The sequence below is a fragment of the Ceratosolen solmsi genome, unplaced genomic scaffold (genome assembly GCF_000503995.2).
Source record: "Ceratosolen solmsi marchali unplaced genomic scaffold, CerSol_1.0 scaffold17, whole genome shotgun sequence".
NCBI classification, from domain to species: Eukaryota; Metazoa; Arthropoda; class Insecta; order Hymenoptera; family Agaonidae; genus Ceratosolen; species Ceratosolen solmsi.
The window spans coordinates 1,532,054-1,604,142 of NW_011948445.1; the positions used below are offsets into that span (position 1 = coordinate 1,532,054).

At 27.4% G+C, this 72,089-nt stretch overlaps 3 protein-coding genes across 3 annotated transcripts; 2 read left to right on the forward strand and 1 right to left on the reverse strand.

Annotated features, from left to right (window-relative positions):
* The first annotated feature begins 1,173 nt into the window (after window positions 1–1,173).
* Window positions 1,174–22,436, forward strand: LOC105366163 (uncharacterized). Its single transcript, XM_011504491.1, has 6 exons — window positions 1,174–1,264; window positions 7,246–7,754; window positions 7,887–9,492; window positions 16,093–16,274; window positions 18,051–18,360; window positions 22,219–22,436. Exons 1-6 carry the CDS (start codon window positions 1,174–1,176, stop codon window positions 22,419–22,421), a joined length of 2,901 nt encoding a protein of 966 aa, XP_011502793.1. The 3' UTR covers window positions 22,422–22,436.
* A 14,315-nt stretch (window positions 22,437–36,751) lies between these two features.
* LOC105366164 (small ribonucleoprotein particle protein SmB) lies at window positions 36,752–43,363 on the reverse strand. Its single transcript, XM_011504492.1, is given in 4 exon segments — window positions 36,752–36,900; window positions 41,824–41,979; window positions 41,982–42,342; window positions 43,301–43,363. Coding segments are annotated over 4 exon segments (693 nt in total). The 3' UTR covers window positions 36,752–36,787.
* A 4,139-nt stretch (window positions 43,364–47,502) lies between these two features.
* On the forward strand, window positions 47,503–70,563 carry trc (Serine/threonine-protein kinase tricornered). Its single transcript, XM_011504461.1, has 11 exons — window positions 47,503–47,570; window positions 51,324–51,445; window positions 54,226–54,302; window positions 56,610–56,843; window positions 59,918–60,125; window positions 60,311–60,428; window positions 66,645–66,784; window positions 68,524–68,724; window positions 69,440–69,592; window positions 69,657–69,815; window positions 70,230–70,563. Coding segments are annotated over exons 1-11 (1,530 nt in total). The 5' UTR covers window positions 47,503–47,568; the 3' UTR covers window positions 70,346–70,563.
* The last annotated feature ends 1,526 nt before the right edge of the window (window positions 70,564–72,089 follow it).

The window sequence follows — 72,089 nt, forward strand, 5'->3', positions numbered from 1 at the left end:
GCTAATAAGTAAGTAAAAAAGAGTGTAGTCTTTTACTCACGGTAATTTAATAGATACTAAGATCACATAAAATTAAAAAATTTGATAAAATCGTACTATTAAAACAAGCACATATTAATAATTACAATAGATTTGAAAAAAAAACTATCGAAATATATGGGAAGAAATAGTCATGATATAATATTAAAAGTATTAACAATATGCATTAGATTTCATAGTTAAATTATTTCCACAAGGGGCCGGGAGGTCTAAATTATTATAAGCTAAAAATATTCTTGTAATTCTAGTTTTATTATAAAAATTAAAATATATTTATATGAAAATAAGATTTAATTAAATTTTTTGTTATAAGTATATTAATAGATAATTTAATTTTCAGTTGACAGTAAAATTTTTTTAATTTAAAAAATTTAAATTAATTACACCAAAATATATATGATAATATAATCAGAGAATGTTAGTTTAGTTAATAACTATATTAGTGATCAATTATTACATATTTTCTAATAGCAATGTAATCATTTTATATATAAATTATATCTATTTTACACAGTATATTTAAAATTATTGTAATAATAATGTAACAAAAATAATATAGTTTAAATATTTAATTAAAGTTGCCTGTAGATATATTTTATAAAGATTTATGATATACTTTTTAATTAAATATTTTTAATAAAAAAGTAATTCATAAAATAAAATTGTGAACAATTAAAACCTAAATAATGTATATTTTTATACAGAGCTTTATAATGCATAAATTCTAAGTTTTATATTACTTTATTACATATAATATATTTCACATTAAAAAAAAAATTCACTTTTATATATTAAGTATATGTTGTCATTTGATCATAAGATAAAGAGTGAAACGAGTAATTTATTCATTAATTTTTAAACAATATGTTGTTGTTTCTGTGGTCTAAACAAAAGTTAGTACTTCTTATCTCTTTTAAGTACAATTACTATGATCTGAAAAAAATGTTTTAAAAGATATATAATTTTTACAAGTATATATTTATTTTAACAAGCAATGTATTTGTCAAATACAAATTTAAAAATAAAATTTTATAAATTAATATTTATTTTACAGAACTTAATTTTATAGAACAATTAAAATAATAGATATTTTATGATTATATTTATGTACTGTTTAATAAGTAAACTTAAAAAATGTCTGGTCATTACACAAATCACACAAAAGCTCTTGCAACCTCTTCTGCTACAAGAGTGTGGAATCACCATAATACTTCTCAAACTGAAGGTATATTTATTGTTTTGAATAGATATATGTACTTTTGTAATAAAAATTATATTAATTTTATAGCTTAAAAATATATATATATTTACATATGTAATCAATAATTTTTAATTTAAATTGAATATTATGTATTATAATTAGTTTTACAAATATCTGATGACACAAAAAATTGAATTTCAATCTGTTAATCGAATATTTCAAAAACAATATTTGTAAGATATAAGTGACCATCAATTTAGCTGATATATTAAATTAAGAAGCATTCATAACTAAGAACTATTTGAAAAGTAAATTATTGTTTATTATGTAATGATACAATTAATATAGTAGCACTAATTGAAAATAATGTTAAACTTAAAACAGTTTATGTAATTTATTTTATATTATTTTAGACAGTCTATTATAAACCTATATTGTACATGTTAATTTAAGATAGAACTAGTTCTATTTGAAGTTTTTTTGCAATATTTATAAAAACTAAGGTATTCTTGATATTACATTACTGTGCTTTGTTACAAAGAAGTGTTTGTTACGTTTAAACCACATATGTAAAATTGTAGTACAATAAATTCAAGTAAGAATGCAGATAGATTTTTTGGATTTAGAATAAAATGGACTTTTTTTATAATTAATCGTGATTATTAATTTGAATTAACAAGCTTTTGTTAATTCACATACAGTTTTGATTAAATTCACCTTTTTTGGTTACACTTGTTACTTTGATTAGTAATTTCCTTCTGTGGAACTTTTTATACAGTCAATGAGATAATGAATTGATTGAATTGGTGGGAATTTATTATTTATAAAGGGACACAGATAATTAAACAATAATTAAAAAAATATATAAACATTTTTAAATAATTAAAGTACAGATAAGGAAATTAGTAAATGTTGATTTTAAAAATGGAAAATACTATGAAAATACTATAAAAATACTATGAAGATGGTTTTAACTTAAATAACAGAAAGAATAAATAGAAGATAAGAGTGGAATTATCAAAAAGATGACAGGATTACTGTTGAGACTTTTTTTAAACTTAAAAGTGCAAAATGTTAATGTTAATGGGAATTCAAATTAAAACAAAAGAATATAGAAGAAAGAATAAATACATGGTAACCAATTACAAGTAATAAGGAATGTAATTTACGAAAAATATAAATAACTTAGAAATAATAGAACTATTAAGTAAAGAAACAAACAGTAATACTTTTCAAAGCTTAAATACAAGCACAATTATATAAAAATATATAATTGACAAAAAAAAAATTAAAATTAAATATAATATTTTGATGAAAATAATAAATAAATAAATGAGACACAAAAAGTATTAGAAAAGAATACAAAGATTGAATAGAAATAAAAATATTTAAAAATTGATACATAAAAGAATTGGATTTCAATAATTGATTTTTTTTAAGTAAATTGCAATATTAACATAAAAGTTGTAAAATAGAACATGTAAATTAATTTTGTATAGAAGAATAAATAAAGTAAAAAAGGAATTTTGAGAACCATTTGTATGAATTTTAAAAGCATAAAAGTAGTTTGATTGCCAAATTAAATTCAATAACTCTCCTACCAAGTTTTATCTATGTATATCTAAATTTGCAATTAAAAACTTGATAGGCAAACCATAGTATTAAAGCAAAGCATAATGGCAATTTGTTTCGTGTGAGAACATTAATTTTCTGTTATTTTATTTAATTCTTAAACATAATTAAGTGCTGATACAATATAAATGATATTCATATATTTTTTGTTTGATTTTTTTGGTTTATTAGCACTAAAGACATAGAAGAGATAAATATGATTAATGTAAAATAAAATTATTATATAAGTGACAAAATGTTGTTTAAAACCAAATCTCATATAGCGATATAAAAAGGAATACATGCGTGTTCGAGAATGCGAGAACATGTTCTTGCCACGACTTCCCACGGTCGCTGGGCATTCGAGATGGTCAATACATCTGGAAAATTCCACTGAATATTTAGATTATTTATTCTTGCTTATCTAAAAACGTGCTCATGCTTTTCCGGTGCAGTAAAAACTAATATGTTGTTTACTGTTAAGAAGATGTAGATGCAGTAAAAACTAATATGTTGTTTACTGTTAAGAAGATGTAGATTCTGATAGAGTATCAGATATACGTAAAATATCGAGTACTTACATTTCCTAAATTTCGCTGCAATCCAAAACCCCGCACGTACAACAACAAGCAATAGGCGTACGTGCGCATTCGGCTTTTTAAGACAATACATTGTTCCTAACTACGCCGCATCTAGTCGATCGCATCGGAAAATCGACCACGCCCAAGAGGACCCTTTATATAGCCAAGTACCAGAGAAGAGAGAGGCTCCCCACTTCCGACACTTTCCCGATTAGCATATTCGAGACTGAGCCCGGAAGGAAGTGGAAATGAAGGCGTACATAATCCATTGTGCTCCCAAGGTCAATCTCTAATTGGATAATTGAAAGAAGAAGGGGTCCCAAGTGGAACTGGGTCAGTGAACTATTTAAGAAGGGCAATCCAATGTACCGCCACTTATTCCTATTCTTATTCTTCACCTGATTGAAAGGATTAGTCACGACTTACTCTCATGGAGGAGGACCAGAGACAAAGTCGTTCAGCTGAGTCTAGTAACAGTTCTTTCTACGACTGTGAATCAATATATAGTTAAAATTGATCTCATCAAGATTAGATTGCATAGGACAGGCCTCTTGTAATCTCACTTGAAGACAAGGAAGGAACTTAAGAGCTACAATTATTGAAAGGGAACTTCACATCAAGCCAACGAAGAGAGACTGGAAAATTCACGATACACTGCAAGTAAGTCATTACTGCTAGTACTGCGGAAGAATCACGCTACACTGCAAGTAAGTCCTTACCGCTAGTACTGATTCTTGATCTCTCGGCTTTACTTTGAAAACGGACGACTAAAGGTCCGACTACTGAAGCTTCCCAAGCATACTCTAAAAAACAAGAGCAGCTATAGACGCCACACCGTGGCTTACATTTCCTCCAACGAATAGCTATTCGCGCCACACTATAAGAGCACATCGCAATAACGATCAATTGTTGACGCCACAGGTGGCGCATAGCTCCGCATAACCTCTATTTTAGGCTCTTACACGACCCATTATTTACAGATCAGAGCACTACAACGATCATAACCTTAAAAGTGATAATATTTAAAAGATTATAACCTATTTCTTTTTACAGCAAATAATAATCTCATGAGTTATATGCAGAGAATAAGAAATTGATTATCCTTTAGTTCTCCAATAAAAGGATATATCTCAACGCCACAAGAGTATTAAGAAATATAAAGGTCATTTGTAATTTCACCATGGTTAATGATTCCAACTTGGAAATAAAGTGAAATAAATGGAATAAACAGCAATAATAAAGATATGTGTTAATTATTTAATCAGTGCATTAACCCTTTACTTGCCCAGCATTTCTCACACAACATCTAGTGGTTTTTTGTTCTAAGTTAATTTTGCACGTTTGGCTGACGAGTCAGATTTGTGTAATTATTTTTTTGAACAATGCGGTATGCTATTACTTAAAATAAAGAAGTTGATATGATGAATATTGGATTGATTATGCAGCTTAGGAATCAGAAGTTCAATATCAAATTATACAAAATCAAAAGAAAAAATTTATAAAAAAAAGATTGATACTACAGGAATTAACGAAGACATAAATATTACAATCGTAAATTCAAATGTATATTATAAAATTTCAGATCTATTATATTTGGTTTCCAATTATTTTGTACAAGATTGAAAATAAGAATGCTATAGAAAAAATAAAACAAAATAGATGAAAAACTTTTAATTTTAAGAAAGTACCATGAATAAATCAAATGAAGAAACTGATTAAAGCAATTGGTTAAAAAATTATTAGAGAATAGGTTTTTCACTTGAATCAAAAACCAATATTTCACTTTGCTAATCATTTATAAGTACTAAGTTATCATCATTAAATACTTTTTAATTACTTTGCATTAATAATGTCAAATTATTAGCGGAATTAAAGAGAAAGGTTAACAAGTGCAGGTTGACTTAATAAATTTATTACAATCAAATTTGTTTTACATGAATTTTATTTATATAATTCATGTAATACTGATAGTAATAGAGACTACTGTTATATCTTCGTGTGAAGGAGGGTCCGACACCATGCTTCGTGTAGTCAACTATTTCCTTGTCCTGCAGTCAGCCCTTGACTGGTTGTTAACCGTTGGGCACTGAAGAATTGAACGTGTGTTCCTTGCAATGACTGCACTGAGAGAGCATGGGTTGTATGACTTTCTGTCTTCTGTAAACTCCGGTTTAATAGCGTGGCGAGGGCGTGGATGACTGGATAGGACGAGTAACAGACTCGGAAGAATATCTAACACTGTGTATTGAGTGACTGCTGAGTGATAACTACGAAGAGTGTTGATGCGCGCTTCTTTAAGTATCATAGCGGCAGCTAACAGCTGGCAAAAATGCTTAGGTGCTGCTATGTGAAAGCGAACCAGCCTTGCAGGTGTGAGAATCTAAGCTTTGAGGTATTTGAGAATTCGGCGAAAGCAAAACCTTGGAAGATTCGAGAATCTATTGTTTGGATTATTCCAGAATTCAGCGAAAGCAAGGCCTTGGAAGATTCGAGAATTCAATCAACGTTGCTATGTGAAGGCTAAGCAGCCTTGCAGAAAGAAAGTTCGAGAATCTAAGCTTTGTAAATTTCCGAGAACCGAACACCTTGAAAAAATGCTCCAATTCCGAACAAATTAATATATAATAATATTAAAAGTTTTTCAGTATTAATTTCATTGGAGCTATTTATTTTTGAATGAATGTAAAATATACGAGTAGTGCTTTTTTGTATAAGATAAAAAAAAAACTTTTAATTTTTCATTCGATTCATGATTGTATCAACTACTCTATTTAAGTGTTCAAATTTTTACACTTGCATTTTTATTGATCAACTTTTCTTAATATTAATTTTTCTATATTAATAATGTTTATACAAAGTTATGATTTTAAACAATTTAGTTTGATGTAATTAGAAACATAAAAAGTACAAAATAACTACTATAAGGCTTTGATAAATTCATATGACTGGAAATGAAACTGGAGATTCATAATAAGAAATTTTGTAATAGTGTCCTGTACTACGTTCTTCTTTCATTAATTTTTGTGCTGTAGCTAAACACTTAAAAATTAATTCGTAAGAGATATAAATTACATTGTTTAAACAGAAATACTAAGTAATAACTTGAACGTAATAAGAAACTAAAATTATTACACGATTTGTTTTTATTTAGATTACGGAAAAAATTAAAATATGTGAATCATTATATAAATATTGTTTAATACAGTGAGAATTAAATATTTTTCTTGAGATTGTTTATCTAATTTACTTATACAATTTACTTCTTATTTGAATATTGTTTTTATAGTTATATTAAAAAAAAGTTGTTTACAAAAAAATCATTTTTAATATTACTGATTTATTAGTATATACAAATATGAACCATAATTTCGGAGCCATAACATTAAATAAAATACAAAACCTATAATAGAGAACTTATGTATTGAAATTTTATAATAAATTTTTCAATATCAAATGATTTATTAATTTATTAATAATATAATATGCAAAAATAATGTTAAAGATACATAATAACATGTAATTATGTACATTGATAAGAATATAATTTTTTTAGTACTCTATTATGTTTCAGTATTAAATTATATAAATTTATGAGTTTAACAAGAAGTTCACTATAATTTTGCCTTGATTAATAAATTAAAATTTGTCTCAATTAATATTCAATTGATACAAGAATAATAAAAAATAATTCTTATACGTCCACAAATAACAAATTTAAAAATGAAAATTTTTAATTTTCTATAGAAATATGCAAGTATTTATAAGATAATATCTTATGTTATATTATGTTTAATTATATAACTAATATTTTAGGAATAGATGCCCATAGCATATCTCTATCAGAACCAACTTATAACGAAAGTTCTTTTTATTCTCAAGCTATCATTACCTGCTCACATCTGTCATTACAAATATCTCACACTAAGAATCCAAGCTGGTACTCATCTTCAACATTACTTCCACATACAGTAGATTCATTACCTAAATCTTCGACTCCTTTATTAAGTTTACAAATGTTAGTTGATAATAGACAAAATCAAATGAAAAACAAATCTGAAAGAAAAGATTTCTTCGAATCAGTCTTAAGTACGGATATATCGAGTGCACATCAAAAAACATGTCAAGAATATCAAACAAATTGTACTTTTAGAAATGCAGATAAGATTCATGAAAATGATATTCTTTCATCCCAAATATCGAATACGGAGTGTCATTTAGGAGATCCTGGTTTATCTATGTCAGTTAATCTTTTACCATCCACAAAAAATAGGAATGAAAGTAATTATAATCAGGAAAAAAATATTGTAAAAACTACATCTACAAAATGTAATATATATAAAACTGAAATTAATAATAGTAATCATGATAAATTAATAGATACTAATATTAATATTGCTAAAAATATGTTAAATTTTTCTCCTGATATTACAATTGAAAAAATTGATAATGATAAAAAAGAAAATGAAATAATTCATGATGTTGATTGCTCAAACATTTTGAAAACAAAAGGGATAACTCCTACAATTACATTAATATCTAAGTTAGACAGAAATATAAAGGATGATACTCAAGAGGTTTGTTCCGATATAAAAAGAAAAGTAAACGAATTAAATATTAAATCTTCTAAAAGTTTATTAAAAAGGGGGAGAAAAGGAGTAGATTCTTTATTAGAAAAGCTAGAAAGTTGTAGCAAACGAATTCAAAGTGATAATCAAGGATCCACTTTTGTAACGAATGTAGATGAAAAAGATACAAATAGTATTAGAAGTATGTCGCCAGAATACTGTAAGTCTAGATCACCTACTAGTAGGGATGATGATGTGATTTCACCTAGTTTTAGCAATGATGATTCAAATGATACAAAACAAAGAAGAAAACGAAAGCTAGGAAAACCAGTCAGACTATCTAAAGAATTAAAATTAGAGCATGAACATGTAGAATTGGAAATTACGAAACCTAAAATAGAAACAAAATCTGAAATTGCGGATTACACAGCGGAAAATTTATTAGCCCAAAATTCTGCAGTATCTTCTTATACAGAAACTAATAAGATTAGGAGAACAGAGTTTGGAATTAAAAAAATTAATAATATAAAAATTTTTTCAACGACAAACCGAAAGATTGATGAAAGATTTAAAATTAGCACTTTCGATTTAGGTGAAATATGTGCTTTTAAAAAGGAGAATAATAATAAAATAAATAATCAAGATCATTTTAGTAAGAATTTCACAGACAAGATAAACTATAAAATAAATATGAGTCAATATTTAATTCATGCCTTAAAAGATACAAAATGTGTTAGAACACGAAGAAGTAGTGAATGCTCCGAGAATTTAAGTAATATAAATCGAAGAAAACGAAGAAAATCGTGCGATGATGTACAAGATTTTCTTGATGAATCAATTACAATTACTGCTGCAACAAATAATACTACTGCTTTTAACGAAGTTGAATCACAATTAGAAAAAATGTTTGCAGGTATTATTGAAACTGATAAAGATTTTTTGAAAAAAACGTTTTTAGAAACAGAAAAACCAATTACTTTACTATTAGACGAAGAGCAAAAGGAAAACTTTAATAGTGAAAAGATAGTATCAAAAAATATATCCAAAAACACATCATCTGAAGCAATATGTAATAATAATTACAAAAAGAAAAAGAAAAATATATCAAAAATGCGTTCCCACAAAAAGAAAAATAACTCTTCTAAGGAAATTACGGATATATCAATGAATAATTTGCATAAAGATAAATCAAAACCACGTAATGATAAACGTTCGACAAAAAAACAGTGTTTATTAAAAAAAAAAAAAAAGAGTATTAAAATAAATACTTTCAGGGAAATTATTTATGATTCTGCTATCAATACAAGTCCGAATAAATATAAAGGTCCAGTTATACAGATAAAAGGATCAAAAAATAGTTCTTTGTGTGTTCAAATTGTGAATACACCTCGAGAGGATGATGAAGAAAGAAATAAAGAAAGACGTAAAACTATAGGAAATGGAAATATAGGTAGAAGCAAAAGATTACATTTTCAAAATAATCTTGATTATCGGGGTAAGTTCAATTATATTATAAATAATATTTCATAATTTATTTAATAGTATTTGTTATATAATATCTTAGCTTAATTTAATTCTTGTGAAATGTTTGTTTGTAAAACAAATGAGAAGGTTTTTTATGTGCAGCATGCATTGATACTCACACAGGATTCCATAACAATTATTCAAATTATTTAAAAAAAATATAATTTGTAATAACCGCTAAATTATATTAACAGAAATGTTATTAAATACTTTATTAATTCCATAACGATATTAAAATAAAATGTAGAATAAATGGTATAAATTAATATTTAACGAATACACAATCTAATATTAATTTTACATTGAAAAATTCATGAATATTGTATAAATTAAATGTTAAATAATTTTGTATTTTGGTTTCAACTCCATCTTATTATTTTGTACCCATCTTTTTATTATCACTACAAAACTGTTTTCTGATATAACCGTTAAATTTTCTTAAATTCCTAAAGACTAATTTTTAATTTCTTGCGATAGCAATATTGCGTTTTTATACCGAATTGTTTTATCTTTGCTTATAGAATTATACTTTTAATTCGTTTAAAATGTTTTAATGACATTTAACGGAGATATTTTCATGTTATTCTGGATCTAAGATTTTATAGTTAACTCATTTTTCATCATATTAAAGTAGGAATGGTTATCTGGGTGATCTACGCAAAAATATTTCTATGATAAAATATTAAATTAATATATAAGCAAAACTGAATTATTTCCTTCAAAATATGACTTATAATGATAAATATTATACATTGCATTCTGTTAGAGATTCAGAGAATCTCTCGAATGTTATCATTTGGGGAAATGATTTAAATTTCTAAGGAAAACCTTCAACGGTCGTTGGAGGTTCGAAAAAACTAGTACATCAGAAACTATACAAGTAGCAATCCCTCCAGTGCTTCTAGCGCCATGATCGGCTCCATTGTTGACTGCTAACAAAGCTGTCGTGTGGATATTTAAGAAAAGTGCACCACGAGGCGCATTAATAGATTTTCACTCGTTGACGCAGTCTGTCATGCTACTCACCTATGAAGGCTAATCAGCCATGCGCTTCAGCCAAGCGCTAATCATTCAGAGCAACATACTCTGTCTTTAAGCGGAGACGCCTTTGACAGAGCCGCTCTAGGGCGGGGAGACCATACCAGACTGAAGTTCTCGCTTGGTAGGGACACCAAGAAGCCAGAGGTGCTATCTGAGTAAGGCCACGATCGAAGCAAGACGCATCAATTCTCTTGTGCTGTAAATAAAAGGTATTCACGCTATCTCCTTCATATCAAGAAAACGTCAGACGATAGAAGACATACTCCCTAATACAGGAGCGTGCATAATCATTGCTTTTCCTTACAAAATCAACAATAATTCATCGCCATTACCAAGGAGCATTCGTGATGATGAGTTACTCATTACAGGTTTAGATTAAGGCTACTGCATCACTGTGAGTAAACAAAGTCTGTGCATATAATTGTTAATTCTTAATCCAGGAGCGTGCACATAATTGCTAATCTTTACAAGATTAGCAAACATTATGACATAGCGTAAGCCACGCTCTTTTTCACAGAGTGTGCATTCTGAATTGTTGATTCTTTACAAAATCAATAACATCATCATCAAGGAGAATCTCTTGTAGATAAACTATTCACCACAGGAGCAGTTCCAAGCAACTTCATCTTCGTGATTGAACATAGGATACACTTTTCCATCGCATACATTCAACACATGAATAATGTAATTGTAAATAAACCATAATAAACCATATTTATCGAAGAAGCGTACACTGTATTTCTACAGCCTTTTCACATGACTCCTTCCCAAGTATGGCTAGGGAGAGCGTCAATTATTATAAAACTATCGAAACTATCGAATACATTTTTACTGTTTATTAGTATTTACATATTTTCTATATATATATAATAACTTTAACGACTGTAAATTGTCTGTTGTAACTGTGAAGTTATCAATCAAGTAATCATTGAGAGTAATAGAAATCATAAATATATATATACTGGAAGTTTCTAAATTTTTCATTTACTCCTTTAAAATTTTGAAGCGACATGAAATAATAAGGAATACTAATACGAATACTATTGCTTTTAAGGTATGTATGTATTTCATTTCAAGCAATATGTACAAAATGTAATTCGCCGTTCTGGTTTGTTTTACCAAGACCGTTTCGAAGGATACAAATTGATGCCGTTGACAACTCAGAGATCACGGGTGTTGTGTGGCATCGATGAGAGGTCACAAGTGGAAGGGATATAATAATACAATATAAATATGGCTGATGTATATTCTGTTTATTCTGTTATTTATTTGATGCCAAGGCTTGACTAGTATTACTATTATTAATTATTGAAATAACTCTTGTGGTGGATTAATGTACACTCATCTGTTTGGATGAGCACGTGCGTAATTGAGGTTATGGTTGTTACGTAGCCCGATACATGTAACTGTTGTGAGATATACTCGTATCGTAGCAAATGTATCTTGACCCGATATTAGCATACTGCGATAAATTCAGTTGGAAGTAAGAGTTTGAAGGGCCTTTACATCATGAAGGATACTGCTACTTGTTGTGTCTTCTGCAAGCATTGAATGGCACACTGTGGATTCATAAGCGTCAGACTTTTAACTAAGGTGAGGGTAAGGTCGGCAAGTCTCGCATCAGATGATGCGACCTTGACGAGCTTGGAATTATTTCGCACTATCTCTCTGGTGAGAGCCTCTTCTTCTTGGTTGATTGTCGGTGACGTATTCTGACTCTTAAGTTTTATTTAATTATTGTAGTGGTGATACTACTTACGAAGACTAATCATCGACTTGTCTTCGAACTTCTATAGGAGGATATGTCTTCTATCGTTTAGAACTTGTAACAACTATTTCTTGAACAACTTTCACACTTCGTTGACACTTATTTGTATAAGTACTGTATCGAGAGTTTTGAGTATTGAAAAATGCGCCCCTTAAATACATTTTCTGATCATGAACTTCACTTGAACCCTTTCCCTTATTTTTCGTCCAATCAGAGACTCCTCCCTTACAGAGTGAAGATAGTGCCTTTTGTGGCTTCATAGTTAATGAAGGGCGTAGTCGTCTCTTAGTATTCACGGCAAGAAGAGCTCTCGTTGCCGCTGACGCATCTGGCGACATGACAATTTATTGCCAGCGGGAAGAGGGTGAAGGTTCGCTAATACATACCGCTTGAAGTAGTTACCGAACGGAGCGAATTCGTACAGATGCATAAATGAGTTGGGATTTCTCGTGTCTATTGTCTTGTTTTGCCAGATGTTTTATGATTCTATTGCTAGATGGTTATGAGCAAGAAAGTTTTGAAATCTAAAAGACAAATTTACGATGTTATATTGCGTTGAAAAAAAGTCTCGCAATTTTGAACACAAAACATCGATTATGTTACTGACTACCCTAGGAAGACAATTATCTCTCGCATTTTGATTGACTTTCTTATACTGAAATATTTTTTCCTTTTGAATAATTGTTCGGTTAAGTATTTAATATCATGAACACGTGATTATTGTAATTAATTTCTGTTTAAATCATAAAGTCTTACAGTTTTGGATTAAGCATTGTTCGATTGCGTATATTTTTATCTAAATTATGAAATTTAAACATATACTTAATATTAGAATGTACAAATTTGTATTTAAGATTAATGTTACGGATTGAAACAGTTGAAAGCGGAATATAAAACACGTATACACGTACGTAATACTCAAACAGTAAGCAATCTAACAAGCAAATAGTGACGCCACATCAAAATCAGTTAACTAAACTTAAACTAATAACGCGCTTAATAATCGAAATCATACTACACACATTAACGGATCACACCGACACTAAGATAGGAGCAAAACGGTTCCCCTTTGGACGACTTCGGTACGACAGCGGCGACTCCCACGCATACTACTACAGCCGCACTTCTCGGAAGGGAAGGAGTTACTTCTCACGTCACGGAGAGTATACACACTCTCCTCAGCGGTAAACTAATTGAAGAAACTTCCCCAAATCATTCGCTCACACCATCATTCATACATTTTATGATCATTGACTATTTATTATATTATTACATTTAATAAAGAAAAGACAAGAAACACTGCATGTATTATTGAAAAATTGCATTGCCCCTTCCACTTGCCAGCAACACCACCCACCATCAAAGGGAAGTTTCTTAGTCTGATCCCAGACTATTAATAGTTAGAAATTTTTCTAAACTTTGTATTATGACGTAACATATTGATTAGAAAAAGTTAGTACTTAAAGGCGAAATAACATGAGAACTAATAAATAGAAAAGTATGTGATCATGATTAATAAGTAACGTGAAAAGTTACTGTTTTGTTTTACAAATATACGAACAAAAAATAATAATAATTGTGTTGGCGTCAGCTGAAGTTCTGATGACTAGTAAAACCTCTGATTATTATTTATTAATGTACGAAAACTTTATATATTATAGTAGTATGGATTTAAAAAGAATTGTTCGAACTATTCTTATATAAAAAACTTGAAAATCTTTAATTGTTAAAACAAAATTGTGTACAAATTTTCATACAGTTTATTCATTAATAATCCTTTTGAAAAATAAACAAATTTTTATTACAATTTTTTCAATTGTGATTGTAATATTATCCTTAGTATAAACTTAATCAAATATAGTGTTTTGTTTTCGTAGAACTTTATCTCAAACGATCGTCTTTCATAATATAGTAAATGTCAGGTTGTTATATTAAAATATTAAATATTTTGAGAAATCTACAACTATAGCAAACATTAATGCTATTCATTTATGATTCGAATAAAAAAATTTTAATTTGTTTTAATTTAATTTTCAATGAATCTAATATAACAGAATGTAATATTTTATGATTTAATATTTAGTAAGTTTATCAATTCAAGCAGTGGACCAGATTTAAGTGACATGCAAAAATAGAATGTAATAGTAACTCGATTGATTAATTCATTTTTTAATACGAATGAAAGATTATATATGTTAGATACAGTAGTTATTACAATATTTTATGATATATTTACAGTTTATATTTTTATTATCTAACTTTAATATAATTGTTTAACGTTGCAATATTTACTTTTTTACGATGTTATGCGATTGAACTTTAATTTTACTGCAATTTCGATTAAGAACCTATCTTCAAAATACTTCGATAAAACAGCTTTTGCATTCTGTTCAGAATTCCAGTTATACGATGGTCGAAGGATCAAGATGGTTTCATTAGACCATGCCCACCATTTTACTGTTAGAAAAGTGTGGTTAATACTTCCATTCAGTATTCAACACATTTGCTTTTCGTGCTTATTGAGTTATTTTACAACTATACAATTATGATTCTACGTTGATGATGAGAATCGTTGAGATCTTGCCATTCCTAAGGGGCTTCCACATGGTGGTAGTATGCACTACACGTCGAGGTAGGAGTTCGTAAATCTCCCGGTGATGCAGTGCACTTGGTAGTGGGTTACTACACTGAGAAGTGAGAGGTCGTAAATCTGTACATCCTTTAGTATAATGCCACATAGTGGTGTTTTGGTTGCGAGTCTCCTCTTGATGTGTGGATGGATGAAGAAATAATTTAATACCTTAATGTATGTTGGTAGTAAGTGTTATGCCACTTATCTGGACTTAGCACTTAACGTGCAGTGCAAGTAATGACGTCTTGATCCAGAATACAACGGCAGAAGTAGTGACATCTTCATACAGAATGCAGTGTGTTCCCTCCGAGGTGGCTCAAGTAAGACTTCTGCGGCGTCCCGAAGAGAGAGAGCCTTGACTTGTCGCGTACTTGTTTTATATCCACGAGACAGTTTAGTTAAGGTGCAACAATGGACAGGTATTGCTATGCGGAAATTTGTACAGAAGTTTCGAGAATTCTAGGAAAGCAAGCTTTGGAAGGTTGAAGAATTCAAACCGTCGTTGATATGTGGAGACTAGATAAACATTATAGGACGTTCAAACGCAAAGATTTTAGAATTATCGAAAATTTTAGGAATCAAATGTTTATGATTTCGAGAGCTAGAAAGATTATAAAATTCCGAGAACCAAAGTTTTTGGAAAGTGCTGCAATCCTGAACACATTAAAAAAATACTATTTAATGTTCTAATTATTTCGCTTCCTCCTTAATATGCACCAATTTTTTATTTTTCATGATGTGTTCTCCACGAGATACGGATTAAGCATATCATATTTATTATTGACTTAAGTTTAATAAATTTTACGTATTAGTTTCATAATATTTTCTTAGTTATAGTTTGATACAAATTCTAATTGATATACGTTAGCGTTAATATTTTATGTTAATTGCATGTTATCCAAAATATATTGTAATATTGAAATAGGCTCAATACTCGATAATATGAATGTAATAATTTCACGTGTTCCTACATTCTAATATTTTTATTAATTTTTAAAATATACTATGTTGAATTTATCTGAAAAATAAAATATATTCTTACATTCGAGTATTAAAAATACATTTTAACATGTGATTAATACTGTAAGTGCAGTTTCCAGATATTTTAATTAAGAAATAATCTCTTCTAGGTAAAGTTTATAATAGTGGTCTTTTTAATTCTACACTATCCATTAGATATGATGCACATACGGCTGATGTAACGTGGATATGCGTTTTCTGTAAAAGGGGTCCACATTTTATAATACCTGGAGATTCTGCTAGACCTCATCCGAACGTAGCTGGACCTCATATTACTCCTGGAGCATACACAGTAAGAAAGACATTACTTCACATACAGTTTATTATAAACTCTTCATTTTGTCCAAAATTAAGAGGATTGGAAGTTTGAATTTTAATTGATTAAATTAAATTTATTTTTATTGCACTAATAGGCCATAACATTTCTCATCTAAGAATGTACCTGTATTTCCTTAAGTAAAAATTTATATTGGATATTTAAAATCTTTTTAGACAATCACTATTTTTAATATGACTGAATGTTTGACGAAAAATCTTTAAAAACTCTAGAATAATTTGCAAATAAAGCATAAACTTAATTAAAATTGGTAGTTTTTTTTATATAAAAATAAAACATTCAGAATTATTATATAGCATTTATGGTAATCAAAAGCACAGGACAAGGATAGTTAAATTAAAGAAATATAAAGTAAAAAAATCAATAGTCTTAACAAATTTTTTCGTATTTTACTTTCCTTACTTTGTTTATTGGTTGTCTGGGATCAGACTTGAAAACCTCCCGGTGATGTTAAGTGGAAGAGGCACATCCAATCATTCATTTCTACACACAGTGTATCTTGGTTTTTCCTTTATTAAATACAATAATGTGATTATAATTAATGGTTGTAGATGTATATGAATTGTGATTATGAGTGACTTAAATCAATCAAGTTTCTTCAGTAATTTTACGCGCGGATGAGATTGTGTACTTTCAGTAGCATGAGGCATGAATTTCTACTGCCTTGAAGAGTGTCATGTTTTGATCTTAAGGAATGTGCGTAACAGCCGTTGCTGTTTTAGGCGTTCAGGTGTATGTGGATAAACCGTTGCTAAATTTACGTGTGCGCGATGAGCCACGGCTACACAACCGTTGCTAAATTTACATGTACTTGATGAGCTTTCGTTTTTGTATCCGTTGCTACTTTTACGTGTGCGCGATGAGCCGCCGCTTGTGTATATACGTTGGTGTTATATCTTCGTCAATTTCACTTTTTAATTACGCTTGGCAGTAGAGCTCCTTGAATATAACACTTAACGGGTTATGATTGTTGTGGCGTCAATGTTGGTTTATTAGATTGATTGTTAATTGATGATAAAGTACTTGTATTGTTACAGTGAGTGATAACTGTTCGTTGAATATTCGAAAAGAAAAACAGTGAGCCCGTCGTGGTGACTGAATAAATGTTAATAGTACAGTGTGCGGCGGGTGATGAGCTGCTCTTAAATATTCACGTAGCAGCTTGCGATGCCGGCAGCAGCGCCAATGTTTGTTGCTATGTCTAAATTTGTCGTGACGTCTGCAGGATACAGCCTTGAAAAGTTCATCGGCATTGCTATGCGGAAATATTATCATATATTCTCATTTACGGCGTAGAAAAATTCCCGAATTTGCTGAATCGTGTTTACAAACATGAGCGTCCGGGAGCTTGTACTTTTCTCTATTTTAAATTCTGCTTAAACTGCTTCAATCCCGAACATTGGCCAACATCGATAAATAATTTCTTCTCAAATTGCTTTCTATATACAATAATAAAATAAGTACGTTGAATTCAATTAGCTTTATTTCATGATTTTGTTAATATTAACTAGTATAATAATTATCTTATGATATTATTAATATTCATTTCATTTCATTTCTTTAAATATTCTAATGAATTACAAAGCTACGTCAAAAAATTTATCTTCAAGACATATGCTTTTAATAGAAGTTATCATTCATCATTCCAATATTATATGATAAAACAACTATAAATAATTAGAATTAGAAAACGATTTATAAAATAATTAGATATTAATTCATATTTTTTAGGCTCCTGTCGGAGTTCTTAGTGATTTATTTGGACCATATGTAATTGGAAAGGATGTTGAAGATAGTGTTATGTCAGCAGATGAACATGAAATAACAAAAGAACAAAAACAAGGCAATAAAAATAAGCGGAGTTTAAGATATGCTGGATTGGCGGATCAATTTTTAGCAAAAGTATGTAAAATAAAAAAGAAATGTTTAAATCATAGCAATATTTATATGGGTATGACTAAATTGAGTTGTGATGAACAACAATGGGAAGTCTGGGTACACGAAGAATGCATAGTTTGGGCAGCTGGAGTATATATAACAGGTAAATTTTATATTGCATTTAATAGTAACTTATAATTTCTTAATTATTTTTATTTTATGTAGTAGAAATAGTTTCTATATTTTTTCAATTATGGTATTATATAAACTAAATAAAAGTCTATTTTATATAAATTTTTAGTTCTCTAATAACTAGTCACATTTTTATTAAATATAATTATTAAAATTGCGATGATTAATAATAAACTAATTGAACCATAAATAGTATGAAAAGGATACATAAATACAATAACATAAAATTTTATAATTTAAATTATAATTGAATACAGAAAAAATTTCAAATTGAAGTGAAAACTCTGTAGCCTATGGCGTAATAATTAAAAACAAGATTAAACAAGGGCTTAAGAATGAATAAAGAATTATTTTTATTATTATCCAGCAACATGATATATAATTGATAATAATTGATATTTAAAAAGAAATGTGTTTATCAACTAGAAATCATTTAGCATATAATACAAGTGTACGCAAACTTTAATAAATTTTGGTATAGAAAATTTGTAACAAAATGAAAAAAGTATTACATAAAACAATGAACATTATACTGTAAACCTAATATTAATCTTGCAAATTATAGAAGTATACTTAGGTGTTGAAAAAATATTTAAATATAAATATTAAGTAAAACACTTGTTAATAACCTTAACTCAGTTTGAATATCGATCTGAAATTACACAATTAGATATTGATTAGTGTTTTTGTTTTGATCTTGTCAAAATTTACGTAAAATTTCATTTGTCTTGCATTACTGAAAAAAAATACAATGCGAATACATCACCGTTTAATAAATTCTTAAATAGGTTGTTTTTAAATAACTTTATAAATTTTATAAGAACTTAAATCAAGTAATCAAAGTTAAAAAGAATGGATTGATAAAAATAAATAAACATAAAAAGAAAGATAAGTATAATTAGAAATTGTAATAATTTAATATAATCGTTATGCTATTATATAATAATAATTTAAAAATTAACAAAAATAATAGTGTTCGATAGCTTTATAATATTTTATAAATATGGTTTATAATGATTTATTTACACTATTGATGTTGGATTTATGTGACGGAAGGGTATATACTATGTTCAATTACGATGATGCAGTTGCTTAGAACTGATCCTGTAGTGAATAGTTTATCTACACAAGATGCTCCTTGATGATGGTAATGATGTTGTTGATCTTGTAAGAATCAGCAGCTGATTATGCTCACTACTTGTTAGTGAGTATGGTTTTCTATGTTAATAATAGCCTTTGCTAATTTTGTAAGTATTAGCAATGATTATGCTCAGACTTTGTTTACTCATAATGATACAGTAGTCTTGACCTATTCCTACGTTAAATAGTTCACCATCGCGAATGCTCCTTGTTGATAGTGATGAACTGTTGTTGATTTTGTGAGTTTGTCTTGTTATGTTTTCGAATTCTGATTTATCTTGATATGAAGAGAGATAGTGTTAACACCTTTAATGTTAGAGCAAGAGAATTGACACATCTTCCGTCTATGGTCGCCTAACTTAGATAGAGCTTATTCGCTATAATGTCCCCAGTAAGTATGTGAGCCCTTGCTCGAAGCCTAGTTAATGCTAGAAAACAAATGGTTGCGTTGTGTACTTTTTTTATATGTCGAACGGTAGTTGGAATATTTCTCAGAAATGATATTTGATGAGATTCTCGGAAATTATAACGGTTGGAGCATTCCCAGAAACGGTATTCGAGAGATTGTCGGAATCTCGAATAGATAGAAAATTGAATGGGCCTAAATAAAATTGTATTTATATGTATCAAATTTTTAATCAATTTTCTTTCATTATTTATTAACGTGATATAAAAATGCTATGCAAAGTATATCGTGAATTAGCATCATCATTTTTTAATAAAAATATATTTATTTGTGTTCAATTATTAAGGGTTTGATTTATGGCTCGAACTGCCAATTCAATATTTCAGTGGATTAGTCTCTCGTCATGAAGACTGATGAGGAAATAACAGGTGGAAGGGCTGAAATTAAGTACAGTATATTATTATTGTATTATTATATCGTTTATTCTTGTTGTCAATTATTATAATATTGCAGTTTTGATTGCTTCAGGTGAGAAAAGGGAAAATATTCTATTGCTGTGATGAAGTTATTTCTGCAGGGTGATGGTGATGTCGTTAATACGTAGATTACTGTGGATCCTGAATGTGGGGTTTATGCTGATGTTGTAAGGATCAGCATGTGGAGTCGATCATGCTCATGAATGAGTATGAGAAGATGGTGATTTTAATCAAGTATGTTTGGTAGAAAGAATGATCATACTAAAGTAGAGTGTAAAAAAGTCTCGATGGAAATTGGTACGTAATCAATTATGTCTCTAGTGAGGATGGGAGTAGTAGAAACCTAGTCACACGCAAGAATCCTAAATGAGAAGCCTTCGAGCTCTGAAGGTCTTAATGAAAATGTATTTATAATCGATTATTCGATAAACTGTTGTCTGGCCTTGACAATGTAATTGACGTATTGCGTCACTTGTGTCGACTGTATGGGGTGATGTGCGTTCTTCAAATTGTCAGTTCTAGAGAGCATACTCTATCACCTGTCGACTGTTTGAAGAGAAGTTTTATGAAATTTGATTTGCGCGTGCGTGACTAGCTTGTTGAAATAATATAAAGAGATGTACCTTGTAAACTACCTAAAAGATATGTTGATTTGCTGCGTGGCTGGCGTGTCCCTTTTGATTACGATTCCAATAGCTTCACTGTTAAATCACTACACGTTCTTCCTGACTTTCATAATGCACATGTATCTTTAGGTTAGCTGCCGAACATGCAGCCACGTGTTATTGTCGCAGTATATACTAAAACACACTGAGTGGTAATAACAGATGAGTGAACGAGAGGCAGAATTACAATGAGCTTATAAGCTTTTTGAATACCCGTACGAAAACCGAAGGCTTTATCATTCCGTGGCGGCTCTGATGAAAATATCGACTATTCCATGGCGGTCCTGCGGAGGGCAAACCGAGACCCGTGCCATGGCTTCTACTGGTAGAGGGTTAGATCGGTTGACTGGCGTTGGGTCACGAAAAGAGGTTTCCACCAAGCGCAGTTCAGGAAGAGAGCGAGGCACTCCGCGTGCTTGCGTTATATATTCACGATGCTAGTCACTTAGCTGGCAACAAGGCATCGTTGTTGCTGCACTGGAATATTACATTAGACACAGAAAGAAAAATCTAGAACTTTCGAGAATTCGACGAAAGACAAAATAAGGTGTGTTAACTTTAGAGAATTCCGGGCGATGTTACCCGAAGGCCATATAAACATTGCAGGCCATTTGAAACCAAAAAAAAAACAAGTGTACGAAAATTCTCGTCCAAAATGTTTACACAAATCGGAGATCTAAAAGGCCGGCGATGCCGACAATCGGTGGTCTTGGAACCTGCTTAAATCCCGAACAATTTGACATAATTTGAATAAACCTTATTGAGACATTTTTTATCTGAACTAGAAAATACAGCGTATATTCTATACATAAAGTAACATTTTATAACGAAAGGAATTTGAATAATTTTATAAGTAATAGAGTTATAATTTATTGTACTTGAAAAACAAAAGTTTAAATTATAAAATTATTTGATGTTTATTTATAAATAACGTATTAAATACGTAAAAAACACTCAGTTTAATATTTTATACCATAAGGTATATTATTTTTTCTCTTTATATATTAGTATTTTAAATAAATAAATTTGAAATTATATTACATTTTTAATATAAAATATTTTTACGTGGAGTAATTATGTTAGTTTATCATAATTTTTTACCAATCTAATTTAAGTTTCTTATATTTTTTATTATATTGTAGGTGGAAGAATAAGTGGTTTACAAGATGCTGTATGGGATGCTTCTCAATCTGTTTGTGTTTCTTGTGGCTTATCTGGAGCTAATATTGGATGTATTAAACGAGGGTGTAAATTTGTAACACATTATTGTTGTGCTCTTACATCAGGATGGCAACTTAATATTAACCAATTTTTACCTAAATGCAATATTCATAGAAAACTCTAAATTGCTTCGATTGTAGAATTAAAGTAAAGTGTTGATAAAATATATATAGAGTCAAGAACTGTAAATGATATAGTTGATCAAAGTATTTATTTATTCTATTATTTGCAACTATTTATAATTCATTTTAAAGTATTTTCATTTGATTGATGTTACTATTGTGATCTAAAATTCGACATATATATTATATAAATTGCAGAATATCCAAAAATTTATAATATTTTTTTATTATCTAGCCTTATCTATAATTTATATTAAATGCGCCAGATATAGTAATCTGATAAAATCTAAAAATACATATATTTGTAATCGATGTAATTATGTAAGACGATGTAATATATAAAAATAAAATGTTTTATTTATAATGGTATTTCTAATATATTTATGTATAATATCAAATAAGGTTTAAGTTAATACCAAAAACATAATATTTCTCATGATCTGCTTTTTTTCGATTGATTATATTTGACTAATTTTGTATTATTTCATAGATTATTAATAAAAATAATTGCTACAAATATCGCAAATTATTGAATGTCTTGATTCGATAATTCGAAAAATAAAAAAACGTTTTCTTGGAACACTGGACGATTTCAACAACACTCACTACTACCGGTGAATCGTTCTGTACAATTGTAACTGAACCTAAAATAAATGTCACTAAACCCAATTGTGCTTATACTGAATTGTTACATTAACCTCTCACTCATCTCCACTTTTCCATCAGTAAAACAGTGGCATGGTCTAATCCAATTACGTCGATCTCTTAAACCTCCGGGTGAGTGAAATTCTGAACAATAATAATAAATTTTTTTACGTTATATACGATTACAACGAAAAAATAATGCCGAGCTGTTAATTACTGTAAACTTTCATTTTCGTTACTCTTCTGTAAATCAGATTATTAGAATTAACTATTTTTTATTAACATATATTAATTTTTTCACTATTTACATTATACATAAAATAAATCCAATTTAATTAATTTTTATAAATTTGTAAATTACTCAAAATTCATTCTAAAACGATTATGCTCTATCTATATGGTATTTTATTATAAAAAATGTAAACATATTATATAAAAATTATAAATAAAAAATATATCATAAAAATTAAATTGAACTTTCATTCTGATAATTTACATACTCAACAATTTTTACTATTAGCATTGTTTGAAAGTGCTATTTTTTCCTTGCTCGCACTGCCAATGTTTCAATAGCTTTAATAATTAGCCGCCCGCCCCAGCAGATGCTTAGGTCAGAATCATGTGGAAGGGTTGTAGAAATATGTAGTATGTGCCAGCTTCATTAACATATGGTTTATTAACAGTTGCGTTAATAATAAGCAGCTTTCTCTTCTTATAAAAGAGTGTAAACTCAGTCTTGTCTAAATGATGTGATTGCTCCTTCATAGTGACGATGTGTGCCCTTGTTTCGGATTGAAACAGTTGCAAAGCGGAATACAAAAGTGGGAGAGGTATGAACGCGCGATTCAGTTATTTTAACAAAGCAATAGCAGCGAACCTTCCAGGCTATGCCCTGTTGACGTCACGGTAACAAAACACCGGCGTTTCAAGCAATAATGCGATAATATTTAAGGGCTGCGCTTTACACGTAACAGTTAGTTGTTCTTAGTCCAGTCTATTAACAATTGCGCAGTCATTATAACGTGAGCATTATTCAATCTTCTGCAATTAAAAATTCAGATAATCAAGAATACAAGAAAGAACTCCCACTACTACAATCGATTACCTCTATCTCAATAAAAGTAACCAGAACACTACAATATTATAATTTTATACACAAATAATTTATAATCGACTTTAATTATATTACATTATACTTTTATCATTTCATTTATGCATTACTTTTCTTAATACATTATGGCGAGACATTAATCCACTGAACTATTAAATTGGCAGTTCGAGCCATAAAAATAAAACGTTAAAAAACGAACAGCTCTTGAAGAATATATATGCATACTCCAATGTAGTATGTGTGGCCTTGAAGTGTATAGAATAAAGTGGCTTCTGCTAATGTTGCCTGGATTAGCAATAATATGTTCATACATATGTATGGCCTTGAATGGCTCTCTTGATTATATCTATTCATCGCACGATCAGATCAACTGTATCGCTGTGACTAAGAATAGCATAAGCCGTACTCTTCCAATTAGAGTATTACAGAATTCATTGCTAATCCTTACAAGATTAGCAAGGTCCATTGAAAGCAATAGCGGTGATTGTGATGCTAGAAGCAATGGTTGCAACTGTGCACTTTAGATTTTTTGAGATGTTCAACAACTGTTGGAGTTTTCCTCAGATGTTTGATACTCGCGAGAGGTTCTCGTAACCTCAAACAACTTCGTAATGCGTCGTAAAACTTTGTAATGTAAATTTAAATATTTATTATCAATTTATGTTTAATCTTTTCCTATATTTAACTTTTATAACTATTAAATGATAATTATTAAATATAAAATTAAATTATGAAATTGAAATTTTTTTTTACATTCTTATAAATTTAATAGCAATTAATGTTCAATAGTACTGTTACGGATTGCAGCATTTACGCGGTAAACAAAGTGGGAGAGTTAGTCGTAAACACGATTCTCCGAAATCGGGAAACTTCAATACTCAAATAGTCAAATTTACATTACAATTTCGACGAACTCTCAAAGGCTAGATTCTAGTGACGTCACTTCAACTATCGGCATGACAAGAACAATATAGAATTCACTGGAATCGCAAGCCTGTACGATAATATTTAAGGAGACGCGCTTGACGCTCTCCTTACTAGTTCAATCAAGCAGTCATCAAGATCAAATCGCCGTTCTACAAGTCAACGCCATTTACACAGAGATCACCTCAATTCACACAAATTACCGTCCTACGAGTCAACGCCACTTGCACAGAGATGATCTTCAATTCACACACACCTACAGAGATAGTCTCCCAGTACCATCACACGGATCGAACTCACTACACGTAAGTCACGCTATTACACACGACTTACGTACCACCAATGCACCGAGATCGACTCCGCGCGTAAGTTGCGCTATTACACACCTTCTTACGAATCACTAACACACGGCTCTGTGAACTAAGTCAGCAGCAATACCTAGACCACGGCATTATTGCCCTTCACTAGTGACGTCACACACCAACGCCACCACCCAGGCCTCTCCAGCTTATCGGTAGCGGGAATCGGTGGCATTATCATTGCCCTTCATCAGTAAAGTCACACACCCAGGCCTCTCCAGCTTATCGGTAGCGGCAACGGCGGCATCAATTCTCCTCACCAGTAACGTCACGCACCAACGCTCCACTCAGGCCTCTCCAGCTTATCAGTAGCGGCAATCGGTGGCGTCAACACTCCCCTTTCACACCGTGACACTCTTCACGGCATCATTACACTTTATCAGCGCATCTCCCACTATTACTACGAGTCCTAACCACGATTAGGAGAATCACGCGCCACATCAATAATACACTTACAAGATTATTATCACTCATATTACCTGAAGAAACTCTCACCTACTCATTGTATCATTCATTCAATCTCACCTCAATAGACCAGTGATTATTTATTATATCATTATATTCAATAAAGGGAAACCATCTCAACACTCTCGGTAAAGTCCTTATTCAAATACGAAGTAGCACGACCCTCAATGAAGTCCGAAGACAAACTTTCGTTGAAGTTCTCATAGAAAATGAAGTACCAAATTCCCCATCGGAATCTGAAGACAAGTACCAGTTGAAGTCCTCATTGATGAAGGAAGTGGCAAAGACCCTCATTTGAGTTTAAAATTAGACTTCATTTGTAGACTTTATCATCTACTTTAGGAGTCACAGCCATCATCTCAGATTCAAGGTCTCCAGAAGTCAGGCCATCCAGCATACGTAAAGGATTGAGGCTAACTCACAGATACACGTAACATTATTTTAATTATTTTACAACACGCTTCCGATTACATGATTCGCTTGCACTGTCATGGCAAGCTTTATCAGAAAGATATGAGAACACTCGCCGAATAATACAATCTCACGTTTGTGAACTTCTCTCTGATTTCCCACGATTGAAGGATGACTCACAAGAAATTAAAGAGGTAGCTGGTGAATGTAGTGACTTATTAAAGAAATCACGATAATTACAACTCTACACTGATCCATTAGATTGTATAGTGGTTCATCGCACAGTGCAAAGATTCAGCCAGTACATATAAGACCAATGGGAGAATTCAATAGGTGACTCAAGCTCGTATCCTAAATCGAGCAGCTAAAGTGATTCCTAATATCCCGAGTAATGGCCCTTGTTCGATTGTAAAGGTTTAGTTTATGGCTGGAACTGCCAATTCAATAGTTCAGTGGATTAGTCTCTCGGCAGGATAACTTCAAAGGAAATAATAAGTGATAAGGCTGAAAAATATTATGTATTTAGTTAAAACAATGTTTATTATTTGTAAATGATTATAATAATATTGCACTGTTGTGTAGAGAGAGATGATTCTATCGAAGTAATAAGGGTGTGTTCTTGTATTCTTGATTATTGTAGTTCTATGGATATGACTCAGTATCTTGAGCTTGAAGTAACGCGCATGTTGTAAATATCAGCTGGTATAGTCAATCAATCATGCTTGTGAGGTAGCATGAGAAGATGGTAGTTGAATCAAGTATGTGTGATGTATGAATAACTATACTTGATATGATATAAGATATTTAATGGAATTTGTTAAGTAATCAATTGTCTTTAATTATGCAAAGGGACAGTAGAAGAACTAGTCACAGGTAAGAGTAATTAATGGTAAGATTTCTAACTCGTTAAGGATTTAATAATCAGTATTTATAGTCTATTAGTCGATTTGTTGTTGTCCTTCTTTGACAATGTGTGTGAACCACAGTGACTCTTGCGTCAGCTGTTGAGGGCCTATACGATGTCGAGGATTAGTTTGAGAGAGCGTAAGTGTCCCTGTTTATGCTAGCGGGCCTGTACGATGTCGAGGGTTAGTTCGAGAGAGCGTAAGTGTGCCCTGTTTGTGCTAGCGGGCCTGTACGATGTCGAGGGTTTGTTCGAGAGAGAGCGTAAGTGTGCCCGATCGACAATAGAGGGAGATGTGACTTGTTTATTTATTAATATAAAAGTGTAACTGGTGAACTGCAGGCTAGGTGTATTTGATGCTGTGTAGTTGATGTCCTCCTTGATTACTATTCCATTGGCTTCACTGTAATCACTATCTAATCTGCCGATTTCTTGTTATTATGCACGCATGTATTCTTAACTATGCTGCCGAAAATATGGCCACGCGTCGTCTTCACATTATACAAAACACTATTGCACTGAGCGGCAGTTATGCTTGAGTGAGCGTGAAGTGATATTACAAATTAGCCCTTTGAATACGCGCACGAACCGAAGGCTTAATCGTTCCGTGGCGGCTCTGCTGAAAATACCGACCGTTCCATGGCGGTCCTGCTGAGGGCAGATCGAGACCTGTGTGCCATGGCTTCTGCTGGTAGACGGTTAGATCGGTTCACTGTGATCGGCCACTGCGGTCGGGTCACGACAAGATGTTAACCGCAAGCGCAGTTGAGCGAGGGTGGTACGGCAAGAGATGATTTTCAGCAAGAGGTATCTTCAGCAAGAGAGGGAGGCGTGCCGCGTGCGTCCCTTATATAGCCACGCGGCGGCTCACTTAGCTAGCAACAAGGCATCGTCGTTGTTGCAATAATTCATATACGAGGCGTCGAAGGAAAAATCTAGAACCTTCGAGAATGTTCGACGAGAGAAAAGTAGGAGTAACACCGTTGGGTGATCTTATAGTATATTATATTGCGGGTCGTAAACTTACTCGGATTTGCCGTGTTTTATTTGTAAACATTCGCTCGAGTGCGCGTCCCGGTTCGCACGTGCGTACCAGTCTTGGCGCACATGCTGTACGCCGGACAGCGCGTACGACCTTACTTTTGTTTAAAATTCATGAGACTGCATCAATCCCGAACAGCCCTAGAACATAAAAAGTTTCAAGTTTCCAATCAATAAAAAAGAAGCCAGTTAGGGCCTATCAGTCATCTCTACAGACTGAGTCAATGAACTCTCCAGAAGCTTCAACACACATCGCACAATGTATATGCTTCCAACCTGAACACGTATTGACCTGATGTCAAAGGTTCATATAATTACCATTGCAGGAAAAGAAGGTATTGGTATCTGTTCGAGATTGACGTAGTTTCCACGAATTTAAAACAAAGAAGGGCACGCGTGCTCGGGCGATTGTTTATAAACACAACTCGACAAGTCCGAGCATGTTTTACGATATGAAATCCATTATACTACAAAATGACACAAAGGAACGCCTACGAAACTTCTAGAAGCTTCGTTTTCTAACGCCACAAAGAAGTTTTCGGCATAGCGATAAGCGATGTATATTTAAGGGCAGCTCGCCATGCGGCGCCGCTCATTGTAATTCTACCTCGCGTTCACTTAACTGTTATTACTACAATCAGCAAAATTAGGTAGTATTACCAATGAAGCCAATTGGAATAGTAATCAAAAAGGAGCACACCACCCACGCAGTAAATCAACATACCTTGTCGGCAGTTCACAAGATGCATCTCCTTATATGATTAAATAAACTAGTCGTACACACGCAAACACGTTTCAGAAAACTGCCCTTAAAGAGTCGACTGGGAAAAAGTACGCTCTATCGAACTAACACTCCGACATCGTACAGGCCAGTCGACACAATTAACACAACACGTCAATTATATTGTCAAATTCATACAACAATTTATGGAGTAACCGACAAAAAATACATGTTCATCAAGTCCTTCAGAAGGAGACACAAGGAACACCCTCACTACTACAATAGAATAATTCTCTCTCTCAAGAACAGTGCAATATTATTATAATATTTAACCAATAATAAACATTGTTTTTACTTAAAATACATAATACATAATATTTTTCAGCGCTTTTACTTATTATTTCCTCTTAAATTATCATGACGAGAGACTTATCCACTGAACTATTGAATTGCCAATTCGTTCAATATCCAATAGGAGTCTGTGTATCAACTGCTTACACTATCATCCAAAGCAACTGTGCAAGAGCAATAGCAATTGCGGAAAGTGTAAAACACAGCTCATCGTTGCCCACCACTTGACGAGAAGCTGCAGTCGTCATTCCATCAAAACCATTGTCGTTGACAACCCTGTTGGCCACTTCCATGGCTAAAATAAGCTCACCATCGACCACAGTACAAGCCCGTCTTCTAATTGAAAATGGCTCTGAAGTTACGTTCGCAACAGAAGATCTTGTGAAGAAACTCAAAATATTGCGTCAACGTTTTCTCATCACCATTCATGGAATTGGAGGACCATCTCCCTTCAATCTAATCATTCTAATTCATCAGTTACAGTTCTAGCTTACATACTCAAATCATTGACAACAATGCTTTCGTCCTTTAAAACATCACGACAAGTATGACCGCATCTGAGAAATCTGAAATTTGCAGATCCAGAACACCAAGATCTGCAAATATTGTTCTTGGAGCAGATGGATATGGACAGATCATCAAGCCCAACATGATCAAGTCGACTCCAGCCATGCCAATAGCACAGTAATCTATTTTCGGATGGCTAGTACTTGGGCCTGTCAATGAAACAAACAGTATGAGCGCAGTAGGATTTCATGCTTCAACGCAAGTAGTAGAGGATGCATTACAAAACTACTGACAAGCTTTTGGGTGCAAGAAAAAGTCCCGAGGAGCCTCGATCACCAATACACCCCTGATGAGCAATGGTGTGAGGATCATTATAAAAGAACTCACTCTCGAGACTCGAGAGATTTACACAGTCCGGCTTTCTATCAAGAAGTAAATCAAACTCCTCGGCAACTCTGACAACACCGCACATCAATGCCTACAAAGCTTACTCAAACGATTTACAGGAGATAACAACACTACCAAAATTTCATGAAGGAATATAACAAGAGCTTCTCCAGTGTCCCATAATAAACCTCAATATTATCTGACTCGTTATGGCCTACTAAAACCAGATAGCACTACCACAAAATTACGCGTGGTATTCAACGACTCAGGCGCATCGACATCAGGCTACTCAATCAATGACCTAATGCACACGGGACCAATCTAAATCCTGAAATTTCAGACGTGTGGTTCTGGATACAAACAAGGAAGTACCATATTGTTTAACAACAGTTACATATGGTACAAGAGCCGCTTCATTCTTAGCAGTAAGAACGCTACTACAACTAGTAGAAGACGAGGGATCATCAGACAAATTTTGTATATTGTTTATTTTCAGTAGGATTATTAAGTTTAATTAATTTGTCGAAAAATATTATTTTTATATATTAATATATTTCATCTAGTTTCATCATTATATGTATGACATATATTCAGTGCTCTACTCAGCAATTATATTATACCGATCGTTTTAGAATAATCCATGTTCAATTTTAAAATAAAGAAAAAAGTTTTAAATTTATAAAATTTATAAAACAATTTCAACAATAATAAATTTATTAATATACAAATTATCTAGCATACAATAAATCAAAATATATTTTAGTAAACACAAGCTACTTCGTTACATATTTTCTTAACAGTGAGTACACAAAATATCTTATTTCTACTGTAGAAAAAATTTGCATTAAATTATTGTAGATGCTGCCAATTTATCTTTAAAAAACAAATTAGTATATAATAAGTTCTCATTTATCTTCTCATACACTTGAAAAGTGTATATGATATATAATGTAGATAGTGTATAAATATCATCCAGTAGGTGTTTATATGATATTGTCTAATTTATAATTAAATATCTAAAACCATAAGTTTTGGAATAACTTGCGTGTAATTATTGTTACAGCTATAAATTTTTTTTTAAAGATATTACTTTGTAACTACAAAAATTATTTATTTCATAATTCGCATTCTAAAATATTCAATGAAAATTGAAATTGAAGATTAGGTCGCTTATTGAATTGATATTCAAATTATTATGAAATACACCAATTTATACTCCATTTACATATAAATGTATTAGAATTTTCAATTGTGTTATTCAAGCTAAAAAGTTTTTTCAATATTCAAGTAAATATGTAATTAGTATAATAAAAATGGTATGCAAATATAAAATGGATACTAATTAATTGTTCGGAAATTGTACTTTTCCAAAATCCGAATTATGGAGGTATTGTTATTGGTTAGGATTGAAGCAATTTCAAAGACCTTGGCTCTCTGCATCACTAGACTCTCCAGCTCTCAAGTTTCTGTAAACACCTGGGATGAAAATTTTCGTGTACTTGTTATATTTTGGTTACAAACCTACAATGTTTTATATTATCTTCACATAGTAACGTCGCTTGGAATTCTCCAAATTTCTTAAGCCTTAATTCATAGAATTCTCGAAACTTCTAGTTTTCTCTCTGCGTCTCATGTAAGATTCCAGTATAGTAAAAACGATGCTTTATCGCCAGCTAAATAAACTGCCCTGTGAAAATATAAGGCGAGCACGCGACGAGCTTCGCTCTCTTAGTGAAGACACCATGGTATGGATCGCGGTCTGTCTCAGCAGGACCGCCATGAAACAGTCGGTATCTCTCAGCAGAGCTGCCACGGAACGAACAAGCCTTCAGTTTTCGTGCGCGTATTCAACGGGCTTATAGGCTCATTTAATTTAGTCAGTCAAATAGTTATCAGTACAAACATTCAAAAGTGCCTACTGCATTACGAGAAACTATACGGCTGTGTGCATACATTTACTTTGAGGCCGTACGTCCGATACAAGCGTGCGTTGCATATATATGCTTTGCGGGCACACGTCCTATACTGATATCTAAGCATATTTCTTCTAATCTTTACAACATTAGCAGTGACCACGACATGGTCACCATCAAGGGGCAACCACCATCATTGAGACAAGACAGAACTCGTACTTTCTTCTATGAGAAGTGAATGCTGCTTATTGTTAGTGAAACTATTAATAAACCATATGTTAATGAAGTTTGCATATACTACAACTTTCTACAGCCCTTCCACTTGATTTCCACCTAAGCATCTGCTGGGGCGAGTGGCAAATTATTAAAGCTATCGAAACATTGGCAGATTGAGCCAGGGAATAATACCACTTTTGAACAGTTATTATTCTAAGAAAAAAACTATTTAAGTGTAATAAACTGCCTGCGCCTTGTTTGAGTTACATTAAAAAATCCAAACCATCGAATTATTTATAAATATAAAATAATAGAAAAGTAAATATTTTTGTAGTATAAATGGATTTATTAAATTTAATATAAAAAATATAATATTACATTTTTAGTTAAAATATAAGAGGACATGTTTAATTTTATACAAATTATTAATTATTTAAAATATTTATAGAACAAAATGATATATTATATATAATATAAAAGTATCAAATTAATATTCATTCAAAGGAAACATGTGATGTTATATCAAACTATAAATCAAACTGTATTATATATTAATATATTAAAAATAATGTAAGCATATTTTATAAAATGGAAAATTATATCAAATGAATAATTATTTTAATAGAAGAAATCGTAATTATCTAAGTATTATCAATACGTTCTTCCTGGTTTATCAAGTATAATTTTATTCCACTGTATTTATATACAAAAGGTTTTTATGATTAATAGTATACTGGAATCATGAATGATAATTAAAATAGACTGTTCTTAACACAAACCATACTCTTCCAATACCTTTTATTTATGTTTAAATTACAACAATGATCTAAGGTCAACCTTACGCATCCTAATTATTATGTAGTATATATCTGCAATGACCAAATGTTTCGATTAAATTATTGTGCCATACAATATATCAGTCCTAATTTTTTTAACAGGTCAAAGAAATTATATGACAATCAAATAATTAGGATTACCACTTATTGAACATATTTTAAATTATTTTAAATGTCAATGTTAATTGGTACTTTATAAATGTAGATCTAGAACCAATAACACAAAAAACAAAGAATTATAAGATTTTAAAGACCAATTAATGATCATCCATCTATAAATTTTATATATTTAATATATACAATTTATTGAATATTATAATTAAAGAATCATTAATTTTTCTAATTATATTGAATTCTGTAATAAAATTAGCTAAAAATTTGTAAATTTTGAAGTCAATCCATCGGCTCGTAAATAAAATATTCAACATACATTTTTCAAGACTACTGTTATGGATACAGAAGTTTTAAGCGGTATGCAAAGTGGGAGAGGTGTGAGCGCGCGAACATTTGTTTTGTATACATTGACTAACGGACTCAAAGAATGCTTCTAGCCGAAAAACTCTAATATACGACTATAATTCCGAGAAGTAATAATAAATGAACCCTACAAAGCTATGCCCTATTGACGTCACGACAAATAGCGGCATGGTAACAGCCACCGATGCGCTATCGGCGCAGCACGTTCGTACAAGAATATGTAAGGAGCTGCGCGTATCGCGATCGCTTCTTGCTAGCACCAATCGTGCACTCGTCACATCGGGCTCGCTATCCAACCCTGCCATCGCCATTGGGAGGCCATGGCAAGCATCAAGCATCCTAAGGAACTAATAACGATGCCACAACTATATTGGCACCCACGCCTCTGTAAGCAACGCAGACGCTCGTTCCTTACTACTTTTTACTAGTTGTTCGGGATTGATGCAGTCCCATGAATTTCAAACAAAAGAAAGGTCATACGCGCAGTCCCGCGTACCGCACGTGCGCCTAGACTGACCGCGCGTGCAGTAAGGCTGACCATCACGTGCGCCTAGGCTGATCCGCACGTGCGGGCCGAGGCGGGTACTCGAGCAAAATGTTTACAAACAAAACTCAGCAAGTCCGAGCAAGTTTACGATCTGAAATATAATTTACTGCCAGCACTCATAAAAAAGGGACGCCTGCGAAACTTCTAGAAGCTTCTTTTTCTCACGCCAAAGGAAATTTTCTGGAAGGGACGCGCATCGACACTGTTGCCGGCGCTGAAGACGCCGCATGCACATTTAAACGCAACGCGCCATGAGGCGATGCTCATTCGTAAAATCACTTTGCTCTCACTCAAGCGTAACTGCCGGTCAGTGCATAGTATACTGTGAAGACGCCGCGTAGCCATATTTTCGGCAGCATAGTTACGAGTACCCGCGTGCATAGAAAAGATAATCGGCAGTTTTAATTACTGATTACAGTGAAGCCAATGGAATAGTAATCAAGGGGAACATTAACTACACAGCATCTAAAACACCCAGCCTGCAGTTCACCAGGTACATCTTTATATTACTAAATAAACAAGTTACATCTCGCGCTATAGTCGATCGGGCACACTTACGCTCTCTCGAACTGATCCCTCGACATTGTACAGGCCCGCTAGCAGAACCAGAGCACACTACGCTCTCTCGAACTAACCACTCGACATCGTACAGGCCCGCTAGCACAACCTGGGTACACTTATGTTCTCTCGTACAGGCCCACTAGCACAAACAGAGCACACATACGCTCTTTCGAACTAACCCTCGACATCGTACAGGCTCGCTAGCACAAACAGGGCAAACTTACGCTGTCTCGAACTAACCCTCGACACATCGTACAGGCCCTGAACAGCTGACTCAAGAGTCACTGTGGTTCACACACATTGGTCACACAAGAACAACACAGATCGACTAATAGACTACATAAATACAGATTATTAAATCCTTCACGAATTAGAAATCTTACCTTTAATTGTTTTTACCTGTGACTAGATTCTTCTGCTGTCCCCTTACATAATTAAAGACACAATTGATTACATAATAAATTCTATTAAAGATCTGACACCACATCAAGTATAACTATTCATCCATCAAGCATACTTGATTCTACACCATCATACCATGCTGCCTCACAAGCATGATTGACTGACGACATCAGCATAACCTCAAAAAAAAAACCTCAAAAGCAACACAGTAATATCCATAGAGCCTTCATAGCATAAGAATTACAAGAACACATCATTTGAATAATCCAACAGAATTATTTATCTCTACACAACAGTGCAATATTATTATAATTGTTTTACAATCATTAACCTTGTTTTAATAAATATATTATATTTTTCAGCCTTGTCTGTTATTGATTTCCTTTAAAATTATCCTGCCAAGAGACTAATCAACTGAACTATTGAATTGGCAATTCGACCCATAAGCTAACCCCTTTAAAACTGAACACTAGTTAACAAGCACCCATCACGACAGACCGCCAATCTACACTCGCGGTTTACGCCCGCACGTAAGTAACGCCGACGCTCGTTCTTACGACTACTACTACAGCGGTTTCTGCCAACTCAAGTAAGATGCGACCAGACGGTCATTTTGACATCTTACCCTTACACCGCCGTTCCCGCCAGCTCATGTAAGATACGACCAGACGCGCGTTCTTACATCTCACCTCTACACCGCGGTTTACGCCCACATTGAGCACACGAACGTGCACCAATACCACTACTACATTCGAGCTCACGAACACAAGCAGTGATGTCACACGGACGTTCTCCCACCACTCCATTCACTACAGCTCACCCCACGCCGGCTGCTAAGACTGCACCAACTTGCTGCCCCTACCACCACGAGTCTCCCACTACAACTACTCAACCCAAACGAAAAAGGGGAATCACGCTCCATGCTATCAAGAATACACGTACAGACTTATCGCCACCAACATTAATGAAGAAACGCTCATCTATTCATTCTATCATACACTCATTTCGATATTCATAGATTATTAACTATTCATTATTTATTATATTTAATAAAAGAAAAGACTATAAACATTAAAGGCAGTATTGAATAATTGCATTGCGCCTTCCACTTGCCAGTAAGCCTCCACCCACCATCATAAGGAGGTTTTTAGTATGATCCTAGATAACTACATTCATCCAACTATTTTATAATATTAAAGATTTCTTCAAATGCATTCTTACTCGAATATTAAAAATTTGTATTACTATGTGGTATATGCAACTTTAAAAATTTAAAAGCATATATTCGTTCTTCAGTTATCAAATTCATAGTTCTTTACAAAACCTATCTTTTAAAGATATATCGTTTTGAAGAATCATGTTATTGTTAATCCATTTAAAAATTCTTCTTTTTAGTAATTATGTAATGATATTTTTATCATTAACTACTTAGTTTTAAAAACTTAATGAATTCCCAAATATATATTTATTTATTAATAGCTAGATTCATTTATATCACGGAATAACAATTAAAATTGTAAGGAATAAATAAGTGTACATTGACGGTTATTTTTTCTTTTTATTACTTTTTATTATTTGTTTATTTATCTTTTAGTAAGGACGCGGAGGTACACCTCGAATCATACCAGGTGGTGGTCCTCTTATACTAGGAGGTCCCATTGGTGGCCCTGCACGACCGATTGGTGGTATTCCTGGTGGTAACCCTAAATGAATAATTATAGAATTATATATCTTTCCTTATAACATTTTTAAAATAAAACTTAAGATAATATTAATTATTTTTTAATAACTATTAAAAAATGTTGATATTAAATAATAATAATAACAATAACAATAATAAATTAATTTACAATAATTTTCTATTGTAAAATAAAAATGATAGAATGAAACCACGATTTTTTATGTAATAAGCATATAAAAAATTTTCATATTTAAACATTTTTTTAATAATAAACGAATAATTATTTATTTTAATCTTTACCAGTACAATTAAATTTTTAAAGGTATATTAATAAAACAAGATTTCTTCTATAATCAAGCTTTTAATATAGAATAAATATTAAAAATGAGTATTACTATTTTAAGCTTTTAGTTAATACATCTGTTCGGAATTGAAGCATTTTATTCGAGGCCTTCAGTTCTCGGAATATTTATAGTTTCTCACATTGATTTCCCAATTATTCAAAAGCAGAATTCTCGACCGTTCTACAAGGCTGCTTAGCCTTGAACGATCACATTTACTTTTGCTGAAATCTCAAATAGCCGAAAGCCTAACTTCTAGATCATTTCCGAAAGCTGCTTAGCCTCGAATGAGGTTTCACCGAATTCTCGACTAACCGAAACTTGTTTCAAGCTAGAACTAGTTGCCGCGCCGACACTTAAGGAAGTGCGCGACAAGACTCCACGTAGTTAACTAAAGCAGTCATTCAGTACGTAGTGTCGATAGTCACAAAGTGCACAATATCAGTTACAATCAGCAATCCTCGCAATCAGTCACTCGTCCCAAGCCACGCTATCGCACGGAGTCTAGACCAAGGAGAAGGTCATGCAACACACGTTCATTCAACGCAGCTATTCCAAGGAATGCTCATTCACTTTATCAGTGCACCGAGACAACAATCCTTCAAGGGCTGACTGCCGTTCTAGAAAATAGTCGACTACACAAAGCATGGTATCTGAATTGATGAATAACTAGCACACAGATACTCCTATACTTCTATTATGAGTATGGCCGACTCTCATTGCTAACTACCACCACCACCTTCCCATGCTCACTTGATTAACATGGTCGACTCTTCTTGCTGATCTTTACAATATCAGCATAGAATCCAATAAGCCGTATTCCTCTTCAGGAAATATACAAAATCCATTGATAATCCCCATAACATCATCAACGACATCGCCACCATTACCAAGAAGCAACCACATCATTGTAATAGAATAATTCCCTCTCTCCTACAAGAAGTGAACATAGAACACTGTAATTGTTAATAAAACAGAATAAACGATGTCCTAAACGAAGTTACACATTGTACACATTTACAGCCCTTCAACATATGTTATTTCCTAAGCATCGTTACGGCGAGAGATTACTATTGAATTTGGTAGTTCGAACTAGAAACTAATCTTTCGAACAACATGGTTTTAATTTTATTTCCGTAGTTTTTATATTAGGTTCACAATTAAAATTATTAAATTTCTTTTTTTATATTGTTTGAAATACTTTCCAACTATTAAAGTTTTAAATATACTATAAATGATCACGTGTTAAATATTATACAAATTTAGTTACAAAATATATACGGACATCTCTAAAGGTGGAAATATACTTGATATGTATACAATTTCAATGTTATAAATAAAAAATTATAAATGATGTCGTTGATAAATAATGACCATTCCAAAAAATAAACAACTAGTTTTGTTAAGGATATCATATTATTAGTAAATATGTATATCATACTATACAAGTAAATAAGCATAATAGAAAAAATATTTTAAAATAATTAATAAAGCAAGTGGATTAAAAAATTAAAGTCCTATAGTTAACGGAAAATTACTTACCACATACAAGCCGGTAATATTTTCTCTCTTTAATATTACATTTCCGTATATATATAAAATTGTGTAGTAGTCATTGGCAGAATTTTACCAGTTTTTTTTTTTAATCAGAATTTATATCTTTGACTAATCACGAAATTAGTGTACTTGATATCTATACAGGCCAGTTTTCGAGTTATTGCTTAAACAAGGACATTATTTACAAATTTTGAGACAACACTGTTTTTTTTTTTACAAATTTTTTTTCAAGATGATTTTGTTTTTATGAGCATTTTATATTATAACAAATCAGAATTACTTTTTGACTTTTTACTATTTTATATTAGCTAAGCTATTTCTGATCATGTTATGTCGGTCTGTTATTATTTAATGTTAGAAACCGCAGGAAAGCCATTCTATATTACGGTTCCATCTACTTAGTTAAAGATCTAATTTAACTGGATTATTTTAGTTCTAATAATCGTTGCATTGACATAGATTTTAAATAATAAACTTAAGACGAAATTTAATTAAAGTACTTGAAACTGTCTAATAATCTATTTACCTAGGACATCTTATGTAAGTTATTTCTGTTTGATATATAAAATAGTATTTTCATATATAAAACTCATTTTCATATCAAACAATTAATTTATTGTCTCAGTTCTGTTTTGTCCATACAATTACATTTTTTTTTAAATTACTTGTTTAAATCGTTAATCATTGATAAAGTTAAACTAGATTAAATTAATCTATTCTAAATGATAGATAAAGATGATAAAGTTAAACTAGATTAAATTAATCTATTCTAAATGATTATATAATTAATAGTAGAGATATCCTTGGCAGCAGAAATATAATATAGAATATTTTTAGATTATACTTCATGTAATTGATTTTATTCATAATTGATTTTTTTATTATATAATTTTTACCATATAAATAATTTATTTATTCTAATAAATTTTATAAAATAATTTTTTTTTTTTTGAAGTAAAATAATAATGAGTCGGCTTTCTATATAATTATTTAAATTTAAGTCTAAATTATAAAAATTAATTTTATATAACATCTATCTAAATAATATATGTATTTATTTTAATTTCCATACATTTAATTAACAGATATTTTAAATTATATAGTATAGAATACAATAAAATGAATATAATGAATTTTGATGTCTTAAATAAAAGAACCATTTGATATTTTATTTATACAAAAATTAATGTATTTCTATAATATACAATTTCTAGAATAAGAACTTTTATTTATTTTTAAATTTAAGTTTCTCCTCAGGTGGTATGAAATACTAATTTTGATATGCCAGCTATTCTACCAATTATTTTATCTACATTAATAATTGCTTGTTTAAATAGCGGTTGTATATTAATATTTAATATGTAAATATAATCGAATCGCAATACCTCGCGTGTCGTTAAATTAAACGTTTTTAATTTTATAGTATCTAATATTTTAATTGTTTTGAATATAAAAGAAAAAATGAAATAATTAATACAACAATTAATAAAACAATAAATCATTAATTTTAGTTATTTAAACAATGTAATAATTTTTTGGTTTTATTATCTCAATTGTAAGACATTTTAAGACATGTTATTTTAATGGTATTATTTGGAAATGAAGCATTATCCAAGACTTTGATTTTCGGAGAAGTATAAGCCTTCTAACTCTCGAGTTTATAAACATGGATTCCACGAATACTCAAATATTCTAAGCCTTATTTTAGAGCGTCCTATAATTTATCCGCGTAGCAAGGTCGGTTAGAATTCTCCAACCTTCTAAAGCTTTGCTTTCCTGGAGTTCTCGAAAGTTCTAGAGCTTTAGTCTCTGACGTCATGCAAGACTTTCGGCATAGCAACATTTATGCATTTTTGCCAGATACAGTTGCCAGGTCACGGTTTGTCTTAACAGGGCCTCCATGGAACAGTTGCTGTCTCTCAGCAGAGCCGCCACGTAATGAACAAGTCACTTCACTTCAATTTTCAAGTGCGAACAGTGGCAAAAGTGTTGACTGCATTACAAGAATGTACACGATTACAAGAAGCGCAATATCTAGGCACTCATCACAGGATCAGGCATGGCAACTGCATGTCTGTGAGTACCATAAGGCCCTTCTAATAATAGTGGAATTAGCACAAAGGCAATATGACACAACGTTCGCCAAGAAATGCCACCAATACCCTTCTAATAATAAGGCATAATAATAAGACACCTCAGGCAGCCAACAAAAGGCCAACAAGGCCCTTCTAATAATAGTGCAACTAACACAAAGATAATAAGACATTAAGCATGCAGCCAACAAGGTCACTCCAGTAAGGAGACCTAAACACGTTACCATCACGTGGCACTACACGAAGAAGTACCAGAGATTTATGATCTCTTACTTTTCAGTGTAATAATTTACCCCCAAGCATAGTATGTCAAGACGATCCAGAGATTTACAACCTCCTTTCTCTGTATGTAGTGTATGCTAACGCTACGTGCCAACCACCACCGAACTGCAAGATCTCACCGATTCTCAAACCATCTTAGAATCATTATTACTGTGTAGTTTGTAAAATAAAACGCAATATACAGCACGATAAGCAAATGTTTTAAAAATTGAATTAATGTGCTATCCCTTCCACTTGCCCGCAGTTCCTTCCCCCACCAGGCAACTGGCGGTCATAATCTAATCGAATCATCTTGGTCCTTCGACCACCGAATGAATGGAATTACAAACAAGTATATATTATTTGAAGTTTCTTTAATGATGGAATAGGTTAGAATTATAATGTCCAAAATTAATTTATTTTCAAAATAATAAAACATTGAAAAATTATAATTATAAAAATTGAAATGAATTATTTGAATAAAATAATATAATAGATTTATTAACAGAACCACAAATATTTATTTTCGTAGAATGTTCTTTATAAAATTTATAATTTTTACTTATATTTTATTTAATAAAATTTTTAAAATATAATTATAATTAATGAACCCATTTTAACAAAGAAATATTAGGCATTAAGATATAAATACTATGTTCATACTTTCATATGCATACTAATATGTTATATTACCCATCATGCCAGGTGGTGGTCCAAGCATTCCTGGTGGAGGTCCTCCAGGAACTGGAATTCGAGTAGGTGCTCCAGAATGCATCTGTGGTGGTGCAGATACTTGTCCCCTTATGCCTGGGGTCATAATTTGTTGAGATGGGCCACCAATACCTCTTACGGAATACCAGAAATATTAGCAGGGATTCCTCGTCCTGCAGCACGACCCATACCAGGCCCTGACGTAGTACCAGGTATTGGGACTCTCGGTAAGCCCTCCTCAGGTGGCGGAGGGCCTTCAACGGTCAAGGAAACAATATTTTCCCCACGCAGTAAAACAAATCCAAGAACCCTTTTTTCCTCTCTTTCCGGTTGCTTAGTATTTTTTGGTTTAATCTTTCTAAATTCTTCGCAATCTCCAAGAATAAGATTCATATGCTTATCGAATGCTTTAAAAGTACCTATGAATGTTCTAGAATCTTGTAAAATTATACGTACTCTATAATTAATATGCTGTAGCATTTTATTATTCTTTCCTATGGTCTGCAAAAGGTAATTTTATTATCAATTTTTATTATAAATGCAAGTATAATATAAATAAAAATTAACATTAGAAATATTATTGCAATATATATTATAAAAATTTTTATTATAAATTATTATACTTATTATAAAAAAATATCTTACAATTTTTAAATTACAAAAAAAAAATGAATTATAAATACAGAAGATGTAAAAAATACCTAATACTGTAGTACTACAAAAATAGTTTAATAAATAAGACAGAATTTTCTCACTGAATTAATGTACAATTTTAAGTGAAGTTAGCAACATATAACTCTGATTGCATTTGAAATATTTGTATACATTTATAAATTCTACTCTAATTGCTTGCCTATGAAATTAATTAAAAGAGTTCATTATTAAACAAGCAAAATATTTAATTTGTTTATATTCTATATAATTAGCTAATATTTATTAATCTATTTATTTAAAATCAAATTAAAAATAATATAGGTAAAAACAAAATTGTATATATATATATAATATAGTGCAATTTGTACTTCTATAGGATATAGCTTTCTGTAATTTCATTAGATTAAATAAGTAATCCAGAATTTGTTTTTCACCTTTTATAGTCATTATTAATTTAGTGATATCAGAATATAATATTATCCTTAAATGAACTTTCAATAGGTATCAAAATTAAATCAAATCAGATCAAATCAGATTTTATTATTTATTAACTAATGCTTTTTCCATTTTACTGTTTCAATATATGAAAGTATTATATTTATAAAAAAAGGATAAATAATTTTTGAAAGCATAAAAGTTATGATGGAATAATAAATGTTAATCTGCGAATTATATTGATTAAACAACAGGATAATGTTAGAATATAGACAACAATTAAAATTGAAAATTAGTCAAATAGAACTGAGATTATTAATCAGATTCAAATTTCTTTTATCATTCATGTATAACTTAATATTTTTCTTACATTAATATTGAACCTCTGAAGATTTCGGTATGTACTATATATTAAAGGAAGCACTAACTGCATCTTGAATATTTTTATTTAAAGATCTAAAGATTAAAGGTCTAAAGATATTTTTAAATCGTAGGACTATTGCATTATTTTCTATTTTTATTATAAGAAAAATTAAGCAAATTTTAATATAACAAAATAAATATACATTTTTTTTTCAAGAAAAATGAAATAACAAATATCAAATCATTGATTATAAGAAAAATATTTTAATTCAATTCTTGATTATTTTAATCATGATGACCTATCAAATTATCTTACTACAAAATATATTTTATGTAAATTATTTATATACATATGAATATAAAAAATGGTTTAAAAAATTATTAAAACAATAATTAACTAGATACAATGATTATACTAAATATATTTTCTATTCATTAAATTACATTCAACATTCAATTTGATAAATTCATAAGTTATATCATTACTATTAAAGTTATTATAAAAATATTCAAAAATATCATTAACTGTACTGGTTTACATAATTTATTTAGTAATTTATTTACAATATTTTTGCCAATCAAATCAATATATAATTCTACACAAATTTCAATCCATTAATAAAATTCATGTAGATTTATGAATTTTGTATAAAGCAATATATTCTCTATTCATTTTGTAATCAATGTTACTAATAATAAATATATGGAATAATTTTTTAAATACAGTAAGGGGTCAGATAATTATTTCAATTTGTTATTTTTTTTTATCTTTTTTTATAAGTATTCATTCCTTATTTTAATTTTTTCATCTTGAATTTAATATCAAAATATACAAGAGATTTAATTGACTTATCAGTGACATAGTACTCAGTATTTATAAAAAATTATTAATTACATAGATAAAAAAGAAATATTATATGATGGAACTTTTAACATTAATAAAACGTTTAATTTTGAATCTTTAATCTTTTAGTTATGGATAACTTCCAATTTGGCATAAATTTATTGCAAGTTCAATAACCACTTCATATTTTTATGATTATTTTTATTCTTATTTTTATGATTATTGCATATATAAATCAAAGATAAATTATTTACTTATTAAATTATTTATAAATAAATATAATACTAACCATTTTTAATTTAATTATTTTCAATTATTTATTCTGTAAATTTATTTATTTTATTCTTATAAATCAACATAAATAATTCAACAACTACTATGACGACGCTAACCTATTAAATCCACAGTGCTTATATGGCTTTAAACGGTATTCTGTATTCTATATACAAGAAAATAATATCTTCATGCTGATTGGTTGTCGTATATACATAGATTTTTATTGGAAAAAAATAACTGAAATAAGATAACGAATGGATACGAATAAGCAATAGCATTAAAGATGTTTAAATATATATTAATTATATAATTATTTTTTACACTAAATTAATATATTAAAATATTTTCTTCAGACTTAAATAATTGCTCAATATTAATGATAATAAAAATAACAATAATAATTTATAAATTTAATGATAATATTTATAATAAGTGTGATAACACAAGTTATTTGAGCCGTATTATGTTTATCTATATAATAGGCAGAAAATAGAAAAATAATTGATGTTATGGGCGAATGAGATTTAAGAGGAAAATATACTTTCTACCAGAAAACAGAAAATAATTTGCCTTTCTTTTGATTTATAGTTATAAATATCGGTATATGAGAATAAAAATATGTTTTTGGACTTATAACTATTTAAAACTTGTTAAAAAAATATTTATAACTTATTACTACAACTAAACTGAATATGTCAATGTTGACAGCGTGATATAAATTATTGTTCAAACTTAAAGACTTTGTTTATCTTATGCGAAATATAAAATTTGACAATATGATTTTTTTTTATTAGAATGAAAAATTATAATCTTTTATGGTAAACAAGTTTTAATTCAATGGACAAGCGTTTTTAATTTTTTTAAATGATTTATTTACGAATAGATTTATACTAAAATAAAAATTAAATAATTTACTAAAGTTATGATACAATAAACGGATAAATATTTTTATTTAAATAAGACAAAAGTTATTTATTTGGTTTTCAATATAAATGTAAAATGTTTATATAGAATTATTCTATTGGGTCGAAAATTAAAAAAAAATTATTTTTTCAGTTTTGTTTTAAATATCTCTAGACAGAAATAGTGAGTAGTAACTATAAACAGGTTTTTTTTTATTGAATCTCTTATTCGTACTTAATATTCTAAATAGTATAATTACAGGTGAAATACGTAGTATTATCTTCTTTTATTCTACACATTTTATTTTAACAATTATATTATAGGGAAGTTTATATTTTTTATTCCTTTTAATCAGTTCAATATTTATAATTATAAAAACCTATTAATTTTTTATTTGACTACCTATACTGATGAATATGCTTTAATACAAATTTATTAAATGTATAAAATAAATGTTATATTGTTCTATAACTCTTGAATAAAAATCAGATCTAATAAATATGTATTATAATGAGAATTTTTAATACTACGAATCAAGTTATGTAATATACTCTGCATATAAGGTTTCTTTTCGTTAGAAATGCATATACTTTCGATTATAGATTACTCAACAGTTAGTATTTATAAAAAGATTGTGTTTAATTTGTATATAAATAATTAATTTAAATAAATATTTATCATTTGTTATTTGCAATATACTCTTTGAGATATATCAATTATTTATAAAAACTACATTATTTGTATATTAATAAATTATTTATTATCTCGTATAAAACAATATACGCATTTGTAAGTATTATTTCGGAGTTACATCTAAGCAGAAAAGTAATCAGGAATAAAAAATATTTCAATTAAAGTATTCATTAAAAAAAATTATGTAGCATTGGCAAATAGTGAAATACAAATTATTTAAGAAATAATGGCACCCGAAATATAATTAAATATTAATTTTAATACTGTATTGACTGGTAATATTATTTTTAATAATGTAATATACTATATGTATCATATTTTTAACGATAAATATTATCTATATAGAATAAATGTTTATCATATTTCAAGTATCCATATGCTTTTATTGAGTTCGTGTATAAAGCAATGTTATTAATTGAGACAGTAATTATAAATACTATAGTAGTTGTTGTTCTCGACAGTTAAAGCTGAATTAACATGTTTAATTTCATAAACTGTATCGAATGGAAAGTGAGACATAATGTATTGCAAATTGATCTAGATGCATTGAAAGCACGATAGTGCAAGATTCGTATTGATAATTAAAAGCATTTAGTTGTACTTTTTTGTACGAAATATGAAGTCCAAAGATTATGAATAATAAATAAATTAATTTTTTATAATTTTTTACTTGCCATATATCTTTAATAATTTTACTTTTGGATTGAAAAGATCGAGCGAATTTAACTAAGGGAAAATACAAAGGAACTCTCAATATACTGGAATAAACATATATAGTTAGTACGTAATATAAACAATACCCGATATTATTAAATAATTATTGCATTAGACTGGAATTAATTTATTTTTGGAGTTTTTCATGTAAAAATGATTAAATATTATCGAATTATTTTCATTTTGAATCATTTTTATACAAATTGTTCTAATTATCAAATTTTTATGTGTTAATCAGAATAATGTAATAAAAATTTAGTAATAATTAATGAATAATTAGTCAATTTCATTAAATTTACGCCTGCGTACTATATCCAAGTTTTATAATTCTAAAAATGAAACGTATAATAAGATATAAGATACAAGGATTGAACCAGTCTGAGAAGACTTATCAAATAAATTATATTATAATTGGTTAAAGTCTATTTTTTTCTTTCAGTAAGTTCTGCATTAAAGTCGTATTTTTTGATTGATAATTTGTTTACTTCTATAAAATAATTTGTTTTATGGTTTCTAGTTGCAATTGTAGGAATATGCAGCTATAATTTGTTTAATAATTTAATAATTAAATAAACATATGCTTAAAACTTTCACATTTTTATTATTTTTATTATATTAATTATATGGTATTGTAATAATTTATTTTATATAATTTTTTTTTTTATACGAATATAAATCTAAAGTGAATATTTCTAATGGTTTTTAAGTCATTAAATATTAAAACTTGGAAATTTATTATTTAATGCTTGCAAATATTTGGATATTTTAAAAATTATTTTATTAAAATTTTTGATAGGATAGAAAAGATTTGTTGTTTCCAATATAAAAAATCTTTTACTGTTAAAATGTAAGTAATACTTTATTTGCTTATTTATACTTTATTTAAATTGTATATAAATGTATTAAAATATAATTTGTTAAAAATTTATATCTTACAATATTGCAAATTAATTTTTATTGTAAAAACTATTTAATTAAAAATGTTTTTAAAATTTTTTTTAATATTTATTATGTTATAGATTAATATTTAATTTATTCACTTATATAAGTTAATAAATATGCAAAAATATTTAAATATTAAAGTTTCTGGTAATTATAATTTTAATATATTATATCATTTTTTTCAAGATTAAGTAAAATGTCACTATTACATTTGTAATTAATTTAGATATTTTCAATTTATTTACTTTTTATATTTAATATTTCATTTTCAATAAATTTCTTTTTTTTTTTTTAATATAGAAGAGCTTTATTTAGATTAATCAACAATTATAATAATGTAATGATTCTTGAATTAAATGTTATAAAAAATATTTTGAACAAATAATTTGTATAATATTTAAGATAAAACACCAGTAAAATTGTATAAATAAATTTATGTACTTAATATTACATTTAATAAAGATGTATTTTGTAAATATTTAAATAGAATTATATAAATTGACATGATTTATCATTGATACTTTAAAAATTAAGGCATGAACAAATGACGATTAGGAATAGACAGAGATTTTTTAATTAATTTAAGAAGTAATAATATTTAGTTAAATTATAAAAATAATTTAGAAGAGCTTATAAAAGACAAAATTATATATAGATTTGTATATATATAATGTAATTATCATTATTATTAATGAATCAATATTATTTCTTAAGTACTTTTTAATAAATTAATTAATAACTATTTAAATAATTTTATACAATTACTTTTATTACGTAAAAAAATGATTTTTTAACAAAGATTATTGTTTTTGAAATTATATTTTCCCTTTAGATAAAATAAATAGTTATAAAATTAATTATATAATATAATGTTAATCTATTATGATAATTTTAATACCTATTTATGGTTAATGTAATTTAAAATAAATAATACAGTAATTATTTCTGAAAGAATATTGTACTATAATGTAGAAATAAAGTAATAAATAAATATTTTGATTTTTTAAATTGATCTGTATATTTTTTTAATTCTTATTATTTTATTACATTTTGAAATATGTTAAGAATTGAAATGAATCTTAATTATTTTCTTTATATCATAAATATATTCAAATATTTTTCTATCATAAGACTAATGATGTACATTGGTTTATACAGAATTAAAGGTAACTTATTAAATTATATATTTTTTTGAGTTATTGAGATAGTAATTTACAATATTTTCCTACTTTACTGAGATATTGTTTGATTAAAAATCTTTAAATAATTTATCATATTTAAAATTTTTATCATAAAATTTAATGAAATCTTTTTGTATATAAATTGAATAATTATTTTTGAATAACAAGATTTTTATATCTTTTAATATATTTAAAGTGGTAATTTTATTTAATTTTTGTTTAAAATTTTTATATAAAAATTGCAAACTTTTATTGAATTTTAAAATTATTAATATTCTATGACTTAAAATAATGCAAATACTCTGACTTTTTTATATCATTATAAATACAAAATATTTTAATTTAATCCTTTATTAATTGTAGACAGCTCTTATGTTTAGAAATGTTTAGACAAGTTAACTTGTTGAGTATTTATTCTATTTATATATAATTAGGACAAAATTTATTATATTTATTTTAATCCTTGTCCTAGTGTAACATTCTTTAGTTTAATAGTAAATTATCTAAGTGCTAGTGGATTTATAGTAACACTATGAGTAGACTATGAATCAAATTTAGATATAACATATTAATAGTTTTAGGTGTATCTTAAAAATATTAAGAAATTTTATAATACTAGTATTACTAATAAAAATCATATTAAATACATCAAATTTCAAAATAATTAGTTAATGCTATATACCTCAAATAATTGATTATATTTATATCATCAGTATTTATTAAGTTTAAAAATTTGCAGATGCTTATTTTAATTTAAATACCATATAAAATATATATATAATTATATATTATTATATATTTAACTACATTTTTAATTTTTCATATTTATTTAAACAGTCTATTGCTTAGACAAATTTTAAATCATATAATTGAACATTTCATTAAGGAATAAAGTATTAAGAGCTTTGTAATTATTTAGGCACGTTAAAAACAAAATTTAAAAGTAAATAGCATGTGTTTGAAGAAAATATAGAGATACAAGTTTAAATACATATTACACAGAACCAATAATTAAATACTCCAGTTGTTAATGTAACAATGAGTTTATCAATATTGTTTATAATTAGTCAATTTCATCGTTATCAGTTGTACATATTTTTATATACTTCTATCAATGATAGACAAAGTTAGATTATGACATTGGTGTATTGTCAATGATGTTTTGTTGGATTTGTTTGTAAAATGTTGTTATTTAAATTTCTACTTAGTTTCTCTATAATTATAAAGATCTGAATCCAGATTACTTATAAAATAGAAGGCTATCACTCGAATTCTTGATTGTAATCTATTTTGTTATTTACAAAAAAATAGAAAATATTTTTTAATTAAAAGTATCAACTGCAATTTTTTTAGTTGTATTAATGAAAATAGAAATATAAGTTTGTACTAACAACTCAAATTAGTTACATAAAAAATCAGTTTAAAATTCTCAAGAATTATTCATGTAACAAAGAGATTAAAGTGTCTATTTGACCTTGATGTTATTGAAAAATTAAAAAAATTGTATTTTCTATAAATCTAATTCCTTTAAAAATGCAGTATAGGTGAAGTGGAATGAACCACAAAAAGGTAGTTTTTGAATATAATATATGAAAAATTCAAATAATTATGTAGTTTTATAATTACTTTTAATTAAATTTTTTAAAATTTTTTTTCATATTGCCCAATTTCGATTTTTGAAATCCAGAATATTGCCATTTTGGCTATTTTAAAGAAAGAATATCTTTAAGATATTCCACATACAATTACTTATTTTAATTTATTATAGTTAACTTAGTATCTTTTACTATAGAAGATATTTTGTATCTGGTTGTGTTATACAAAATTTTAAATAAAAATATCTTTAAGAATGATCACGGAACGATAGTGTTTAAGCTATTTGGTAAGAATTTTAAAATTTGTACACAAATATGATAAATTTATTGAAACGAAAGTTTTTTAAATATATATAATTTAAATAAATAAATCTTTAACGAACTTAGGCTGCACAAATAAAAATATAATAATTTTCTACGTAAAACCTTATACAATACTTTTCTTTATGAACTCATTTAAAAAAAAGGTTTTTTTGGATATGCTTATTGATATGCTTCAGTATCAGTGATATAATTTGCTACTAAATAACAGATGATAAAAGTAGATGAATATTTTTCATAATGTAATATTATGTAATAGTTGGGGCAATTTTTAAACATGGTTTATTGAGTAAAATAAAATTAAAAAATTGAATTTTCTGATCCCTTTCAAATTACATTTCATTTTAGTCAATTTATCAGTATTTGTTGTAATTTATAAAAAAAAAGATGCAATTTTTGTTTAAAAATCTATATTAAAAAAATAGGCTTTGCAACAGAAGATTTTCAATATTTTTTTCATAATAAATTTAATATTTTAAATATTTCTTAATTATTTAGATATAATAATAAAATAGTTATAAATTTAGATATTAATTTAAACTTCTATTCTTGATATTTTAGGTGCGAAGAAATAACAACAGTAGACAATAGACATCACTTAAATGCATCTGCACCCAATATACTTGATGATGAAGTGCCTTCTTTACATTCCAATTATAACTTTACTAGTTCCACATTTGAAGGTAATGTAATTTGAACGAATGTAGTATACAATATTTATGAATAATGATAAATTTATATTGATTTTTTTACATAATAACATAAAATAAATGTGTAGTAAAATAATATAAAAAATTATAATATAATCTATAATATATAATTATAATAAAAAAATATTATATTTACATATATATATATATATATATATGTAAATATTTTCATATAAATATATTCACTTAGAAATATTTTTTTTTTTACAATTAAGCAAACGTGTATGGAACAAAATTTTATTGTACAATAGTTTTGAAAAATTATGTATAAATTTTTGGTAAGTAATATTTTGATTGTAATGTCAGTCAATAATACATGTCAAATTTACATATTAAATAATATATTCAAGAGAAAGAAATATCTTGCACTAATATTATTTTCTCTTGAAATTTGGGCATACATAATAAAATATTTCTAGTTTTCTTTTATTGTTCACTTTTAAAACACTTCGTTTAGAGAAACTGTGATGCTATTATGTAATAAATATAGTATATAAAAATAAATTCAATTCAGCATTATTTTGTTTGGCGATATATATTGGTTCTTAAATACTTATAATTTATAAATAATATGTTCATAATTATGACTTTTATAGACAACATAATGTACTTTAATAACTTTATCATAAAAATATCATATCTTATTTTCAATAATAAAAATTAAAATAATAAGTTGATTTTTCTAGACCATTTTGCAGGATTATATATTTTTAGAATGAAAAGATTATATCCATTTCTTTATGAGAAATTGGAAAAAGCAATAACAGTAGAAAATGATATCTCTTGTTATGGTACAAAAAGAAGAGAATAGATGAAAATAAGTTTTATTTTACGGATAAGTGTATAAATATTAATTTATAATAAAAACAAAAAAATGTAAATAGTGATAAAGAACTAATAAAAGAAATAATCAAGACAGAGAGAGAGAGAGAGACAGACAGAGAGAGAGAGAGAGAGAGAGAGAGCTGAAACATAAAAAATAATGGATGAATAGCAAAATTTAGTTTGCAAACTAAAGTTATTTCCCAAAGGGATGATATAATTTCTTCAGGGAAGCTGTAAATGACTGAACGTCTAAAAATTTGAACAATTATTTTTAACGAAAACGGTTTTTATATAATACCTTTTGTATTCAGTAATGCAAAACATTTAAATTACTAAAATATATTCTCCATGGAGTCACACTCATATTAAATTATATAATGAATTATATTATAATATAAATAATTTATATATATATATACAGCAGCAATTAACAACTTGCAACATTTTTTTTATTTATGTTTATATTTAATAAAAATATTACAAACAAATGAAATTGAATATGTATATGAAATATATATATTTTTATAAAATGAGTTATTAAAGAATTCAGTTATATACATTTTTCGTAATGAAAAATAAATTCAAATTTTGAATCATTAGGTATCTATTGAAATCTATTGAAGTAAGTTGATCTACATTTCTATATAAATAATTTTAATATAGTAAAAATGACATTTTAACGATCATGTACAACAGACTTTTAAATTACTTCATAAACGCAATTAATCATTTGAAAGATATTGTTGGTCTAGATAAAAGTATAAAGAAAAAAGGTTTTAATTTTTTTTCAATAAGGTAATATGGATAATATAGGTAATATAGGTAATATAATAATATGGAAATGCAATGAACATAACAAAAAACTTCAATTTTAAATATACCTATAATCTTCATATTACACAGTGCACTCAACGACATTATTTTAGAAGTCTTTCATATAAAATCGATCATAATTTAAAATTTATTATGCAAGTATGTGAAATTAGTTTATATTAAGTAAATTAGTACTTTTCTAACATAAAAGTTCTTTAAATACATAATACTATATTAATTTGAAACCAATAAAGTTTGTATGAATATTATTATTATCTTATATATCTGAGTATATCAAAAAATAAATAATTATGTAATGTTATGATATAAAATGACACAAGGGATTGAGTGAAAAAAGAAAATGAAATGTTAGTTTACGAATTGAGTAAATGTATGCTTTAATTTGCATAATAAGTTATATATATATATATATATATATATATATATATATATATTAAATAAAAATAATCATAATAATGCTTTAAATTAAATATTTAATCAAGGTTAATATCAAACAAAATATTTATTTTGAAGATTTGATTTATGGTATATGAGTCAAGTAGCAAAAATTAAAGCTAAAAGAGGATCATCGATACTAAGAATATTAAAATGAAGTTAAATAAATCTACACTTTATAAAGATATTTTTAATCAACAATTTATTGTTGAAAAATATGTTAATAAATTTGTAAATAGAATATGTTTGGTCAACATGGATCTAAAATTTTTAAAAACAGCTAAACGTAAATAAATAGAAAAATTAATGGTAATTCAAATATTGGTACAATTGAAGCAATTTGAATATTATCTTATGTTATTTTACTTAATTTATACGTTATCTAAAATTTGAATTATTGAATTGTAAATATTTTAGAAAAAAATATTTTTTAAAATATTGAATAACTTTAGTGATACTGATAATGACTTCTTTTTTCGTGTATATTCATTTAAGTCTTATGACAGAATATTTAATTGTAAAATAACATCGAATTTAATCTTTTGTTAATGTTTTAACTTTTTTACAGTACACTAAGAATTATGAAATTTAATCAAATCTTGGATAGTTATTTTTATTAACAAGTATAAATAATTTTTAACAGTAATTATGTATTACAGGCATTTTAGAAATGTCAACATCTGATAATACAATACGATTTAGTGGTCATACACTTGATAAAGCTACAAAAGCAAAAGTAAGTTCAATAAATATTATTTTATTTTTACCATATTCATAAATTTATTCTTTGCTTATAATTACTAAATTATCGACATTATTAAAACAAATAATATTATATTGTCTGACTATTAATATTATTTAAACATTAACATTAATTATTTTAATAATTTTTTGTATTCGAAGTATTATTGGTGTCTATATAATTTCTTATGAGTTAACAATATTCCAATTCTTTCCCAATGTTAATTATCATGACTTCTTCCCCTCTCCCAAATATTTGTATAGTAAGTGTTAGATTAAATAATTAAGCATGATTATAAAATACAATTAAATCTATTATATCTATATCTACATATAAATCTCCATAATTATTGATAGAATTATTAGTAAAAAGTATATTTCAATTAGACAATAATAAAAAATCAAGGAATTATTTTATTTTCAAATAATGAAGATTTAATGTCTCAGCAAAAAAGTGATAATTACTCAGTATAAAATTTAGTGGTTGGTCATAGTTATGCTGTATTTAATTATCTACAGAAGAGAAATTGATATTCTTGTAATAATAAATGAATAGTTATTAGTAATTATAGTAGAGTAACTGATAGAAATATTCAAAGATAAATTTAGTATTTTAATTGTTTATACATTATATAAGAACTGATCAGTAAGAATTCCTAACTGATTATTGCTTAGATACTTATATATATGAAAAAGCAGTCCATAATTATGATAATTTTTTTAACCATGATGGCACATAACTACACTTAAGTATTTACTTCAGTAATCTGATCTAAAAATAAAATGTTTGTTTATATTCTCTTCCCTGTAAAATGCATATCATGAAATATTTTATATCGGTGATCCAGAATCAAAAAAAATTTTAAGTATAAATAAAAAGTATATAAATTTAGTTTTTAACTAATTGATATTAGTTTTAGCTATAACAAGAAACTTTAATTCTGGTGAAGTATAAAGCAAATGTAATACATCTTTTATTGATGAGAAATTGAATTATAACTATTAATTGCAAAAAATACATTAGTACGAGTAAACACAGACATAACAATTTATAGCTTGAACAATATTAAACACATTACAATTAAATATCAAAACATTGTTTTTTATATATCCTCAAGATTTATTTGCAGTTCTTAATACAATTATATTAAAATTTTTTTAATAAAAGTTACAGTTTAAAATCAAAGACAAGATAATGAACATAAAAAATTTCTTTTATGATTAATATAAATATATTTATTTTACATTATTTATATTACTTATGGCTAATATAAATATATTTTATATTTTTATATAATTTTAGTATAAACTATAGCTACAACTATTTTCAGTATCCAAGACAAATTTTTTTTCCTTAATATTTATAAAATATGTATAATTTGATTGATGCGATAATAACAAAAATTAATTATTTCGGTGATAAATTATTATTTTAATTATTTTGTTATATATATGTATTTATGTTAATACAATAGAAAATATTTTTGATTACTTAAACTATTTTAAATAAATAATTTCATTAAATATGAATATTTTTGAAGATTATAGAAAAATTTCAGTAAAGTTCTTCTAGATGATTTTAAATAAGTAGAAATAGATTTTAGTGATTATTTAACAAACAAAGTAAGTAATTGATAAAGGCAAGTATTTGATATTAATGAAATAGTTAATGATAAAGTCCAAAAATACATATGTATGCAACTTATTTTATAGTCTTATAGAGTATTTAATTTGTATGAGTAACTATTATGCATCAATAATTTAATAATTTTCGATAAGAAGAAAAATAGCATACTCACCGTTTTTAAATTAGTAGCTTTGAAAATTCGATGGTAAATATTTTTGTAAGCATCTAGATCTTGCTGGTATATTTAAATTGAAAGTGGGTAGTATTTATAGTTGATTGTTCTCATTATCTTTATTTTGATAAATTATTCCTTTCCTATATGGTGCTATATATAGATTAATTTTCCATTTTTCGATTGTAACAGTAATTCATCCTATTTTACATTGTACTATTATTATAAATGCATATCAGCAGCTCTAATATATCTGTGTTGAATATTAACTTTACTCAAGAAAATATATCTTATACGTCGTATACAATTTTTATTTACATTATTACATTAAATTATTTAAATTTTATATAAATAATAAAAAAACTATAAATAAAATTATATAAATTATAAAAATACTATAAGAATGAAATTATATAAATTATAAAAATATATAAACTAAATTAATTTATATTATTTTTAAACAAGTATAAAAGTAATATATTTAAAAATTATTTTTATTTCAGGTAACGTTAGAAAATTATTATAGTAATCTCATTGCCCAACACATAGAAAGAAAACAAAGATTAGCAAAATTAGAAGAGTCTTTAAAAGATGAAACACTTTCGGAACAGCAAAAGCAAGAAAAACGATTGCAACACGCACAAAAAGAAACTGAATTTCTTCGTTTAAAACGTTCAAGACTTGGGGTTGAAGATTTTGAACCTCTTAAAGTTATTGGTAGAGGAGCTTTTGGGGAAGTAAATATTAATTTAATATTGTATTTCAAATATATATATTTTGTTATTAATAGAGGATTAATTAGATTTCATAAATTATGTAATTTTATAACGTTATTGAAAATCTATGGATGACTCATTTAAAAATATTAAATAAAATTATAGTAATAAAAAATTCATAATCTTTATAAAGTACAAAAATTAATATACTGTTAGTTTATTTTTATATAAATTACTATTTTAAATGAACGTTTTATTTTAATTTTTTGTTAATTTTTTAATTTGAATTAAACATTATTTATTTACCTATACATTGAAATATAATAATTGATATTAAATATACAACTTTCATTCTCTGATACATAGCCTTGTCGATATTTTTAATGTTGTTTAATAGAATAAAGTTTTATTACATAACCTTAAGAAATTGTTTTGCAATATATTAAATTTATAATGAATTAAAAAAAAATTATAATTTCATAAAATGAATGTTATATATGTGTGTGTATATATAGTAATAGATTTTTGTAAACATTTATTTATAGTGTTGTTTTTGACATTTTGTTCTAAATTGTGATAAACTTTCTGAAGTCGTTAAACATCTGGTAAACTCAAGTCATTAGACATCTGGAAATAATTGTTACACCCAAAATTTAGAAGTAACGGTATACAAACGCATTCACTGTTATCAAGTCTAGCCATACTGTAGCTTGGATAAGTCAAGCGAGAGCGCTTTAGTCTTTCACAGAGGTTCCTCTTGGCGTGAAAGCCACGAGAAGACTACTCTCTCTGATTGAAGGCGCAGCCGTTAGGGGCGCTGCAAGTAGAAAAGTGCTCTAAAGACGCCAAAGTCAGAGGCGCTATGATTGGAGACGCCAAAGAAGCAAGCGTTCCTTAAGTGGACGCCGTGGTCAGCGGATTGCATTTAACTAAGAAGTCTTTTATGAGGGGCGCTACGGAGAGCGGATGCTCTCTCTTACGAAGGATGCCGCAGAAGATGTCTGTCTTAATAAAATCCATAGATGAGGCGCTATCTTTTACGAAAGACGTCACGGAGGACGAACGCACTCACTCAAGCTGAAGTCCTCAAGGAAGAAGGAAGAAGGAAGAAAGAAGCTCCCTCGGCAGAATCGGCAATTAAGCCCTTTGTGCCACCACATAGCAGCTCTTGGTGCCCTAGCCACCTGTCTGAGTAGACTGCAAGGATCCTGTGCCAAAGCGCACTTCTCATACCAGGGGCCATAGCCACCTAACACTCACCAGAGTTGATTTCAAGGATCTAGTACCAACGAGCACCTTTTCAAGAAGGATACCACAATCAAGTTATCACCATGTGGCACTACACGAAGATGTGTCAAGAGATTTACTACCTCTTATAAGTGTAATAATTTATCAACAAGCATACTAGGTTAAGAGGATCTGAAGATTTACGACCACCTGCCCCTACATGTAGTGCATGCTAACACCACAGGGCAATCACCATAGAACTGCAAGATCACAACGATTCTCAACACCAACTTAGAATCATTATATTGTAGTTTGTAAAGAAAAAACGCAATAAACAGCACGAAAAGCAGATGGTTAAATATTTAATTAATGCGCTACACCTTCTACTTGCTCGCACTTTTTCTCCCACCTTTACAACTGGTGGTCTTAGTCTAATTCTAAACATTTGGTCCTTCGAATCCAATGAGTGGAATTCTAAACACATTTACTGTATTAATTTTTAAATAGATTTTAAATAGACTATGTATGTTTTTTATACATTTTATTAGCAATCGTTCCGATTATAAAACGAATAGTTTATTTAAAATGGTTTCAAAAACGATATTTGTCAGACAATTAAAAAAATTCAATAAGAATAAACTAATGTACTTATTTTATATAATACGGATTGTGATATAGTAGTGGTATAATTCATTCGTTTCATGTTTACACAAATAGCCACCAATATGAAGTACTGTGTATGTCGATACCTTTTGCCTGAAACTTTTCCTTTGGTCTTCTTTCGTTCCTTTCATTCTTTACCATATATTTCACGAAATTACACTTTATACTTTTCTTCCCATTTTTGTGGTATTTTACATTTGTTATTTATCTACCTTATATTGAGACTCAAATTTATTCTTTTAATTCATCAATTTTCATTTCTCGCCTAGTATTGGACTCTACTTTATAATTGTCGGGTTTTTATGAATTTTTTTCGGCATTGATTTATTGTCTTTATATATTATAACTTCGAGCAGATGTGTGTACATATATAAATGTTAACTTGCCGAATCAGATATCGGAATTCGTATTAATTGTATATTCAGTATAACTTTAAACATTTTATTATTGTTAATTGTAGAATGGGATATCTTAGTAGAACTACAAAAAATTTACGATTTGGAATAAATTATCTAGTTATACTTGAATCAAGGAAATATATTAATAATATATTTTGATTTGTAAATAGTTTCTTTTTTGTAAAATGTAGAAATCTAAATATAAAAAATAAATGAAAAAAAATTATAGAGTGCTTGTTTTAAATATAGTCAGTAATATCGGTTTACATTTAAAATTTCATGTAATTTTAATGTAATTTTATGCCAAGTTCCTCATGAATTTTGTTTTTATAATTTTAAGTTTGCAAAAGTAAATTTTTAATTCAGATTACTTTCTGAGAAATTGATTGTTTTTATATTTTTGTCTTTTCTTGTATATAAAATACTTTTTTTTATGGATGGATTATTTAAATTTGTATGTGTTAAATTATTATATTATGAATTACATTGTTCTTGCAAATAATAATTTATTCATACTTATATCTATGTTAGCTTTCAAATTTATGTATTAGTTTAGTTCAAAATTGTTTATATCAATTTGTTATTATTATTACATAGTATTATAATATATAGTATTATTTATTAATACTTTATGTGAACAAATTGTATAGATCGTTGTGAAATATTCTAATATTTCAATTTTTTTTTACAACGTTTAAATTTCAAAAATAAATGATAATACGTTTCTACTGTTAAAATTCTTTTAGATAATATTTAGAGAAATTTTATATATTTTTTATAAATATAACCTATTAATATTGATGTTAGGTAAGGCTCGTTCAAAAGAAAGATACAGGACATGTTTATGCTATGAAAATACTACGAAAAGCTGATATGTTAGAAAAAGAACAAGTTGCACATGTGAGAGCCGAAAGGGATATTTTAGTAGAGGCCGATCATCAATGGGTAGTTAAAATGTATTACAGTTTTCAAGATCCTATAAATCTGTATTTAATAATGGAGTTCTTACCTGGAGGTTAGTACATTTTTATTTGTTTATTTTATTTTTCTTGAATTTTGAAAACTTTTTAATAATTTTTATTGACTATTGTATTTATAATATTTTTCAAGAGTTTAAAATATATTATAGAAGTATTCCATTATTCAGTGTAATGCAAGAAAATTAATTATACATTATTTAATCTTATTGTTCTATTGCAGGTGATATGATGACACTTCTTATGAAGAAAGATACTTTGTCCGAAGAATGTACACAGTTTTATATTTCTGAAACATCTTTAGCTATTGATTCTATACATAAACTTGGTTTTATTCATAGGTAAGTATTAGATTTAAATGTAATAAATTCATGTATATTTTGTATTTTTTAAGGAATTTTGTGTACAGACACACATACATCACACGATTTGGAATTAATAAATACATTTATTGTTAACATTTTCGAATCATAGATTATAACTACATTACAACCATGAACGTAGTTTGTACATATATATTTTCTAATTATATTTTATTAAATTCTTTATTACTTTTATTTTGGCACATTTTCTGTTTTTATTTTCAAACCAATTTACTATAATTATTGCACTTAGTATAATAAAATAATACAATTAATGTCTGTAAATATTTTTGTATCTACATAACTATAATTTATAATATATGATTTACCAAAATATTTTATTAGTGAAAAACATTCATTATTTCAAATAGTTTATAAATATGAGTATATTAATGTTTATAAAGTTTGCAAATTTATTTTCTACAGTAAGCATATTTTCAACAATTGTACATTATTTTCTTAAGATAAGACAATATAAGCAAGAAAGAAATATAAATCTGATTTTTTTTATTCATTTAATTATTAAAGATATATTATTTTAAATAATTTTTGAACAGTATTTTAAAAAATTAGCTGTAATCCTACAAGTGTCAACTAATTATTTTACAATGAACGAATGCGTCGATTATCTGCAATCTGCAATCTGCAATTGGATGAATTTTGTAAAGCTATAACAAGATCAATTAGTTTTGTTTGTAATTGTGTTCAGTATAAATTATATATTGAATACGTAAAAATAATAATGTTAGTAAATATTGTAAACAATGCAATGAAAAGAATACACGAGTGTATTAAAATAACTTCAATATTTATTGAAACCAATATTCTATTAGGCTTTGAAATATTTATTTACAATTTTTTAATAAAAATTATATCTACTATTTTATTATAGCTATAATTAAATTTTTCTGCTTATAATCTACTTTATGGTAATCAATTCACAATTAAAACAATTATATGACATTAATTTCATCAATGATGACCATATTTTTTAATATTGATTTTGCTTTGATTCCTTGTTAGTAATGGTAGCTCACAATTGTATTATTTTATACAGAAACATCTTACTTTTTAGATTTTAAATATTTCAGTTAATTATTCGAATACATTTGAATATTCATATAATATTACAATGTGAATCTTATTAGATTAAAAAAAAAAAAAGAAAATCAGGAAAAAACAATTTCTACATTTAAATGCTGTCTTCAAATGTAAAGCCTATATTTATTACAGGTTGCTTTAAAATCACTACAAGTGTAAATTGAAAGTATAATATTATAGATAAAATTGAGAATAATTTGAAAATGCTGGGAAGTTTATTATATTTGTGAAATCTTCATTTGGAAATAAAACATTTTAAGTTTTTTTTTTGAGTATTATGTACAGCTTATAAATTTTTGACTCCATTTAGTTGTAATATGTATTTTTTGAAGCGTTTATTGAAAATATATGAAATTTATTTTAATTATTGTTATACTAATTAGTATTATTCATCATTACAATGCTAACTAAATCTAAATTTGATATTATTAAGACTAAGCTATTAAATATAGAATTATTTAGTTGCAGAAAACAATTTTACCGAAACTGATATTTAAAATTTTTATTGTACACTTAAACTACAGATTTTTATGGTAATTAACAAATAACCAGAAAATTTGATGAAAATTAGATGGCGCGGGAAAAAATGTAGAAAGATTATAATTGTATCTTTCATTAGTATCATATATTAAGTTTACATAAAAGAATAACATTGATTCTATGAAATAATACCTAGGGAGATCAATATTATATTAATTAAAAAATAATATAAAAAAAACATCAAAGGCAACAAAAATAATTATATTGTTACTTTGCATCGATTGAAAGGAAGGTTTATATATATTTTAATTGTAACATAATAAGAAACTACGAGTTACAAAATATAGTATTTTACTGCATATTCTATCAAATTAATAGATATTAGATACGTTCAACTATTGCAAATAACTTCTGATTTATAATCTATGATTTCATGAGTTTGTTTTATAACCTAGATTTGTAACAATTTAATTAGCAATATATTATTTGATGAATAAATTATTTTTAAAAAATTCTACATTGGTCGAAAGTACAGAAGTTAACTTAAAACCGAAAGCCAAATAATTTATGTATATTATAATTTATGCTAATCATGCATATCAAAATAACTAAAAAATCAAAATTAATATAACGCCTATGACAAAAAATGCAGTGTCTATTATCAATTGAAATTTGAGGAATAAAAATTAAAGGTTTCTTAAAAGTATTAACTGCTTCAAGTTCTAAAATTATTACTATAATAAAGATAATTTGATCAATTTGAATAATGGAAAAATGATATTTAATATGAATACTAACAACATTAGGTTATAATAAATAGCATGATAAAAATTAGTCAATAAAACAAAAAGATAAAAAATGAGAATATTTTTCACCCAAGAAAAAATAGATTGATAAAAATAATATTGCCGACTCAAATTCAATGATAGTAATTAAATTATTTAATGCGAAGATGACAATGTTATATCAACATTTAGAGAAAATAATATTGAGATATATACGCTACGTATGAAATAAGAATGAAACGAAAATTTTCTTCGAGATACGTTTAGAATGAAATATTAACAAAATTTTAACAATTATTTCAAAGTTGTAGGAGATGATAAAATATAGATATGTAAATGTTTATTTAATAATGTATAATTTATTACTAGAATTAAATAATATTGATCTCACTGTTTTAGTCGAGATTATTATCAGAACGAGGCAGGTAATTAAATTGACAAATAATTTTATAATATATTTTCTTTGAAGGCAATTTTTTTATTCAATTACGATGTTATTTTTAAGCAGTTTTGTAATACAAACTTTTTACAGTTATATATATATATATGGATTTTTTATTTCTAGTTCTTATTTTAATTTGATTTTTAATCCTAACTTTAATTTTCAAAGATAAATGTTTTAGGTACATTAAAATTGTTATTATTTTTCCGTTGCAGAATGCATCTGTTTTATACGTGAACACCTTCATGTTAATCATAAATTTTAATAGCAGCATTTATAAAATTCATGAAAATGGATGCGCAATAAGTTTTTACTCGAAAGAAAAGTTCTTATTGGAAAGGAAAGATATAAACGAAAGCAAGGACATAAACCATATTTAAAGGTTGGCCCTAACACAGATTGCGTAAATCACAAGATTTGAAGGAATGTATCACTGATACTGAAGTAATTTTAAAAGTTCTGGGAAGGACAATTAATTTGTTAGAGAAACATAATCTTGGTACATCTTACACAGTATAATCTATGGGATTAGTTTTAGTGTACCCGATTTTAAGTATATTCTTGATCTCCATAACGGTCTGTGTAATTTTATATGTAAGCTACAAATTTAGCGCGAAAACAAGCATCAACTTGTTTTGATATCCTTATAGTTTGTATGTGTTTTTAGCGTCCTACACTTTTACCTTTTTTAAGATATTACACCGTTTCTTAGTATTGAATTTTCTTTATTTAACTTAAAAACAAAGAAATTAAAAAAATTTTACTCTGAGTATTTCCTTATCTGGATGAGTAACGAGGCATTGAAAATAAGATCTAGCTATCTAATTTAAGTTATCACTAAAATAACTGCTTTCTTGAATGCCTGGACCACAATGGATATAATTGCCGTAGTTAATATTTGTGTTAATGCTTACATCGCTGCTTTTGTGATCTGTTTTTTAAATACCAGGATAGGCTGAAGGACTAATGGTGATTAAATTTGAGATTCGATACTTTTTTTTAAATTTTATCTGTTCTGTTTCCGATGAGATTTTCAACGATTTTGCAACAATCATTAAAAAATTTTTTTTTTGTTAATTTAATAAAATATTTGTCTACCATATTAAAAATTTAACTTTATTTTTTTTTTGTTTATTTTAGTATTGATTAATTTATTTTAACGTTTGCTATAATAATTCTAATTTATTATTTTTCATTTGATGTTGGCTACAAAGGTTGTGTATTTTGCTTTCAGTCACTATTATATAGGCAATTTTGGAATAATAAGTTATTTGTCAATATATTGTTAGTAGTTTTTAGTTAGTAAAATGCTGTGTTGTACGTAATGAGTAAATGAAATCCCATATATATATCGTCGTTTACAGTTAATTCCATAGAATACGCTCAATATATAATAGCTAAAGCATTATTTTACTACAAATACGTGCGTATATAAAACTAAATGCAATGTCTGTGATGTCAAAGTTTTATATAGTTCGTTAGATAAATATTAACAATTAGTAATTTGACAATTTAAAATTTAATGTAATTTGTTTAATTCAGTAACTATATTGGTTATTTTAAATACTAAAACTTTTATGAATAATTAAAAAATTTCAAATAGAATGTTTAATATTTCCCTATAATTTCGAATAACTTTTAATCATTTATTATATTTTGCATTTACGTCAAATTATAAATTAATTACATTCTTTTATTTTCATTTTAATTCTACTAAAATATTTATAATTAATTTATTTTTCTCTAAGCTAATTACTGATTTTCGTAATATTATCTAGAGCCTTATAATATTAATTACTATTACTCGAAGATAAACTGAAAGATTTTTACTTCCATGTATATATTACTTTATATACTCTATAAAAATATATATATATATATATACATCTTACACATAGATTATCAGTTTAGATAATGATTTAAGATTATATTTGTATTTTATATTTTAAATTAAATATGATTTTTATAAATAATTTATTAATTATATTTATCAATATTTCTTACCATTTAAAAAATATTTAAGTAAAGTTATGCTTAGTATTTTTAATTCAATTTAATTATGTCTTGTAGTTCTAAACTTTGTTTTATTAAATTTGATAATAAAACCGCAGTATTAATGTCTAGTGTGTCGATTATTTTATATATGAAATAAACAAGAAAGTATCCACGTTAATCAACAAAAACATACGTGTATACTAAATTATATAAGTATATATATTGAATGTAGTATATTTAATTATAATTAAATTAATTAATTTAATATAATAATAAATTGTATTATAATGTAATATATTATGTTGTAAAGAAGTTTACGATTAAAATAAAATTATTATATCATAAACTAAAATAAAATAACTAATTTTCCAAAACTGATAATAGTTTATACAAGTTTTTGATAAGTGTACAGTGTTCTATGATGAATACTCTAATATAAATATAAGACGATAAATCAGAAAAAGGGGAAATTTTAACAGCTATTAATCATTGGCTGAATAAGTAGAGCTATATATGGTTGAAAAGAATAAGTGTACCAATAACAGGGTAAATTTTACAATATAGATATTTATTATGTTCCATATATCTATTATCAATATATTTTACATATTCTATATGTTTTTTCTATTATATCTATATTGTTGTATTTTAGTTGTTATGGCCATTGATAGAAAATATACGAGTATTTAATCATTTTCATGCATTCTGCTATTTGTTTAAATACTAAATGAAGTTCATGTTACATTTTAAGTTAGATAAATTATATTTAAAATATGAGGTTTTGAGCAAAGTTTGTAATATATAAATTGTAAGTAATTATGTAATAAAAATTTGTTAACTAAATTATCAGTTTTAATTTCTTAGCAAAAACTAAAGATATGAATTATATTTTTAATATACATCTTTTAAAAATAAGTAATATAAAATTTTCATACCATTATGTACTTGGTAATTATGTGAATACTGGATATAGCTAAAAATAATATGTAATATGTAATGGAATCATAAATAAATGAATGATACATTATAAAATAAATAAATAGGAATTCTATAATGTTACTAGTTAATTTTTCAAAACAAATCTAATTGATCTTAGAAACTTATCAAACAATTTATTCGAATGAAAATTTCTCTTTCATAATATTGAGCAAAAAATAAGGGGTTTCATTGACATTTTCAAATTATGTTTTAAAAGGATATCGATCAATTTGAATTTAAAGTTATTTTGAAACTTGTTTATATATCGTTTTTTTACAAAAGATTCTTTTACTTTGTAGCTATTTTAGAATACTGTTAGTTTTGATACGTTTATTCTATCTCATATATATATATATATATATAATTATAAAAGAGTTATAAGATGTATTATAATATGCCTTATACCTATTTCAGAGATATAAAACCAGATAATCTTTTATTAGACGCTCGAGGACATATTAAATTATCAGATTTTGGTCTATGTACAGGATTGAAAAAATCTCATCGAACTGATTTCTATAGAGATCTTAGTCAAGCAAAGCCATCCGATTTTAGTAAGAAGTCAAATACTTAAATTAACTGAATATTATGAATTTAATATAGAATAATGAACGTGTATTTCAACATATTCATTATAGTAGTATTGTTTACGAATGATTATACATGACAATATGTAATATTTAGTATTTTTTTTACTTTTCCTTTTTTTCATTTTCAGATATTTCTATTAATTAATACTTAATTAAAACTTCTTAATTCATAAAATATACAGCCTAAAATTAATGCAAACAGATTTACTTTTCGTCTGAAATAAATTTGTCAATGATTTAAATATTTTTAATAAAAATTAATTCAAATAAGTTTTCTTTTATAAAAAAAAAACAAAATAATAGGTTTCACTCAAATAGCGTAAGGATTGCATATAGTATCACTTAAATTTTTACTTTATCGCCAGAGTTACGAAATATACATTATAAAAGATACAGTTTTACTTTAAATAATATATTAGTAGCTAATAACTGATATAATACATAAAATATATCAATGTAAATGCAGTTACAAATTATGAAAGCATATTCTAATTCTTAACGAGAATTTATGAATCTAAAGCGTGAATAAATAGATTTACACTAAAACGATTGTAAATTACATCTCCACTAAAATCGTATCCTAAGCTGTATTTGGAAGACTTAATGTAAGATAACGTAATTAAACATAGCTTATTTAGATATAGTTTTTATATTCTATTACTTATATTTTGCATTAAAATTCTAGAAGTTGTTTTGTATTACCAATTACTTAGGAGACAGAATGAACTGTATTTGAAAATGTTTTTGGAAAGAATATGTTTATGAAGGCTTACTGAGAACACAGCATTGGTTAAGAAAAAAGTATATAAATTTGGTGTTTTTTAATATTTTTTAATTTTATCAACGTTATAATTCCGTATAGTGTATATTAGGAAACCAGATATAAATTATATAAATTTACGTGTAAGTATACAGTTTCATAAGTGGATTTATCTGCGATACATATTTCATTAAGGTTTAACAAAAACAATCGTACTAACTATTATGAGTATCATATATTTAATCTTTCGATGAAAACTTAATATTCTAACTTGTATATATCACTAGATAATATGACGAGTCATTAAGTAAATAAATATCAAATTATGCGAATAAATCAAGCTGCATATACAATAAGAATAATAAATTCCTAATACACCATCAAAACAAATTTTTAAGGTTTTATTCTATCAGTAGGTACTAGGAATATTTGTTTGAGTAATGTGGATTGAAGATCAACTTAATATAATACCGAATGTAATGAGTAAAAGATTCTTTTTAAATATAATTTGAATATAATTTTGTACGTGTATTAACGAAATATTGGTGCAAAATGAACCGTATTAATAAAAACATAATCAATGCATCTATTATAAATGATCAATATAGATCATTTATATAGATCAATAGATCTATATAATCAATAGATTATATAGATCAATATAGATACTTAAATAATTTATTTTAAGTCTTCAATTTTTTTGCACAGTATGGTTGTATTAAAGTTTCTTAAAACGTAAAGGTACTGTTATTTTACACATAGCTTATTAATATCATACGAAAGTTTGAAGTTTTTTGAAATTATATTCCAATACTTCTATTTTGTTCTGTGTTTAATTTATAACACGAATATTATTATATAACATTATGTAACATAATATTTAAAAAAATAAATATCACATATATTTATAAATTCATTATTACATATATTCAATTTTTTGTAGTGGCATCGTGCAGTAGTGATAGTAGTGGTGCAATGGATAGTAAAAGACGAGCTGAAAGTTGGAAAAGGAATCGTAGGGCACTAGCGTATAGCACGGTTGGAACTCCTGATTATATAGCTCCTGAAGTATTTCTTCAAACTGGTTATGGTCCAGCTTGTGATTGTTGGTCCTTAGGTGTAATAATGTATGAAATGTTAATTGGTACGAATCTTAAAGTTCTTGTTTTCAAAAAATAATTTTAATTTTACAAAAGTATCATGCGTTTTACATTAATAAAATGCTTATTGAATTTCAATTTTAATATAGTTAATTTTGATTATAATTTATTCAAGTTTAAAGAAATCAATAAGATATGATTTTACTATTTTTATAAAAAATATCTTTATGAAAACATTTATTTTAATTATTTAGATGATTTTTATTATATAGATTATTTTTAATAATAAAAAATAAATGCAATAATCTTTATCAGTTTGGTTGAATATAACAAATTGTCTTTATGATATAGCTACTTCATTATATTAAACTTAAATATAAAATTTTTATAATGAACTAATTTTTGCAGAACTCTTTTCATTATTTAGAATTTAGTTAATATTTGTTTTTTGTTAATGTCGGATAAATTATTAAAATTGTAATTTTTATTGTATGCAATTTTATGTATTATATAATTTGTAATTAAAATTGTATGAATTTATTATAAGCTATAATTCGTAATAGAAGTGATATATTTAATTTTACAACATTACAATTTATTTCGCAACAAAATTTATTGCCAACTAGATTTTAATAGCAGTACAATTAGTTTTTTATCAATTAAATATGTTAAATTGTTGAGAAGATAACTATTATAATGCAACTAATATATCAATTATGAAACAAATAAATTAAAGTCTTTCACTTTACTATATTATAGGATATCCACCTTTTTGTAGTGAAAATCCACAGGAAACTTATAAAAAAGTTATGAATTGGAGAGAAACTCTTATTTTTCCTCCAGAAGTACCCATCAGTGAAGAAGCTAAAGATACTATAATTAAATTTTGTTGTGAAGCTGATAGACGATTAGGTAAGTTGAAAATGTATACTTAATTTATATAATATATTATTTTTAATTGATATTAATGGTACAGGAGCTCAAAGGGGGATCGAGGAATTAAAACTAGCCCCTTTTTTTCGTGGTGTTGATTGGGATCACATTAGAGAGAGACCAGCAGCTATTCCAGTTGAAGTAACGTCAATAGATGATACTTCAAACTTTGATGACTTTCCCGATGTTAAACTTGAAATAAGTAAGCGATTATTACTGTATTTAATATTCTTTAGTTTGACTAATTGATAAGCGATTTAAATATTTTTATTTAGTTACATTACATCTACTAAATAGAAAATGTATAAGTAAACATTTTCGCTTTAGACATTAAAATTACTTTTTCATAATTACATGAATTAAAAAGAAATATTTATTATTTAATTTATTATATACAAAGTTTTATTATAAATAAACAATAAATAAAATATCAACAAATTTTTTTGTCGATATATTATATCAGTTATTTAATTTAACCTAAACGTATTCAATATCTTATACTTCCAATTTTTTATAATATTGCGTATGAATGTATTTTAATTCGAATAATTCACTTGTTATTATCTTTATTATATCGTAATATGTAACTATAATTTTATTATTATATTTATTATAGCGTCAGCTCCGACTTCACAAGATGGAGAAGTTATTTATAAAGACTGGGTATTCATAAACTATACTTTTAAAAGATTTGAAGGTTTAACCCAACGTGGGACTACAAATAAAAAATAGCAATTATGACAGTTTCACTTCAACTATATGTACAAATGAGTCTTCGTTGATCAGAATCACATTTACGTTAATTATTAATTTAAAGTGTAAAAAAATATTACTTTAAGTATTTAAATGGTTTTAATAATTTTAATAAGAATTTTCATAGTTATGAATAGTTCTTAGTTATGCTAATTAGGTAAATATCTTAAAAATAAATTTACAATTAAAATTACGCACACGCAAATAAGTATAATTTCATAATGGATAATCTTTGTATTATTATTATATTAAATATTATATATAAATCAAAAGATCGCTACAAATTTATTATGTACAGATGGTATCACACTTTACATAAAACAGTTTATTAGTAATTATATGAAAATATTAAAAGGTAAAAACAAAAGATTTTATTGAAATTAATTTCCTATAAAATGGTTTCACTCAAGATTATTTTTAATTTTTAGAATACATTTTTAAATAAATAATTTCATATAATAACGAAAATAAAGAATTTGATGGTTAGGATGTTTAATATCGTATTTTAATATATATATATATATATCTGTATATGTGCATATATGTATGTATGTATTTATGCATATATTAATATATGAAAACACCTCATTGAATGGAGAAATTTATGATTAAAAAAAAATAATATAAGAATGACAAACACATACATTTTTGATACTTTTCTGCGTGATATGATGTTATATAAACAGTAATTCAAAGTAATAATAATACTTACAATACTTATATATAGTAGTTCGTGATGATGTAGCGAATATTAAAATATAAGTAAAGTACATTTCTAAATATGTAATCACTTTATAATAAACTATTTTTTAATTATTCAGTAAGAAAATAACATCAGAGCCATTAGTATAGAGGAAAAAAAACAGGTAATAGCAAAATTCTTAGAATTCTAATGATTTAGGATAAATATGCGTGAATAGTATAGAATGATTACTATAATTAAAATAGAGTAAGAACGCAAATGTAAGTAACAACGGTCTATCGAATGTTATATGCAGGTTAATAAACTAGTATTCGTCATCTATATATAGTATGTAAAATGGAGAAAAAACGCATAACAATAATAAATAGAAGCATATTACTTATTTTAAACGAAGAACTCACAAAATAATATTTATGACTTTGGCAATAAAAATTCTAGACCTCGTACGAAAATTACTTCTATATCTCGTTTATGGAGCATGTAACTTAAGTAAGCTTTCAGCCAAACGGAAATTAATGTACTTTGTTACTCTGATCTACAATTCTTTTCAGAAATTTCTGTATAATGTATCTGTTAGATTAGTAATTAATTATAAAAATTTATTCGAAATTTCTTTTATAAAATAGATATCTAAATATTTATTGCAATGGAACTTTCCCCTTGCAAAATTATATTTTTAAATAAGATTATAATATGGAATGTAATTTATTGTACGTTTTCTTTTTTTTTTACTAATGTTTATATGAAAATATAGTCAAATTTCAATGAAAATCTGTCTATGTTTTGAATGATACTGAAGACAAACTAACAGTCAGATCGATTTTAAAATCAGGGACAATTTATGTCTTGCATAGTGCTATAACTACGCTTGCACAAAAAAAATTGTTCCGTATTTCGATGAATATCATTATACATTTCGAAGCCTCTCGACTGCAAACTTCGAGACGGATCGATCCCAAATAAGAGGCAATGTACCGACCGATAGTTACTAAAATTAACCCTGTTTAATATCGATTTAGC

Coding starts and splice junctions, on each gene's coding strand:
- LOC105366163 (XM_011504491.1), top strand. CDS start 1,174: ATGTCTGGTCATTACACAAATCACACAAAAGCTCTTGCAACCTCTTCT. Junction 1,265..7,245: donor TAATACTTCTCAAACTGAAG/GTATATTTATTG, acceptor CTAATATTTTAG/GAATAGATGCCCATAGCATA. Junction 16,275..18,050: donor TTACTCCTGGAGCATACACA/GTAAGAAAGACA, acceptor CATATTTTTTAG/GCTCCTGTCGGAGTTCTTAG.
- trc (XM_011504461.1), top strand. Junction 68,725..69,439: donor AATGTATGAAATGTTAATTG/GTACGAATCTTA, acceptor ACTATATTATAG/GATATCCACCTTTTTGTAGT. Junction 69,593..69,656: donor TGAAGCTGATAGACGATTAG/GTAAGTTGAAAA, acceptor TTAATGGTACAG/GAGCTCAAAGGGGGATCGAG.